We start from the raw sequence: 72,089 nt of genomic DNA, 5'->3' as shown, positions 1-72,089 counted from the left end.
AAGGTCGGGTTCTTTAAGGTAGTATACCATAGACCAGGTATGCTCAAAATTGTAAAAGCTCGGATTACTCGGATGATGCTGCACTGCATAACACACACAGTGTACGGACTGAATTTGAAAAAGGAAAGAATATACACTGTAATATTCAGTTATTACATTGTGTATTATATTTAATATAGTTATGATATTATTATTATTATTATTATTATTATTATTATTATTATATCATAGATAATGTTATTTTCATATTCCACCATATATTGCGGTCTGTTCAACATGTGCATTCTTTTCTGCAAGTAATCGGAAATCTATTTCCAACGAATTTACTCAATGCGCAGCTGGCTCAAAAATGCTCATCTGTTAATCGGGATCTATGTTTGGATTTAGCAACTTTCATTCTCTAAAATAATTCTCCGCACACATGTCGAGGCGAAGGTAGCTAACATAGTGGTAGAGAATAAGCTCATCGTGGGATATTTCGTTTTGTTAATTTTTTAATACTTCTATGCTTGTCAAGTTATATTCTCTGGATTTAGTTCTGAATTCTACGTTACTTTGTAAATCAATTAACTCGTCCTGGAACTGCACTCTCACGGATTGTACTAAATTTACTACGAAAGGATTAGCAAAAAGATTAATATCACTTTCCATACGTCTAAAATCACTAAATCTGTGTTCTGTGAATTCAAATCTGAGTTGTTCCAGTACACAGATATAATAAACTATATTTTGTTCAGGCACCGTACATCTCTTTACAAGTTCAACTATCCGTGAAGGGTTTTAGTGCTTCAGCTAATTCCCAACACACTACATAACTTGCTCCTAAACATAGACTCTAAATTCTTCGACTCTCTTCAATGTTTGACCTTTCATTACGTGCTTTCAATTCTTGAAACTGTAGTGCCTCTGAAAAATTATTTTATCATAACATGTATTTCTGTTCAAATAAAATCACAATAATAATAATAATAATAATAATAATAATAATAATAATAATAATAATAATAATAATAATGATAATTGTAATAATAATAATAATAATGATAATTGTAATAATAATAATTGTAATATACCTAACAATAGTAATAACAATTCTACTACTACTACTACTACTACTACTACTACTACTACTAATAATAATAATAATAATAATAGTAATAATAATAATGGTAACAATAATAATAATAATGGTAACAATAATAATTCCGAGGCTTATTATAGGGATACGTAACAAGCTGTTTTTTACGGTGATGGGTTGTTAGCCCTTCGCCCAACCCCCAAGCTGGAGGACCACCCCTTATCGGCTGTCCACGACTGCTTATTCAATATATTCGCAGCTACCCTCCATATCTGGAGGCCGTCTCCTCTATCCGCAACCTGAGGATGCGCCATGCTGTGGTGATAGGGACCCACAATACATGAAAATCTGAAAGTTAGAATTTATAAAACAGTTATATTACCGGTTCTTCTGTATGGCTGTGAAACTTGGACTCTCACTCTGAGAGAGGAACATAGGTTCAGGGTGTTTGAGAATAAGGTGCTTAGGAAAATATTTGGGGCTAAGCGGGATGAAGTTACAGGAGAATGGAGAAAGTTACACAACACAGAACTGCACGCATTGTATTCTTCACCTAACATAATTAGGAACATTAAATCCAGACGTTTGAGATGGGCAGGGCATGTAGCACGTATGGGCGAATCCAGAAATGCATATAGAGTGTTAGTTGAGAGACCGGAGACCTTTAGGGAGGCCGAGACGTAGATGGGAGGATAATATTAAAATGGATTTCAGGGAGGTGCGGTATGATGATAGAGACTGGATTAATCTTGCACAGGATAGGGACCGCTGACGGGCTTATGTGAGGGCGGCAATGAACCTTCGGGTTCCTTAAAAGCCATTTGTAAGTAAGTAAGTAAGTAACAATAATAATAATAATAATTTGTAATAATAATAATAATAATTGTAATAATAATAATAATAATTGTGATAATAATAATAATAATTGTAATAATAATAATAATAATTGTAATATACCTAACAATAGTAATAACAATTCTACTACTACTACTACTACTACTACTAATAATAATAATAATAATAATAATAATAATAATAATAATAATGGTAACAATAATAATAATAATAATAATAATAATAATAATGGTAACAATAATAATAATAATAATAACGTTGGTATATGAATACATATTACAGAAAAAAACTTCCCTGTCACTTCGGTATGTTCTGGATGGCAGAGCGTATAATGTCATTTTATGTTGCTCAGTAGTATTCCTGACAGTACTTTACAACATAGTAAACGCTTTACCGAACGCAAAACAATATGGTATATGTCGTTTGCTTACAGAAGGTTTTGACTGTCATTGTCCCGCACTGTTCGTACTTGAGCTTCGAACGAGGAACAACACGCTCTACATTCGAAGGTTGTGATTACAGAACTTAATCGCGAATCAGAGAATGAGCATATCTGCCATAGACCATGCATAAATCTAATGTCACTTTTTTCTGATCAGAGGAGCTGAAGGCTTGTATTTACCTGAGAAGCTCCCAGTCATTGTTTGCTATATCACAATACATTCCCCTTATCCTGTGTATGATTATAAATTGAGGGATGATAATGCGTCATGATTGCGTATTTTTTGCTGAACTTTCTACTTAACTGTTCTTAAGATATGAGAAAATACTTGACCTTCTTTTTATGAGTGTTTCGACACGCGACAAGATTATGGGAATGACGTTTCATGTAATTTTCTTATCACGTGTATTAAGGACAGTATTGTCATTTATCGGCATAATAAGTACCTCGCAATAATCCTCACGTATCGTTATCGCTTCGTTTCTTGTAAAATTGTTTTTATGTTGTTGTATTCCTGTATGTATGTATTTGTACGTAATTGCCGGTAGTTTTCCTTGGTATTTTCCCGAAAAGTTTTATTAGCTGTACCGTTAGAGTGACGTTTATGTATGTGGTATCTATCTACTGTGCGATAGACAAAGGAATGTGTTATCCAGTACTAAATCAGCGATTCTCAAAATGTTTTGCATCATTAAATCCTGTTCAGTAAAAACAGTGAACGGTGGTACTCATTACAAAATTGTTTCACTTTTAAGTTCCGTTAGAAAATTGATTTTTGGTGTTGTATTCAGTCTAGCTAAAATGAGCTCCAAATCCCCACTACATTTACAATAAGATCTCATGCTGAATTTTGGGACGTGTGATTACATAAATAAAATTCTTGTAGCAAAGATAGTAGAGCAGGTTTAGCGTGGCTAAGACTGGGGGCATGGAAGAGTAATAAAATTGTTACCGAAGAAAGAGAGTGCATCTGTCCATTATGTGTGGAAAAGGATTCTTGGACACACATTTTAGCCCATTGTGAAAAAACAGAACATATTCTGACAGCGAAGAAGACAGCTTGAAGGCGAGACAGCTTAGAACTTGAGCTGTTGAAGTTTATGACGCGAACTGACGAAGGGATATTGGTAACTTTTAAATTATACACTTTTATGCCTGTTTGTACAGTAGTGGCAAAAAATCCGGACCGATCCTTGTAGCTGATTTCAGAGCCTTGTTCACTCCAGAGCACGATAGACTAATAATTAAGACTTTCGTGGTTCGAATCCTGCCTGGGAATGAAACTTTTTTTGTTCCTTATTCAAATTTATTCCCAATACTTTTCGATAGCAGCGATATTTTACTACTTAATTAACTTATTATTCCCAGAACATGAATTTTACCAGCAATCGAAAAGTATTGGGAATAAAAATTGAATAAGGAACAAAATAAAGTTTCCTTCCCAGGCAGAATTCGAACCACGAAAGTCTTAGTTGTCAATCTATCGTGCTCTGGTGTGAACAAGGCTCTGAAATCAGCTACAAGGGTCGGTCCGGTTTTTTTGCCACTACTGCACATATGTTAGGTTGGGATATAATATGATATAATGTGCTTTGTTTGTATAATTTTCATGTTAGTCTGTGTGTTTTTTGGAGAGTGGTTGGATTTAATCATAGATGAGGGGAGTGAAACCTACAAAGTAGGACTTATATTGTAAAGCGCGTACGTTCAAATTCAATTTAAGAGCAAATTCTCATAGTGTACTGCATCTGTATGCATAATATTGTTATGAATAAATCTATGTATCTATCTATCTGTCTGTCTGCCTGCCTGCCTGCCTGCCTGCCTGCCTGCCTGCCTGCCTGCCTGCCTGCCTGCCTGCCTGCCTGCCTGCCTGCCTGCCTGCCTGCCTGTCTATCTATCTATCTATCTATCTATCTATCTATCTATCTATCTATCTATCTATCTATCTATCTATCTATCTATCTATCTATCTATCTATCTATCTATCTATCTATCTATCTATCTATCTATCTATCTATCTATCTATCTATCTGTCTATCTGTCTATCTGTCTATCTATCTATCTATCTGCCTGTCTGCCTGTCTGTCTGTCTGTCTGTCTGTCTGTCTGTCTGTCTGTCTGTCTGTCTGTCTGTCTGCCTGTCTGCCTGTCTGCCTATCTATCTATCTATCTATCTATCTATCTATCTATCTATCTATCTATCTATCTATCTATCTATCTATCTATCTATCTATCTATCTATCTATCTATCTATCTATCTATCTATCTATCTATCTATCTATCTATCTATCTATCTATCTATCTATCTATCTATCTATCTATCTATCTATCTATCTATCTATCTATCTATCTATCTATCTATCTATCTATCTATCTATCTATCTGTCTACCTGTCTATCTGTCTACCTGTCTACCTGTCTATCTGTCTACCTGTCTATCTGTCTATCTGTCTACCTGTCTATCTATCTACCTGTCTATCTATCTATCTATCTACCTGTCTATCTATATATCTATCTACCTACCTACCTACCTACCTACCTACCTACCTAAAAATAACTGTTACATAATTACTTTGTACATTTTTCTGCCTAAATCTTCTTTCTTTCTTTCTTTCTTTCTTTCTTTCTCTCAGTTTAACCTCTCCCTTCTAGGTGCATTTACACGACCCACGTCACCCGGGCCTTACAGGGCCGCGACCTGTCGGGAGAGGAATTAATCTATGGATCACATACATACTTTTTTGACCACACAAGGATATGGAGGGCCTCCCCGGATGAGGGATCAGCTCAATGCCAGGGCCACCTCCGATACAACACAAACATTACACATCATTCACTCACACATATGAAAGGATTAAGGGAAGGATCGCCGTTCATGACCGGACTTTCAAGAGGTACAATCCCGGCATTTGCATGGAAATAACTGAGGAAACCATGGAAAACCTCAGTTAGGATTGCCGGCCCCTGGGATCGAATCCCGGACCTCCCGAATGCGAGGCCAGCCCTCTACCACGCCGCTAGCCCGCTCGGTTGTTCCTAAATAATAAGTAATAAATGTTTGAAAATTGAAACAACATGCTTCGAAACAACTATAATAAATTCTGGAGCATCGTCATAAACCCATTAATTATGATTGTGTGCCACGAACAGATCGCAATAATAATAATAATAATAATAATAATAATAATAATAATAATAATAATAATAATAATACAGCTTGGCACTTGTGACATGATAAAAACTTTATATCGGGTGGTGACTTGGAACACGCACCATAGGAATTTCAATGTTAAAATTTATATTTTGCTTTGTTATATTAGCTCCCCTAAGTATTGTGGAAGAAAATGTCATTGAAGTTTTTCCTATAGAAAACAATCCTTTATCCATTTGTTTAATTATATTGATATTTTGATTATGAGTATGTTTGGAATTAATTAAAATTAAAAGTAATTATAACCATTTTAATGAAAACTTAATTGCAGTAGGTCATGGATGATCGATATTTGTGTTTAAATCTAACTAGTGGCTTGTGCAGCAAATGCTGCAAACTAAGTTCGTTAGAAGTTCAATTGTTTTAGATTTTTTTTTTTCAACGAAGAATACCAGGCGTTTTGAAAGTTATTTGCTTCCGTAATAATGAAACATACTCCCTCTGAATGTTTTTTTATGCCAAATACTTTTTCTTGAACCTATCCACCTTCAGTTTTTGAGTTTCAACTCGAAAACGCAAGTAACAATGTCAGGACAATCAGTGGGTTTTTCATGTGGAAGTAAAGAAATAGCTATTTCATGTCACATTGGATTGTAGGTGAAAGTTATAAAATGTCAGGTTTGCTATGCTTTGGAACAATAGACATTGCATCTTGGTATAGCTGCTGCATGTAGAGCTTGAAATGTAGATGTAAAATCATTTTATCCTGAAATGATCGGGAGACTACATAATTTTTGTAGGCTTCTTATTTTATCAGTAAGTAATACCTTTTGGTCTTTCCTTAGGAACTGTAATTTTTGCGCTCTCTCGAGCCAATACTGAAGAGAATTACGCATGTAAATATCTACACCACACCGCCATTAAGTATATCAAAAAGACCTAACCCCGCTTATATAAATATCCGCCACTCAGTAAATTATAGAAATGAAGATCTAATTTAAGATATTTTCTACATCTACTTATATAATCCCAAAACGTTTCACTTTCATATCATCAATGTAGCATTAATATGTATAATTGATGAAAAATAGTCACAGCATGGCATTAACTATAATAATATTTCATTTCTAATGGTAATAATGTTATCAAACTACCTCAAGTTTTGTAGTTTTTAATGTCTAATACACAGCTGTACTCAGAAAATTACTCACCACAGAATCAGACTTGTAAATTATTTTTAGTAAGTCTTAAAGGTTTTAATAACCAATTTAATTTGAGCTCTAATATGTCAGCATTCTTGCAGATCATGGCCTTCATGTTTACTGTAGTGTGTTTTGTTTTATTCTGAAATAGTGACGACAGATGGATTTTAGAAAATAGGAAAATTATGTTGAAAAATTGACATTTCACTGAAAACTACTATTTTTCTGAAAATCTTTGGGTTCCAAGCTTCAAAATGAGGGGTCATTTATTAAAATCCCTTCAGCCGTTTTCCCGTAATTTCCATTACCAGTTCAAATTATATACATAGATAGTTTAGGATGAAACCAGTTATGATAAAATTTAAAGGGGAGACAAATGAATGCAACATCAATGTGAATTCATTTTTTGCAGAACAGGAATGAAAATACCAATGTTTACATTATTTCATGGTAAATTAGTAAATCATAATAAATTTCCAAATAGACCATTTTCTGCTAAACAATGACCATATTGTGTGAATTGGTGTCGATCTTAGTGGATATTCCTCATTGAACATTTCACATACTCTGCGTGCACTGTTGAATCGGTTATTTCAAAAAGGTCATGAGTCAGAAAATTGAAATTTTACAGGCGAAAGAAAAACTACCTACAGCATAAACTACCTGTCAGTGATTAAAGTGTTATCAAGGAAAATATTTCATTATATATTTCTCATTTTATATTGTTTGTTTGGTATAAAATACATTTTTAAAATCAATGACTCATGACCTTTTTGCAATGAACGTTCACATTTTACCAATTAATAAAATATATTTTTAGCAAATAATGTTCTAATTACATAAATTGTTAATATATCAGTATACAAGAAAAATGAGAATATTTATGTGTACTGTTTTCGTATTATATAGCTGTATTATTTAGAACAAGTGTGAACTCTGTTGAAACTCTACATACTTTGGATAGAAGATAGATTGAAAAGATTTTGTTTGTTTTTAGTTCTTCTGATCATTTAACATGTTGACTTATAAAATACTTTTTTTTCATGATTAACTGTCTTTTCACAAACCTTACGTAACAAAACTCTGTTTCATCGGTTGAAAACACGTGGGCATCAAATTTACTAACATAAGCATGAAGTTTACTTTTCATTGGTTTACTGAATTTAGGCATTCTGGGTAGCTAACCAATCTTGTACCTTCTGTCACTCGACAATAACTGACTGTTCCTCACTCAAATTTCTATCTCCTACAATAATAAACACTTGTAGCACAAAATTGTAACAGTAAGATTTGAAAATATGAATGCAAACAATTGGAAATGCTGCGTGACAACTTCTATGAGAAAGAACTTGATATTTAAAATTATAAAGCTGATTGTTGGTACAGTGAAGATATGACAATATTACATTTATACAGTCCGCGTCACCGTTTTTGGCGTGTGCAATAAGTAATGGGAACGTTAAGTGCTAGTGTCTTACCTTTAGCGCAGTCAGTCTGACAACTGTGTTTGGCATATGGCTGATGTGACGTGTATAGGAAGTGGTGCCATTCTCAGCAACATGCTCAGAAACTGTGCACTATACTCTAGGACACACGCCAAAAACGCTGACGCCAGCTATAACTGTGGATTGTCCATCATTATTCATATTACACCAACAGTATTAAAGCACGATTATTAGCAGATGAAGCACAGAAATAAATTACTTTTATTTATTATTGTTAGTAAAGTTATTCATTGTTTCAAATATTTAAATTTCATACACATTAAATTACAATTAATTAGAAAATTGTAAATAAACAAGAAATATTAGTTTAAAATTATTTAAGAAAAGGCATTTATTGGTAAGAAAAGCCTTAAAATATGTAAAATAGTCAAAATAAAAATTGACCCTGTAGCTTTGATTTACTCCAAATCACATTTATATCTATGCAAATAATGATTTACTTCCACCCAGTAAAAAGGCATTCTGTTAAACATCCGGAGTCTAGTCATGTTATTTGTATAGTAAGAGGAAAACTTGGTAAATAGATGTGACGTCGGGAGAACGTAAAAAGATATTCCGTTTACATTGAAGTCATTAATTATTTCTGAACACCAGTGAATTATGTTTTAGCTGAAAGGAAGTCATACTTGGAAGCACGGTTTAAGTACATCGTAATTAAATAAATAACACAGCGAAGGTAGTCATTACTCTTTGTGATCGTGAGCGACACAATTAAGGGTAAAGGAACTTGTATAAACCATTCTTTTCAGAAACGTTTGTAGAAGACGGACTGTCATTGGAGAATTTTATCCTTTAGAACAATTTTATATTAAAATGTGGTATCTAATACGATCTTACAAATAAATACATTATAATTTCGTTGCAGCCCATTCGAAACGTAGAAATTCAAGCCAGCGGCACTATTTCTCGGTCTGTGACAAATGTTAGCTTTTGTTCATGTCATTAATAAGAGGAGATATTAACAGGTCCTTAGTCTAACATGGAAAAAGTTCCTGTATCTCAAAACACATTTCTTCAATATGCTTACGTTTCCATGGATTAACTGAAAACAGGGCTAAATCGTAAAATAGCGAACTCCAGTAGGGGAAGTTATCCCCACCCTCGCCGCTCGGCAGCTCCCTCCCCTGTTCTCTCTCTCTCTCTCTCTACCTCTCTCTACTATCTACCCCGCTTCGATGGGTCACTGCCTACCGCTTCGTACGTATTTCATATTTACAACACAACACAATACAACCAAATTTATGTGCATTAGACAACAACCACATGTAATATGCATTAGGCACTACGTTTTTTCCTCCAAGTAACACATACTTTGAATAAAACAATACTCACCTGTAAACTTTGCACTGTCCTCGAAGTAACACAATAGTCACCAGAATCTCGTTTGCTGTAATCAGGACCCGCCACGTGACGGCTCATCACAACACGTCGTTCTGTCTGTACTCGAAGCTGGACACGGACACAATGAAGCTCCACCAGCGCGCGTTAACACTTACGCCACCCCCGCAGTCAACCTCTACCAAGTTAAATTCACAAGCCCGCCACTTTCTACCCACGCTATTCTGTCATTGTCCCCCGCACCACATTGCATTTCTGCAAGATACAGTTCTTTATTGCTCCTCTTAATAGTACTTTGTTTACATATTTTATTATTATTATTATTATTATTATTATTATTATTAATAATATTATTATTGGAAGATTTATTGATTGCCATTCCTTTCTTATTTCATTCCATTAATTAGACATACTTAAATCGTACAGCAAATTGTATTTATTTACCCTAATGCTAGTACCCTAATTACTGTATGGACTTGCATGCAATCATAGGAATTTCCTCAAATCTCTGGTATAGGTGTTGTCGATCTCTGTGTACGACGTTTGATGGAAGGTTTCGACATAATTATACTCGTTAAAAGTCGCGATTTAAGTACGAGACAAATATAAAAATTTGAGCATAAATTTTTAATATTTATTGCTCTTATCTTTCATTTGTTGTATTTGTACTTATTACCCTAAAACACTGTCTATTTCGAAACTAAAAATGCTATAAAAGGACGAAAATACATCAAGAATGAATAAATATTTGCAAGAACAAACATATGGAAATCTCATTTTTATTGTAGGAAATAAATTACAAAGAACAATTCGTGCATTAAATTATATTTGAAGTACAGTATAAAATGTAACTTGATAACATCAAGTCTTGGTATTCCCGAGAAAATAACTTCCAAAAATGAAGATCATAGTAATCAACAAGTAGAACGGGTACAGCATTTAATTTATTGGAATATTGGAATACCGTTAAGAAAACAAGGTGTAGTTTAACAAAATCAACAAATAGAACAGGTACAGCATTTAATTTATTGGAATACTGGAATACCGTTAAGAAAACAAGGTGTAGTTTAACAAAATCAACAAATAGAACAGGTACAGCATTTAATTTATTGGAATACTGGAATACCGTTAAGAAAACAAGGTGTAGTTTAACAAAATCAACAAATAGAACAGGTACAGCATTTAATTTATTGGAATACTGGAATACCGTTAAGAAAACAAGGTGTAGTTTAAAAAAATACGAACCTTATTTAAGTGGCAGAAGTGCTTACGCTCTGCGAAAACCTGCACCAAAATATACAAAACATTAAATCAACAAAATAGAAGACAATTTTTAATTTTCAGTCGATGGCAAAATTCAACAACATAAAGAAACGTGTGAAAAAGAATTCATGCAGCATGAACTCTTCCAGGATGCTCAAGTATGGTATAATATTTTAAGTACAAACAGGAAGAGGCTCCGGGGAAGAGATCCTAAGGTTGAAATACTTCGAAAAGTATATTCTGTGAAAGGAGCAATATTCACTGATGTGTGGTATGGAGCACAGTTTGAAAATCACTGAGTTAGAAATAATAGTCGAAGTTACGATCAAATAGTGAGAGGACTATGAAGAATCAGCCTTAATCATGTCTGCCGCCTTCTCGGCTATCATATAAACTGGCGCCATGGTATGTCCTGAAGTGATAAAAGGCATTATGGAAGCATCAACTACTCTGAGTCTCTTAATGCCTCTCACTCGTAACCTCGCGTCCACAACAGCATCAGGATCCGAATCTGGACCCATCTTGCAGGTCCCGACTGAGTGTTGAATACTAAGAGTCATGTACCGAACCGCACACTCCCAGTACGAATCCGAGTCGAAGTCAAACAGCTTACAAGGCGGCAGTGGTTCACGGTAAAGTTCGGCACCAAATTTCCGGAACGCCGTTGTCTTCAGCAACGCAGTAGTCAGTCTTATACCTCTTATTAACATCTCTATGTCTCTCCTATCAGAGAAGTAATTAGGATAAATGAGAGGGTCACTTGATGGGTTTTTGTCTTTAAGCATCAATCTTCCAACACTGTACGGTCGAAGGAGTATAGGAAGCACAGTAAAACCATTCATCCTCGATAAGGGCTCGAAGAAAGTATTGAAATTATCAGCAAGCACACCAACTCTACTCAGATAAAGAGGCAGCGATGGCAGAAGAATTCCCCCGAAAAATATTTCTATTTCTGGATGCCCATCCTTGTCGCCAATATCATGGAAAGACATCGCTTCAAACCCACTTGGCACTGTGAATTCACCGTCTCGTTTCAGCATGTATTCCAACAAATTGTAGACAACATTCAATGGCTTGTTCAAATGAATGTCAACAGAATCGTTGACAGTGAAGAAAAGGTTGATCAGAGACACGTGGTCCTTCATGTTGTAACCAACTTTTAAATCTTGAATAACCTCAATGTCCTTATCTTGAAGATGTTCTTTCGGACCAATCCCCGACAACATCAATAACTGTGGTGAATTTGTCGAGCCTCCTGATACAATCACTTCCTTTTTGGCATGCGCCTGTTTTTGAATCCAATCATACATCTTGTATTCCACACCGTACGCTGTCTTGTTGTCAGGATGTATAAGAATCTTGGTCACTAGACTTCTCTTCATGATCTGCAAGTTCTTACGCTTTCTAACTGGCTCTAGAAAGGCACTGTAAGAGCTCAACCGAGCTCCGTCTCTTAGGGTTGTCTGGGAGTAAGAGAAACCGATTTGACTTGCACCGTTTGGATCTACTTTCCTGTATTTTTTCTCCATCCCTGCTGAGAGGAAAGCTGTTGACAGGGACGTGTGGTAGGGAGGATAATTTATATCTAATTCTCCTTTTGTTGAGTGGTATCTTCGATTTTTTATCATATCTGGGATGTTCATTTTCTCGAATTTCAAGAAATAGGGAAGCACGTTTCTGTAAGCCCAACCAGCATTACCCATTGCTTCCCAATTATCGTAATCTTTTCTATTGCCTCTCGTGTACACCATTCCGTTGATGGCGCTGCTACCACCAAGCACTTTTCCCCGAGGCCAGATCAAGCGACCGTCCCTCAAGCCGAGACCGAAGGTTTCGTTCCTCTGGGCTCTGTAGCCCCAGTTTTCAGATGATAGAATGGACATCGGTGCTACTAGAGGAATGTCGAAGATGAAGTTTTCCTCATCACCAGCCTCCAATAGAAGGACACTCCACTTAGGATTCTCTGATAGCCGTGCAGCCAACAAGCATCCTGCTGTGCCTCCTCCCACGATGATGAAGTCGTACTCGGCCGGTGCTAAGAATGCGGGTGTAGCGAGTTCTTGCCACAGCATCATCACGAAGAGGAAAGTAGATAAACTCATCGTGCAGCACCCCTTCGTCTCCAGCTTTGTTTCTGAAACATTCATTACAATTTATTACAGTAACACTAGCCCAATCGTTGGTTGGGAGGCCGGAGGGCAAAAGACCTTTGGGGAGGCCGAGACGTAGATGGGACGGTAATATTAAAATGGATTTGAGGGAGGTAGGATATGATGATAGAGACTGGATTAATCTTGCTCAGGATAGGGACCAATGGCGGGCTTATGTGAAGGCGGCAATGAACCTCCGGGTTCCTTAAAAGCCAGTAAGTAAGTAACACTAGCTCAATCGGTTGACGGATACCCATAAAAAAGAACAAAGATTACATTCCATACCAGATATTGTCACAGATAACATGTTGCGTAGGTTTTCTTCTATTGCTTTGAAATCTCTTGTCATTCTTATTTCAACGTTATATCATTATCTCTTTATCATAAACTGATTGAATTAATTGAATAAAAATACAGTAACTACGTTCTTATGGGTGTATAAAAATATTATTTTATTATAACATTTGTCGGAATACATTGTTGTCTTCAATATAATTTCAGACTTTTTTAACAATATTATCTAAAAACAGGACAAAATGTCTTATACAAAATAAAATTTAATACAATTTTGAAATTTAAATTAAACAATTGAGTAAGGGACAAACTATAAATTAGCAACAAAACTAAAAGATGCGAAAAACTGTCTACAGCTCTACACGAAATAGAATATTTCTTCCAATGATTTCGATTCTGTAAAAGTCCCCATAACACTTATAGCGTTCCCTCGTTGAATGGCAATACTAATTCTTTGGCGGAGGAAAGCCGTAGAGCGAGAGTCACCGTTAAGTGCTGATAAATACTTGCCGATATCAGAAGTTAACAACTTCGCCTCGGAACACTATGGACCCATAGATTCAACGGCGAAAACGACAAAATTATATCTATCCAGAAGATCTTATGGGTTATTATTTTGTACTGAAATATTTTACTGCTCAGTAACTGCAATTGAATAGTAGCAGTAGTATTAGTATCGAGTGGCTAGGGGCGAGTTAGGGACGACCCTTAAGCATCGCCGGATCGACAGTAGCCTATTGTGCACCCCAAATTATGGAATAAATGAGAATGAAGTCTACCAGCCCACCGGCCGCATGAGATCCTCACCCGTTCACCCAATGGGTGCCCTACACCTCCCCGCCTTACGTCCATACAGCCATGATGACCAAGCACCCCAGTGTCCATTCCGACAGCCCTTCTAAAGTGTCGAAGCGCCCTCGGAAGTGCCCTTAAGGAGTGAATCCTGACAGAGATAATGCGAAAGTCTGGAACCCAGAGACTGTTTCGGAGAGGACATCTCTCCTGCAAGCGGACGAAGACATTAATCATGACCTGAATATTACTATGGAATGAGATGATGAATGCCATGATATGAAATCTAAATTATTTTTGTACAAGGACGAGGGCCGTGGTAATGAGAATTCCAACCCGACATTTGCCTAAGTAACTGTGGAAAACCAGGAAAAATCCACATATTGGTCTACCCGGAGATTTCAACTGCGAATCTCCTGAATGCGAGCCTCCTGCTCATAAGCATTTAATAAAATTCGTATAATGACAGCACATAAGGTCCACTAGCCGACTGGTTGCCTCTGGAACACGTACCTCGCAATACAATACTGTGTTCTACATTTTATACGCAAGGCCAAGGGAAGTTATGTAAGCAAAAGGAGTGCCTCTTCAAAAAGGCTGAGAAACGCTGGAGTAGAATGTAGGGGAGTGTCGGGTAGTATCGGACATCGGGTAATATCGGACAGTGCGTTTCTTTCATCTACCACCATATGGTAGTACCTGAATGACATGATACGTTTCTCTATGCGACATCACAGAAACGTAACCATGTCAATCAGGTACTATCATCGTGTGGTAAGGTAGGGTGCCCATTTATCGTCCCCCATTTAGTTTTGTCCCACCATTCATATACCATTAAAGTTGAAGACTTGAAACTAATCTAGTTAAGAACTTTCAACATTTAACTACAAGACACAGAATTCTAAATTCATAAATTTGGAATACTTACTTACAAATGGCTTTTAAGGAACCCGAAGGTTCATTGCCGCCCTCACATAAGCCCGCCAGCGGTCCCTATCCTGAGCAAGATTAATCCAGTCTCTATCATCATACCCCACCTCCCTCAAATCCATTTTAATATTATCCTCCCATCTACGTCTCGGCCTCCCTAAAGGTCTTTTTCCCTCCGGTCTCCCAACTAACACTCTATATGCATTTCTGGATTCGCCCATACGTGCTACATGCCCTGCCCATCTCAAACGTCTGGATTTAATGTTCCTAATTATGTCAGGTGAAGAATACAATGCGTGCAGTTCTGTGTTGTGTAACTTTCTCCATTCTCCTGTAACTTCATCCCGCTTAGCCCCAAATATTTTCCTAAGCACCTTATTCTCAAACACCCTGAACCTATGTTCCTCTCTCAGAGTGAGAGTCCAAGTTTCACAACCATACAGAAGAACCGGTAATATAACTGTTTTATAAATTCTAACTTTCAGATTTTTGGACAGCAGACTGGATGATAAGAGCTTCTCAACCGAATAATAACACGCATTTCCCATATTTATTCTGCGTTTAATTTCCTCCCGAGTGTCATTTATATTTGTTACTGTTGCTCCAAGATATTTGAATTTTTCCACCTCTTCGAAGGATAAATCTCCAATTTTTATATTTCCATTTCGTACAATATTCTGGTCACGAGACATAATCATATACTTTGTCTTTTCGGGATTTACTTCCAAACCGATCGCTCTACTTGCTTCAAATAAAATTTCCGTGTTTTCCCTAATCGTTTGTGTATTTTCTCCTAATATATTCACGTCATCCGCATAGACAAGAAGCTGATGTAACCCGTTCAATTCCAAACCCTGCCTGTTATCCTGAACTTTCCTAATGGCATATTCTAGCGCGAAGTTAAAAAGTAAAGGTGATAGTGCATCTCCCTGCTTTAGCCCGCAGTGAATTGGAAAAGCATCAGATAGAAACTGACCTATACGGACTCTGCTGTATGTTTCACTGAGACACATTTTAATTAATCGAACTAGTTATATAAAATGGAATATAAAACATGAAGAATGAAATTATGAAATTTTTTACATTTCAATGAAGCAGTCTAAATTTCGTCCCCTATACTTTTTAACATATTGAACGACAATATTATTTCAATAGTACAATGAAATAAAAACGTAGAACGCCAAGAATGTTTATTAATAACTAATAATTATAGAAAGTATGTAAGACAGCATTCAGAAAATTATTTAAAATACTGTAAAACAAAAACTCCTTCATGTGATATTTTTTTAAGTTTCTTAGCACTTCAAAAACAAAATTACAGTTTAACTTTTTAACCTAACATTAAATAGTTAATTACGTCCAGTAGAACTAAAACCTTTCAATTTTATGTTTCACCCATTCAGACACGTCACAAATAAATTGTGTTCACAAGATGAGCACATTTCGTGGGACCAATGGCAGCATTGCGTGCATTTGATCCCTTTCTGTCCTTGTTTATGTTAGGAAAATTTTTCCCACATAACGGGAATATTATATCTTCATCATCATTGTCTTCATCATCACTCCCACTGTCGCTAAAAGACTCGCAGACAATTTTATTTTTTGTTTGTTTCGGTGCACTTTATTTGATTGAAACTGAGGCTGCAGGTTGTGAAGCGACAGTGGTACAGAAGTCGACATTAAGATTTCTTCTCGTCTGCTTTCGCTTTTGGTTTTCAGACTCATTAACTTTTCTTTTCTTTTCTTTTCTGCTGCTGTGTGAAGATTGTTCTTATGGGTTGTACTGGTTACTATAAGTGCTGAACCACGCCTATTGGAAAACGATGTCTCTATCACTGGAACTTTCCGAATATCTTCTGGACTGATCACGGAATTTGAAGTTTCAGGTTCAGTATCCTGATATTCTGTCACTTGGGTAGGTTGATGTCGATTAGATACCAATTTGAAGCCCATCTTTATCTCCCTAACATGTTTTACGGCTTCCATCACTTCCTCCTTGCTCCATAGTTTCCGTTTTTCCATCTGAAGGCAACTAGAAATATAAATGACAACAGCCTTACTGAAATTACTTGATATGGAAATAGCATTCCGAAATCCGTCCCGGGGACGAAATTTAGACACGTCCTGGGGGACGAAATTTAGGCATGTGCACCACAAAAGTATGGCGGCATCTCGTTCTAAGTACGCTGCAATATCCGGTTCATTTAATATATATTCTTACACTAGACACTTTGCTCTATATATAGGAGCAAAAAATGTTATGAAAATACGTACCTTAGGCTGTGAAATACTGCTGAGAATATATAAGGAGAATAGTTTTTCACCTTCCAGATATTTAAAACTTAAATAACAACGAAACAGACAATAACACTAGCTCCAACTGAAAGCACGCTTGCTACTGCATAAAGAGGGATAGTCTGTACTGACCATCACTAGGGTGCGACACATTATGGGCGAAATACTGTGGGGGACGAATTTAGGCAAGGGGACGAATATTGGGCACTACACCTTAAATGAAAGAAACTCACTGTCCGATATTACCCGCTATCCGATACTACCCGAATCTCCCCTAAAACAGAGTAATATGAATTTCTATATCAGGTTAAAAAGAAAACAATTAAATTGTGTCTTTATTTAATTCGAAATAGTCTAATGTTTAATTTTTCAAAGAACACTACAAAATAATTGCCAACAATGCACTAATTAATTTACCAGTGCCATGAAATGAGCCGTTAAGAGCAGAAGTGGTGTAAGTCAAAAATGAGTAATGAGGGTTAAAGTAAACATTCTGTAAAATACAGCGTAAAGTAGCAATTAATATTGAATTTATTTAAACTATTGGTAGTCGGTGGATAGCACGAAGGACATATTAATTGCTACTTTGCGCTGTATTTTACACAATTTTTACTTTCAACCTCATTATCCAATTTTGACTTACACTACTTCTGCTCTGAACGGTTCAAATATTAGAACCTGATGAAATTTTGATTAACTGCTCTGCGAAGCCTCATGGGGCCGCGTCCCCTGGTAGAGAATCAGTGCTTTACGGTGCGGGATATTAAACATTTTTACTGATTTTCAGTTGAATAACAGTTCACTTTAAATAATAAATATTGTTTCGTATTTATTCTTCATTATTTGGTAAACTCTTTTATGGCTGAGCTTCGGACAGTGACGGACATCACCTCGAAACTAGTCAGCCAGGCATTTTTATCATATGAACACAGTACAGAAGTTATTGTTCATCAATAATAAGGAATATTGTAGAATTTTATTAATGAACAAATATATATCTGCCAGAGTTTCCGCATTATACACAAGAAAAAAATTAATGATGAATAACAACAAATTACATTGCTTGTAGAACTGTTCTTTACTTCACTCTACAGTAATTGCAATTGCATATTTTTTGCTCTGTGCAAATATTGATAATTAATGTTGCGTGCCTAACATAATAGAGAGTGAGTAACAGTATGTAACGCTATTTCAGTTTTGCTATTTTTTATTTTGTGAAAAATATTTTATACGAAGTTACAGTACGATTATTTAGTCCTGACAATCGCCGGCGATGTGCGCCTAGGTCAGGCGAGTCCATTTAGCTACGCCAAGGAGTGTATGGGTTATTCAGTCGCTTGCCTTTGGAGCGATCGGATATCATGCGTGCGATAGAACCGTATGTTTCCAGTACAATTAAGCTGTACTGCATTCCTTTACCGAGCGATCGCCCTTATTTCTACTCCAGAACTCCCTCCACTCCTATTACTTCCCCTCTTTCGCGTTGCTGAGCTGTCGGTCTGTACAGGGATGCAAAAAGGATTATTTTGAACCTGTTTCCAGAAAATGTATTTTTCATTCATAAAAGATGTGCCAAGAAATCTTTCTTAATGACACCATGAATTATTTTTATATTTTTGGATTCTTCGGGTTTCGAAAGGTAGAAAAAATCATATTTCTCATCATTTGTAATTTATTATTTTGTAAGAGTTGTCCCAAATTTATGGGCCCAATCTATGTGTACGCAGCAAAGAGAAATGTTTCAGTATATCAACTTATTAATACCACAGTCTATTATATACGAAGCTCAATACGTAGTAAACATGCATCCATAGATAGTTGCTAACCACTAGGATCGCTACTATCGCCTTATTACAAACAATGCGAAATAGTACCTGCACAGTTTATTGCTCCTAGTACTCTCATAAACTCAAGCTTCGTGACTGTATATACTAAACTGTGTTAATACGTAGAAAAAGGGGGCCATAAATTAAATATATTAAATATTTATAGATACACGCTAGTAAAACATAATTGGATTACAGTGTTACTCTCATATAATTAACCATGACGGGTCTCGAATAACGTAGATTGAATGATGTTTCTTTCTTTATGTATTTCATTAAATAAGCCACTTATTCCTTTTGGATCCACTTCTATTACCATTCTATTTTAATTCGTTAATGATTAATCACAAATGGAAGAACTGTTGTTATTCAATTGTTTTTGAATAGGTATTTGTCTGTCATTGTTTAATTCGTGAATTAAACTGAGCTTTTGTCTCTGATTATTTAATTCATGAATTAAGGTATGAGCTTTTGTCTAATCTATGAATTTTCTCTAACCTCTTCTCATAGCCGATCATCATTATTTTAATTCTTTCTATTTATGTAAAATTGACAATGACTAACCAGTTGAAAGAACCATTATTGTATAGTTGTATTTTAATAGCTATTGTGCATGATTGTTTAAGTCCTCACAATTTTTTTTTTCCGCACTTCATACAGAATACAAATGAAACGAAAGTGAGGATGTATTACCTCAAGCAGCCAAAAAAGAAGTAGGAGAGTCAGGAGACCTAGCTTTCACTATCTAAATTCGAATAGAAAAATTTGTATTTGTTAGCGTATTGCCTACACATCTGGGCGTACTCTACAGTATCTATTGGATTGGTGTATACATTCGTAGCGTTTTACAGTATCTATTGGATTGGTGTATACGTTCGCAGCGTTTTTCTGTACTTTTATTCATAACAAATGTCCTGTTTTGTATGAATGTGAGTTTGAATGTGAGTGTGCCGGATTCATATTAATTAACCAATCATCAAAATATAAAATACATCAGGACTGTCGCTGGGCAGTAACCTAAACACACGTTTCAGCGTCACATTGTTGACAAGTAACTCCATCTGTTAGCACAACCATAAAGCATCTAATAGATGCTATAGAGTTATCAACAACGAAAAAAAAAAAAAAATGTCCTGTTGCCATGGGAAAGAAAAACGATACGAACTTATGCACCAACTCAATATAACAACAAATTTCGCCACAAATTCTGAACCAAATAAAATTATTTTTTTAATTGACTATTACACTCTTACTACGTCATACTACTTTTGACCAATAAAACGGAACGAAAGGGCGTATTTCAACCAATCATGGCTGCTTATCGCACAATTTTATCGCGTCCCTAGCATTTGTTTAATTTTATCGCGTCCCTAGCATTTGTTTAATTTTATCACGTCCCTAGCATTTGTTTCTTTGTTTGCCAACATTTGAAACTGCGCTGGTCTGGACGTTAATATATATATATATATATATATATATATATATAATTACAAACCACTCCAGTCGATGCACAGCAGTTTCAATTATGACTCGCATTGGCATTCAAGAACAAGAATTAATAAAAATCACTGATAATATCTATGCATCTTCTGAAATCCAATTTACAAATAAATGAAGAGCACCATTCGGAAATCCTGAATAAGTTGAATACACCATGTAGGCCTAAATCAACGAGTTCCACTTCTATTACGCACACGTCCAATATAACATCAATTGAACCACCAGCCACATTCAAATTTGAAAATTGTACATTCAATAATTGTTCCTTTTAAAATTATTCATGTTTATTTTTATGTCATCGTCGTTAATTAAAACTTTTCTAACACTTGTATATATTAGTTAGGTTATGTTATAGCTTCTGCTATATGATATTATGGATAGTCACGTATCAGAGATTGTTTAATATCAATATTTATTGAAAATCATCTGTCAAGTGACGTTGATTACGGGGATTCGGATAATTGAAGTGGAATGTTGCATTTTAATAAAAATGAAACTGAATCAACAAAGCCTTCTTGACTAGTAATATTGCCATCGTGAGAAGGTATTGCTCACTACTGCCATCTAGCATGCATCTAGCGTAATATTTGTAATGTTGAGATGGTACAATAATACATTTGAAGACAGTTGTATTTTCGTAAGTCAGTTAATATTTTATTGTATTGGAGTACTTCGTTACTTCTAATCTTTATATACTTTCTTCTAATCGTGTAATAGTCAATTAAATCCCACTCGAGTTTTGATTTTCTCTAGATAAATCAAAAGTCTAGTGAGATTACTGTTGATAAAATTATATTTTTAAAACGTAATTGTAGCAGTTAATAACAAACTAATCATTAACATAATCCGAAAAGCATATAGAGTAACAAGTAAAAATTTGAAAGTAACACCTTTTATACTTTCGGAGAAATAACCACTTAAAATCAGTATTGCGTACTATGAAAACACCTAGACTACCTTGTCTCTTAAAAGAAATGAAAATTACTTGAAATTACAATCGAAGTTTAGTGCATTTTAAAAACTCTGTTCACCAGAACTTTAAAATGGCATTATGGTGGTTGACAAGGTGATAAATAGGCATTACATTTTGTGTAATGCATTTTTCATATATTAGAGAGTATTTTGAAGGAAAAAAAATGTGTCGAAAGAAATTAAAAGTACTGGAAATTACAATCAAAGTTTAGTGTATTTTAAAAACTTTGTTCACCAGAACTTTAAAATTGCATTACTGTGGTTGACAAGGTGATTACATTTTATGTAATGTATTTTTCATATATTAGAGAGTATTTTAAAGGAAAAAAATATTTTAAGAGAAATAAAAATTACTGAAAATTACAATAAAAATTTAGTGTATTTTAAAAACTCTGTTCACCAGAACTTTAAAATGACGCCACTGTGGTTGACAAGGTGATTACATTTTATGTAATGGATTTTTCATATATTAGAGAGTATTTTAAAGGAAAAAATATTTTAAGAGAAATAAAAATTACTGAAAATTACAATAAAAATTTAGTGTATTTTAAAAACTCTGTTCACCAGAACTTTAAAATGGCGTCACTGTGTTTGACAAGGTGATAAATACGGATTACATTTTATGTAATGTATTTTTCGTATATTAGAGAGTATTTTAAAGAAAAAAATATTTTAAGGGAAATTAAAATTATTGGAAATTACAATCGAAATTTAGTGTATTTTAAAAACTCTGTGCTTCAGAACTTTAAAATTACGTCACTTTGTTTGACAAGGTGATAAATACGCATTACATTTTATGTAATGTATTTTTCATATATTAGAGAGTATTTTAAAGAAAAAATATTTTAAGAGAAATTAAAATTAGCTATTGGAAATTACAATCGAAATTTAGTGTATTTTAAAAACTCTGGCACCAGAACTTTAAAATGGCGTCACTGTGTTAGACACGGTGATAAATACGCATTATTTTTATGTAATGTATTTTGCACATACTAGAGAGTATTTTAAAGGAAAATATATGTTAAGGGAAATTAAAATTACTGGAAATTATAATCAAAATTTAGTGTATATTAAAATCTGTGTTCACCAGAACTTTGAAATGGCGTCACTGTAGCTGAAAAGGTGATAAACGCGAGTTCAATTTTTATGTAATGTATTTTTTACATAACAAAAATACACAAAAGAAGAAAACTTTGAAAACTTAATTGGTTTTTTCACCATACTAGACAATTCTCTTTCCAATTCGAGACTTGTTCAGTTATATATTTATTTATTTATATTTTTGTTCCTAAACCCTATAGCCTATATGAGGTATATATAAATTCCATTACTTATGTTTTATCAACAGTAATCTCACTAGAGGTTTTGATTTATCTAGAGAAAATCAAAACTCGAGTGGGATTTAATTGACTATTACGCTATTAGAAGAAAGTATATAAAGATTATAAGTAACAAAGTACTCCAATACAATAAAATATTAATTGACTTACGAAAATAAAGCTGTCTTCAAATGCATTATTGCACCATTACGCTAGATGGCAGTTGTGCCAATTATGGAATCTTCATTGAACTCTGTAGACGGTTACTAGTCAAGAAGGCTTTGTTGATTCAGTTTCGTTTTTATTAAAACATTTGCATTCCACTTCAATCATCCGGATCCCAGTAATCAACGTCACTTGACAGATGATTTTCAATAAATCTCAGTATTAAACAATGTCTGATACGTGACTATCCATAATATCATACAGCAGAAGCTATAACATAACCTAAATAATATACACAAGTGTTAGAAAAGTTTTAATTAACGACGATGACATAAAAATAAACATGAATAATTTTAAAAGGAATAATTATTGAATATATAATTTTCAAATTTGAATGTGGTTGGTGGTTCAATTGATGTTATATTGGACGTGTGCGTAATAGAAGTGGAACTCGTTGATTTACGCCTACATGGTGTATTCAACTTATTCAGGATTTCCGAATGAATAATTTTAAAAGGAATAATTATTGAATGTACACTTTTCAAATTTGAATATGGTTGGTGGTTCAATTGATGTTATATTGGACGTGTGCGTAATAGAAGTGGAACTCGTTGATTTAGGCCTACATGGTGTATTCAACTTATTCAGGATTTCCGAATGAATAATTTTAAAAGGAATAATTATTGAATGTAAAATTTTCAAATTTGAATATGGTTGGTGGTTCAATTGATGTTACATTGGACGTGTGCGTAATAGAAGTGGAACTTGTTGATTTAGGCCTACATGGTGTATTCAACCTATTCAGGATTTCCGAATGGTGCTCTTCATTTATTTGTAAATAGGATCTCAGAAGATGCGTAGGTATGATCAGTGATTTTTATTAATTCTTGTTCTTGAATGCCAATGCGAGTCATATTTGAAACTGCTGTGCATCGATTTTTTTATTTATTTTAGTAGGTTATTTTACGACGCTGTATCAACATCTAAGGTTATTTAGCGTCTGAATGAGATGAAAGTGATAATGCCGGTGAAATGAGTCCGGGGTCCAACACCGAAAGTTATCCAGCATTTGCTCATATTGGGTTGAGGGAAAACCACGGAAAAAACCTCAACCAGATAACATGTCCCGACCGGGAATCGAACCCGGGCCACCTGGTTTCGCGGCCAGACGCGCTAACCGTTACTCCACGGGTGTGGACCTGTGCATCGACTGGAGTGGTTTGTAATTTTATATATATATATTTTTTTTTTTGACGTCCAGACCAGTGCAGTTTCAAATGTTGGCAAACAAAGGAACAAATGCTAGGGACGCGATAAAATTAAACAAATGCTAGGGTCGCGATAAAATTAAACAAATGCTAGGGACGCGATAAAATTGTGCGATAAGCAGCCATGATTGGTTGAAATACGTCCTTTCGTACCGTTTTATTGGTCAAAAGTAGTATGACGTAGTAAGAGTGTAATAGTCAGCAGAAAATTTTAATATTGCAGAATTGATTTGTTGCAGTTTGTAAGTTCTCTTAAAAAATAATAAATATAATAAATTACGAACTTACCTCCTTTCTTCTTATTTTGGTTTCTTCCTACTCTTAGTTTCTTGATCTTAGAGTTGAAGTGAAATAACCTGAGGCGATAATATTACTAATACTGTCACATTTAGACTAAATTTGTCCAGTAACACGTAATGGCATCTCATATCATTTAAATAGAATGAAACTTTTTGACATTATGTTCAACACACTATAATAAAATATGTTATATTATAGCCTCCAGTATATTTTACGTAGCAGTAGAACTCGATGTACTCCTCTTGTAAGTTCAGAACCACTCTTCTTTTTCATTCCATGATACGTCGGAACTCTCGAAAGAATGGCCACTGAAACCCAAGATTAGTGCTGCTTCATCCCTTCCCTCAAACCAAACCTTTTATTAGAAATTATACTAACAGTTATTTGTATTGTCAATTGTGAAAACATTATGTCAGAAACTTCAGCAAATTCAATATTAACCGGTTTTAGAAGGTGTATCTGTATTGGAAGTGAAAACAGTTTAAAGAAAGTTTTTGAAATGTGTCAACATTGTGGCAAAGGATTGTTTTATTTCGTGAAATGTTATTGGACGGACTAATACAAAAATGGTAACGGAAAATACTGGAATTTGAAAGGATGTGCTGTGTCCGGGAAGTCTTGACAGTTTGATTGTGCTAATTGTTGCCTTTGCAGACGTCAAGGTAACTGCTATTCATTAGACTTGGACAGTAATACCGAAGTTAACATGTTGTCCTAGGTCTGTAATCTATGATTTGTGTCTGCCGACAGCTGTAATGAACTTTCACTATCCCTAGTACAGTAAAAGCCTTGTTATCACACACAGCATTTCATTTGAATAAACAGCTGTATAACATACGTTATCTTCAGACTAAGGGGAAACCTTAAGAACAGATTTGTTTAGTGTTCTTCTGTTGATTACTCTTGTATATTCATAAGCAGTTTGTAAACATTACAACTGGTAGGCCTTGGTGATTTGTTAGTTCTTGTTTTCATAAAATGGAAAGCTCGAAATACGGTAGTGACAGGCAGGTGGGAAATATAAATGGAAATATTGCCAGATATATTTGAAGACGACCAGATGATAATAATAAACAGTGAAGAAAATAAATAACGAAATATTACAAAATTAAATAACATTTTAGGAAACTTTCATGTGAATGTGAGATAAAAAAATTAGGCCTACTCAACATATTTACTAAAGATGTTATTAATTGGCCCAACAGAATAATATCTGTTATAGTGACAATTAATATTTGAGGAGAAAAATTCGCTCCGGAACCGGGGATCGAAGCCGGGTCCTTGGTTCTACGTACCAAGCGCTCTGACCACTGAGCTACGCCGAATTCAATCCACAGCACTGGATCGAACTCTCCTCCTACAGTGTTATTTCCCTTTTGTGGCCTGACTCCAAGATGGGCATATACGTTGACGTTTATATTTCAAGTCAACTGGCATTACACAAGGAGCGCACTCATCTGAGTGACTGTAATGGCAGTTAACTTGAAATATAAACGTCAACGTATACAGTATGCCCAACTCGGAGTCAGGCAACAAAAGGGAAATGATATTGTAGGAGGAGAGTACGATCCGGTGCTGTGGATTTAATTCGATGTATTTCAGTGGTTAGAGCGCTTGATACGTAAAACCAAGAAACCGGGTTCGATCCCCGGCGCGGGAGCGAATTTTTCTCCTCAAATATTAATTGTCACTATAACAGTTATTGTTCTGTTAGGTCAATTAAAAACATCTTTAGTAAATTCGTCTAGCTAGCAGTGCATGGTTCTGTACAGATTGCTGTGCACTTTACTGCGGAATCCCGGCCATTAGTCACTCGGCTGAGTGCGCTCCATGTATAATGGCAGTTGACTTGAAATATAAACGTCAACGTATACAGTAATTTTTATTGTAATTGTAATTGTAAATTTAATATTAATTGTAATTTTATTGTTCATGTAATAGTTGTAATCCCCTGGTAGAGAGGCAGAGAAGGCCTGATGGCCTTATCTCCACCAGGTTAAATAAATAAATACTAATACTAATACTACTAATACAGTATGCCCAACTTGGAGTCAGGCCACAAAAGGAAAATAACACTGTAGGAGGCGCTGTGGATTGAATTCGGGGTAGCTCAGTGGTCAGAGCGCTTGGTACGTAGAACCACGGATCCGGGTTCGATCCCCGGTTCCGGAGCGAATTTTTCTCCTCAAATACTGCTCAAAATAGTTTTGAAACGGTATCAATTAAACATTTTAATAGTTTACAAATTTATATAAGGGAATTACCCAGTAATGATTTTAAGCGTAAACTCAATTAAGCAAGAATAAAGTATCCTATCTATATATCTATCTATCTATCTATCTATCTATCTATCTATCTATCTATCTATCTATCTATCTATCTATCTATCTATCTATCTATCTATCTATCTATCTATCTGTCTGTCTGTCTGTCTGTCTGTCTGTCTGTCTGTCTGTCTGTCTGTCTGTCTGTCTGTCTGTATGTCTGCTCATCCATCCATCCATCCACCCACTCATTTTAGAAAAGCATACATATAATTTAATCTCTTTTTCAATATTACACAATCTATTTTTTGACAAGACATACATAGTACAAAAGAATTGGAGTTTTATTTACCATAATAATAAGCAGTCCAATCAGCTTTGATCATATCCGCCGCTTTCTCCGCAATCAAATAAACAGGCGCCATTGTATGCCCTGACGTAATAAACGGCATGATAGACGCATCCACTACTCGAAGGTTCCTTATTCCGCGCACTCGCAACCTCGAATCCACGACGGCGTCCGGATCCGAATCAGGACCCATCTTACAAGTCCCTACGGAATGCTGTATGCTCAGGGTCATGTACCTTATCGCACATTCCCAATACTCATCGGATTCGAACTTGTGCTGTTTGCACGTAGGCAAGGGTTTTCGAAACAGATCTGCTCCCAATTCCTGCATCGCCTTCGTCTTGGTCAGATCCACAGTCATTCTGATTCCCTTTATAAGCGTCTCTACATCTTTATGATCTGACAAGTAATTTGGATAAACTAAAGGGGGATTTAATGGATTATTGTCTCTGAGTTTGACCCTTCCAAGGCTGTGAGGTCGTAGAAGGATTGGGAGCACTGTAAAACCATTCATGGAAGTCAAGGGAGAGAAAAACTTGTTGAATTCATCTGATAAAACACCGAGTCTACTTAAGTAAAAGGGAATTGTGGGGAGTAATAGCCCTCCGAAGAACATTTCTATTTCTGGAAATCCGTCGTTATCGTCCACATCGACAAACGAAAGTGCTTCAAATCCACTTGGCACAGTGAATTCTCCATATCTTTCTCTTGCAAATTGGGCTAAATTGTTAATGACGTTGACAGGTCTGTTCAGATGTATGTCGACAGATTTGTTCACAGTAAAAAATAGATTTATCAACGAAACATGGTCCTGAAGATTATATCCGACTTTGGAGTCTTGTATAACTGGAATTCTGTGTTCCTTTAGGTGATCTTTGGGCCCGATGCCAGACAACATAAGAAGCTGTGGAGTATTCGTGGATCCTGCCGACACAATCACCTCTCCTCCCGCATACGCCCTCATCACTGTGCCGTACGATCTGTACTCCACGCCATAAGCTCTTCGACTGTATGGATCTATTATAATTTTAGTGACCAACGTTTTCTTCATCACTGTCAAATTCTTCCTGTTTCGAGCAGGTTCTAGGAAAGCTCTGTTTGAGCTCCATCGACCTCCGTCTCTAATAGTTGTTTGACAGAAAGAGAATCCTGTTTGGCTTTTAGCGTTATAGTCTACAGTTTTATATCCCTTCTCCATACCGGCTGCTATAAACGCTTCGCTGATTGAAGTACGATGAGGAGGGTACGATATGTCAAGCTCTCCTTTGGTAGAGTGATATTTCGTGTCTTTCATCAGATTCTCAATTGTCATGTTTTCGTGTTTCAAGTAATACGGAAGAATTTGATCGTATCCCCAACCTTTGTTGCCGAGTCTTTCCCAGTTATCGAAGTCCTTGCGATTTCCCCTCGTGTAGATCATGGAATTTATGACACTGCTACCCCCCATCACTTTCCCCCTCGGCCATATCAGTCGACCTTCTCTCAGGCCAAGTCCAAAAGTGTCGTTCTTCTCAGCTTTGTAACCCCAGTTGGACGCAGACAGGATGAACATGGGTGCTATCAGCGGGATGCTGTGCAGGAAGTTCTCTTCGTCCCCAGCCTCTATGAGAAGGACAGACCACTGAGGTATCTCGGAGAGCCGCGCCGCCACGAGACACCCCGCTGTGCCCGCCCCCACGACGATGAAGTCATAGTCAGGCGATGTCATGAACGTATCAGCAGCAGTGTGTTGGTAAAGCAGAAGCAGCAACACCAGCCATCTGGAGGCAATCTTTGAATTTCCTGGCTGCAACGAAAAACAACAATAATAATGTTAATTCTCATAGTAGCCACTGCTACTATCTCATAGCTGGCAATGTTAATTAATATACGAGCTCCAATTGGAAAGTCAGAGCAGTTCCAATGTTACCGACGATCAGGAGTTTTTTTTATTTTTATTTTTATTTTTTTAGTTGGTTATTTAAACGAAGCTGTATCAACTACTAGATTATTTAGCGTCGATGGGATTGATGTGGTATTTGGCGAGATGAGGTCGAGGATTCGCCATAGATTACCTGGCATTCACCTTACGGTTGGGAAACCTCTGAAAAACCCAACCAGGTATTCGGCCCAAGCGGGGATCGAACTCGCGCCCGAGCGCAACTTCAGACCGGCAGGCAAGCGCCTTAACCGACTGAGCCACGCCGGTGCCTGATCAGGAGTTCTAAATGAGTTTGCATATGCGCAGTAAAAGTGAGACCAGATACCCTATATTATCAACAGTAATCTCACTAGAGGTTTTGATTTATCTAGAGAAAATCAAAACTCGAGTGAGATTTAATTGACTATTACACGATTAGAAGAAAGTATGTAAAGATTAGAAGTAACAAAGTACTCCAATGCAATAAAATATTAATTGGCTTATGAAAATACAACTGTCTTCAAATGTATCAACTATCGAACCTGACGATGTCATATCCAGGCCTTGTACACTGGTTTCTGACAAATAAGTATTATTATTATTATTATTATTATTATTATTATTATTATTATTATTATTATTGTACCATCTCAACATTACGCTAGATGGCAGTAGTGTTTTATGATTATGTTTTCTTGTTACCGGTATCAGTTGTGCCAACTATGGAATCATCATTGAACTCTGTGGACTGTTACTAGTCAAGAAGGCATTGTTGATTCAGTTTCATTTTTATTAAAATGCAACATTCCACTTCAATTATCCGAATCCCAGTAATCAACGTCACTTGACAGATGATTTTCAATAAATCTTAATATTAAACAATCTCTGATACGTGACTATCCATATCATATAGCAGAAGCTATAACATAACCTAACTAATATACTGTACACAAGTGTTAGAAAAGTTTTAATTAACGACGATGACATAAAAAATAAACATGAATGATTTTAAAAGGAATAATTATTGAATGTACAATTTTCAAATTTGAATGTGGTTGGTGGTTCAATTGATGTTATATTGGACGTGTGCGTAATAGAAGTGAACTCGTTGATTTAGGCCTACATGGTGTATTCAACTTATTCAGGATTTCCGAGTGAATAATTTTAAAAGGAATAATTATTGAATGTACAATTCTCAAATTTGAATGTGATTGGTGGTTCAATTGATGTTATATTGGACGTGTGCGTAATAGAAGTGAAACTCGTTGATTTAGGCCTATATGGTGTATTCAACTTATTCAGGATTTCCGAATGGTGCTCTTCATTTATTTGTAAATCGGATTTCAGAAGATGCATAGGTATGATCAGTGATTTTTTATTAATTCTTGTTCTTGAATGCCAATGCGAGTCATATTTGAAACTGCTGTGCATCGACTGGAGTGATTTGTAATTTTATATATATATATATTTTTTTTTGACGTCCAGACCAGCTTAGTTTCGAATGTTGGCAAACAAAGAAACAAATGCTAGGGACGCGATAAAATTAAACAAATGCTAGGGACGCGATAAAATTGTGCGATAAGCAGCCATGATTGGTTGAAATACGTCCTTTCGTACCGTTTTATTGGTCAAAAGTAGTATGACGTAGTAAGAGTGTAATAGTCCATGTAATTAATAATAATCTTAAAGAAGGGGGAACTACTGTGTAACAGCACACATCATCGAGCCTATACAGCAATTGCCCCCGTATTAAAAATCAGACGAGCAATTGTTTTGTATTTCTATTCCAAAAACATATCTAGTTATTTCCAAAATAGTCATGACGTACTTGTTTATTTATTTATTTATTTATTTATTTATTTATTTATTTATTTATTTATTTACTTACTTATTTATTTATGTTTCTTGTTTATTGCTATATTATTATGTTACGGTATATTTATTAATATTATTTTATGTTCTAACAGAACATATTCATGAATACCCTTGCAAAATCTTTGAAACGTAACTTTTTCACAGCCATCCAATTTTTAAGAAACAAGTTCAATTTCATATTGTGTCGACTTCATTATATTACAAAGTCGGTACTAGGCGGTAGGTCTCTCCATAATAAAGATAGCATTGTTATAATTCGAACGTGCCGCAGCACCAAGAAAAGGAATTATATTGAAGGAGAGTTATTAGGACTACGCCTTACTTCAATATAGATTTTAATACTCCGACAGTAAGAAATTAGAGAAGGGAAAATGAATATGGATAAAAAAGATACTCAAATCTAAAACTGAATTTTTTTTTAAGTTCAAGGGGGCATTCAAACCTGGTAACCCTCCCTCTTGCATACGCCTCAGCTTGTATGCTTGTTTACTTGTTTGTTTATTTATTTATTTATTCATTTATTTATTTATTTATTTATTTATTTACTTACTTATTTATTTATGTTTCTTGTTTATTGCTATATTATTATGTTACGGTATATTTATTAATATTATTTTATGTTCTAACAGAACATATTCATGAATACCCTTGCAAAATCTTTGAAACGTAACTTTTTCACAGCCATCCAATTTTTAAGAAACAAGTTCAATTTCATATTGTGTCGACTTCATTATATTACAAAGTCGGTACTAGGCGGTAGGTCTCTCCATAATAAAGATAGCATTGTTATAATTTGAACGTGCCGCAGCACCAAGAAAAGGAATTATATTGAAGGAGAGTTATTAGGACTACGCCTTACTTCAATATAGATTTTAATACTCCGACAGTAAGAAATTAGAGAAGGGAAAATGAATATGGATAAAAAAGATACTCAAATCTAAAACTGAATTTTTTTTTAAGTTCAAGGGGGGATTCAAACCTGGTAACCCTCCCTCTTGCATACGCCTCAGCTTGTATGCTTGTTTACTTGTTTGTTTATTTATTTATTTGTTCATTCATTCTTTTATATTTTTTTATTTATTTATTCATTCAGTTATTTATTTACTTATTTATTTACTTACTTATTTAGTTTATTTATTTATTTACTTATTTATTTCTTCATTCATTCAGTTATTTATTAACTTATTTATTTATCTTGTTTATTGGTATGCTTGTATATTTATTTATTTATTTATTTATTTATTTATTTTTTATTTATTTACTTATTTATTTATTTCTTCATTCATTCAGTTATTTATTTACTTATTTATTTTTCTTGTTTATTCGTATGCTTGTATATTTATTTATTCACTTACTTATTTACTTTATTTATTTATTTATTTATTTACTTATTTATTTCTTCATTCCTTCAGTTATTTATTAACTTGTTTATTTTTCTTGTTTATTGGTATGCTTGTATATTTATTTATTTATTTACTTACTTATTTACTTATTTATTTATTTATTTATTTATTTTTCTTGCTTATTTGTATGCTTGTATATTTATTTATTTATTTATTTATTTACTTATTTAGTTTTTTATTTAATTACTTATTTATTTATTTCTTCATTCATTCAGTTATTTATTTACTTATTTATTTTTCTTGTTTATTGGTATGCTTGTATATTTATTTATTTATTTATTTATTTATTTCTGCATTCATTCAGTTATTTATTTATTTACTTATTTTTCTTGTTTATTGGTGTGCTTGTATATTTATTTATTTATTTATTTACTTACTCATTTACTTTATTTATTCATTTATTTACTTATTTATTTATTTCTTCGTTCATTCAGTTATTTATTTACTTATTTATTCTTCTTGTTTATTGGTATGCTTGTATATTTGTTTATTTATTTATTCACTTATTTATTTATTATATATATATGTATTTATTCAATTATTTACATGTATTTGTTCATACATTTATATTTATTTATAATTACTTATTTTTCATTTTCTTATTTATTTAGTTATTCATTCATTCATTCATTCATTCATTCATTGCAAACAGTTTTTACGATAATCGTCATTAAAACATAAATAACATTGAATAAATATGGAACAATGCAATAAAATCAACAATATGAAAATTCCTGTACCATATACGCTGGATTATTCATACAAAACTTCTTCAAGAGGTAAGCCAGTCTCTGAATGTCTGCGGTATATTGTTAAAAATTGTTAAAAACCATATTATTGTCTTCTTCGCTCACAGGGACCCGCAACTTATACGGTAGTCTATATTATTGCTAATATTATATTGGTATATCCATTGTTCGAGTACAATCATATCTCTGTCATTATTATACTATAATATACTGTAGTACTGTTACCTGTTACATTAATATTATTATTTCCATAGTACCATTTTGTTGTTGCTATTGTTATTGTGACTATATTTGCACCACTCACCATACTGTTTCGTGAAATAATCCCCATTTTTACTGTATATTATATCTCACTAATAATAAAATTCTTCAGTCGTAATGTTTGTGACATGCGTCTAATATATCAATTCCATAATTTAATGAACGGTTAGCACTCACTGAGTTGGGTAAAGGGGTATCACTTAAGAACATCACTTAAAGACTAGAATTCAGCGATAAGGTGTGGATGGTAACACATTGATGACACTTGTTCCATGTAATTCTGATCTTGAAGCACTTCAACGAACAGACTGAAAAATGCGGAGTGAAATATAGGAATTTATATACTTCCCCTTCTTGAACACTAGTGAACCTTGTAAGTGTGTGTGGATACACCGTATTCAGAAAACATTTCTGTAACAGTTTCCGGAATATTAAAGAATAATAGAGCATTTCTGGTGAACACACGCAAAGTGTTGCTTAATAGTATAAATAATGGTAGACATACATGTAAACAATCAAAATATATAAATTTAAAAGCCAAATGTCCGTGAACTATTTGGCCAAGATAATATAGATGCACTGGAAGTTCGAGAGGTAGAATAATATAGTTGTCTGTCGCAGTTTCCTGGAAAACACGGATGGCTGAACTGTGTAAGTGGTGCCTGTAGCCAGTTAGGGTCTTAAAGTGCATTCATAGCGTGCAAAACTTCAATTATGCGAGAAAGAGAAGGACAATTGTCGTCTCCTTTGGCATCTTCTTCTTCTCTCACAGCGCTGTTTACTCACTTCTCTTATAGGCGGAAGTAATTGAAATGTTACGAAATTGGACAAGTACAACCCACAAAATATCAAACATGTAAGTTGATTGTTTAGTAATGGTGCAGTTATCTACTGTATTCAATTCAAAATGGCACAACCGCTAGATAATCCTAACATTAAACAATTAGGCTATTTATTATACGTCTTCTTACGTATAGGATGGCCAATTTGGTCAATGTACTGTATCTAAAAGTTCTGACCACTGACAATGTTGGCAATTGGAACACTCAAGTAACACACATTTGCAAAAAAATATTTTTTCAACTTCACTCCTTGTTCCATATGAAAGAATTTCTACCACTTAGTCTAAAAAATAATCTTATTCAGACGCTTGTAATGCCCCATTTTGATTATTGCGATTCCTTGCTAACGTAAGTTCACTCTTAGCTGAGAGACTACAACGTGTTCATGATGTGTGCATACGATTCATCTGCAATGCTCGTAAATTTGACCATATAACACCTTCCCTCCAGTTACTTTCATGGGTGCGTCTGAAGGAACGAAGAACAATACATTCACTGTCTCTTCTGTTTAGAATCATGCGTTCTTCTACTCCGAATTATCTGTTATCGCGCTTTCAATTTCTTAAAACTCTTCGAAACAGACATCAAGCACTTCTTTCTATCCCTCATCATAGAACGTCTTTATACTCATCTTCCTATACTGTAGAAATACCTCGCCTCTGGAATTCGTTACCTAATGACGTCAGAGACTGCCGGACTTTATCACAATTCAAAATTAAATTGGAAAATTTTGTCTTAGTTAATGTTTTTAGGTATTGCTAGAAGTATTGATTTGTGTTTTTTTCTTTTTCTTTTTTAATCTAGATTAAAATTGTAAGTTTCTTGTTTATGTTAGTTAATTAGTTAGGATACAATTAATTATGATACATAATCACTCATTTAAAGTTTGTGTGACTGCAACCTGTGTATATTTTTTGTGTGGCTTTACTTTGTTTATAGTGTTTCTTCTCTCTCTCTCTCTCTCTTTACTTTTTGTGTAGCTTCACTTTGTATATAGTGTATTTTTTTCTCTGTTTATTTATATTATTGTATTTGTATTCCTGGTGTTGTGGAAGAGAAGGCCTGATGGCCTTAACTACATCAGAATAAATAAATAAATAAATACATGCATGCATGCATACATACATACATACATACATACATACATACATACATACATACATACATACATACATACATACATACATACATACATACATAAAATAAATGTTATCACAGACTTTCAGCTGCATTAATTCGGTATGGCAATCGTTTTCCTAAAAATATATTCCATAGGAAAACATATTATTTTCGGGAGACTATTTTCGCATCTACTAAAAAAAGCAGCAATTGCGACAGTATTGTGAACCATAGGGTTGCCAACTGATAAAATTATATCAGTTGTTTTCATCTTTATTCTGGAATCGTGGCCGTTAGTTTGGAATTGTAGCAACTGAAGAAGGAGAGAAAACATTCTCTGGCTGGGTCATACAAGTGCACAGAAACATTGCGAACGCTCTGTAGTACCGGTACATGTAGGATTTTAATGTAATGAATTAATATCAGTCAGTTTTTCATATACAGAGTAGATCGGAAAATAACGGACACTAATTGAATACCACCCGGAATAAGGGTAACCATGCATAATATACCCTTATTCCTGGGATATTCTATTATTTCACGGAATACTACACTCAGGGACAAAAAAAACCGGACACTTTAATATTTGCTGGTATTTTGCAAAACATTATCTTCTCATACAATATTATGGTACCCATCTGTTGTTATGGAGACTTGTATATATAGTTGATTGTTTTTTGTTTTATAAATAAGCCATTACAACCAAATATTCCAATTTTTCTTTCGGAGTCTCAGCTATATCAATTTTGTCTCAACCATTTTGTGCTTCATTATCGTTATCACTCGTTATTTCTTTATTTTTACGTTTTCTGAGTTTAAGTGGGGTTGTAACATTTGTCTTAAAACAAGATGCGACCTGAAGATGTGGCTCGAGCTGTAGCCCTTTACGATGATGGACGCAGTGTACGTTACATTGCAAATGTTATGAATATGGCTAGAAGAACAACCCATGATGCCATAAAACGGTATAGAGAGACCCTAGAATATACCAGAAGACCAGGTTCGGGTCGTCCAAGAGCTACAAATCCAAATGAAGACAGGTATATGATGTTGAGAGTTCTTAGGGAGCGCAACCTGCCAGCTACTAGTGTAGCCCAGCAATTTGTTAACATGCATGGACGCCCAATTTCGGCCAAAACAGTTAGAAGGAGGTTGAAAGCAAGTGGACTGATATCAAGCAGACCTGCAACTGCTCCCAGACTTCTCAGGATGCATCGAGTTGAACGACTGCGTTTTGCAAATGATCACAGGGATTGGAGAAATGGACAGTGGAGCTGTGTTCTGTTCACCGATGAGTCCCGTTTCAATCTGTGCTCACCTGATGGACGTGAAAGAGTTTGGAGAAGGAGGGGAGAACGATTTTCACAGTGTTGCATTTCCGGAAATGTGCCGTATGGAGGTGGTGGAGTGATGGTTTGGGCAGGAGTGTGTACGGATACCCGTACAGAGTTGGTTTTTGTTGAAAATGGAAGACTAACAGCTGATATGTATATAAATGAATGTTTGGCTGATCATGTTGTGCCATTTGGCCAATTTGTAGGCGATAATTTTGTTTTAATGCATGATAATGCACGGCCGCATATTGCCCATGCGGTCGGAGATTATCTCCAAGAAGCGGGAATCCATGTTCTTCCATGGCCAGCAAGGAGTCCAGACATGAACCCAATTGAACACGTGTGGGACATGCTGGGGCGGCGTGTTAAGAATAGACGACCGAGACCAGAATCGTTACAAGAGTTGAGGCGAGCACTTGGCGAAGAATGGGAACTTATTCCTCAAAAAGACATTGCTAACCAAATTGAGAGCATGCCAAGACGTATGGATGCAGTTATTCAAGCCAGAGGGGGTAATACCCGTTACTAAAAAGAGTTTTTAATGTTTAAGGCACCATAAAATGAAAAAAAAAACAGTTAGACCAAACGATCCATAGTTATACGCCCTTTGTAATTTTTTGTAAATTTTGTCATCAGAGATTTTTTTTTCAAATGTTGTCGTATAAGGTGCTAAATGAAACATTATTTTGTTTAAATGGGTTTTGTTTCATTTTGAAATAATTGGCAACAAAATACATGCAAATATAGAAGTGTCCGGTTTTTTTTGTCCCTGAGTGTATTTTGGTTAGGACGTTCAAAGTTGGCAGAGAGTTATGTCGAATCTTGCGCTACAGACAGCAATGGGTCGATCGGATATCACCCTGGCGGAACGAGCTGTAACTACTGAGTAAAAATGGCGCTTTTTTACAATCGTTCACTTATGACGGGCAGCGAGGTGTAGTCCGTTGTTTTGTTTTTTTGTTTTTTTGCAAAAAACTAAAAATTCGAGTGAAACCCACAGGAAAATATTGGACATGTATGGTGCTTGATTATCTGGACCATAGCAATATCTCCAGGTAGGGCAGGTTCTTCGAAGAAGTCTGCCGACGAAGCACGTTCCGGCCGACCAGTGACCGCTGCAACACCACGCAATGTCAGAGGCATCATTAAGGCAGCAATCACTCACCCTACAATCCAGACCTCGCACCGTCTGACTTTCACCTCTTCTGACAAATGAAGAAATTCTTAAGAGGACAGCGCTTCGGTTCAGATGAAAAAAAGTGAAATCAGTCGTGCGCAGATGGCTATACGCCCAAAAACGGAGATTTATGAAGGAGGTGTACTGAATATGGTGTCACGATGGGAGAAATGTGTCGAGAGACTTGGTTCCAATGTCGAAGAATAGGTGAAACCTGTAGCTTTCCTGTGCATTATTTCATTTTGCTTACCTATAAAATACGTTGAAACAAAATATTGTTGTGCGTTACCTTTCGATCCACCCTTGTGTGTGTGTATGTGTGCGTGCGTAAGTGAGTGTGTTTTTATAGGACCTGTTTGATATTGTTTTATGGAATTGTCTGAAGATGCTAAACAAAGGTGGAAACGTTAACAGACAAATCAACAGATTTAAGTTTATATAAAAGCAAATGGTATAATATAAGTTACAGTACATTAATTTGTTTTTAAAGTTAAAGTAAAACTTGGTAAGTCAAGAACACTGAAATACATTACAATTTCTCTCGTTATAGACTTATCTGAATTAATCTCAATATGAATGTTAGATTACGGATAAACTAGCTAATAAGTAGAAGAATATTAGCCTATATTGTTTTTGTTTTCCGGTCACAGTCCGTCTCTGCACTGTCATTCACTGCATTACCTGGGAAGATATCCACTCCACTCTTCTCTCCCTGCTATGGTGGTGTGCGGGTTGCATTTCTATTATGTCACTATTTTGTGATGTTTGGCAACCACAAACCTATGATCTGCTAAGGGTACGATGTTTTTATAATTGTTTTACGACGCTTTATCTAGCGTTTGAATGAGATGAAGGTGATAATGCCGGTGAAATGAGTCCGGGGTCCAGAACCGAAAGTTACCCAGCATTTGCTCGTAATGAGTTGAGGAAAAACCACGGTTAAAACCTCAACCAGGCAACTTGTCCCAACCAGGATTTGAGCTCGACCAGCTCGTTTCACAGTCACGCATGCTAACCGTTACTTCACAGGGTTGGACGGGTATGATCTTATGGAACACCTTCTTGCATAACATTATTCGTATTTTAAAGTTATTTGTTCTTTACTTCTTGTGTTTCTTCGAATAAATGTTCTATTAGCATTATGGCTCATTTCATTATCTTTGATAACAATAAAATTAGTATTTATGTATACTTTTATCCTTGCAGAATGGCAGCCGTTCGACGTTGCTGTGCCTTCACGCATTAGCTGACTAGGGTGAGTCACGCTTCTGCACAAAATCTATTTATAATAATTTTATTTCTTTCAGCATCATAATTTCTTGTCCTCATCTCCCTTGTTTTTTATTTGTTATTTTAAATGTATAGGAAAAGTGAAATAGACAAAACACTTGAAATCGTGTTCCCACTTGAACTGTGAATAGTTCGAAGTTTTACGAGGGGAAGAGATATTAATAAGAGTCAGAGGTCTGCATCGGACGTTTCCGCTCGAGCGCCAAGTAGTTCATAGCATAATCCGATAGGTAGCACACATGCATGATGGGTAAAATTGTCACGAGCGGTAAATCCTCGAACGGTATAAGCCGAGCGTTAGACATTCGTTCTTGTTACAGTGATGAACTGTGTAGTAACATCATAGATGTTTATGATTTCAAAACTTTGCAGTGTTTGACTAGCCTCTCCATAGTACAACTACAAAACTTGCTTTAAAATGTAATATAAATGTTGTAGGTAAATGTCCCCCCCCCCACACACAACACAGGAGTGATTTTGTTTTTGTCACATCTGATAGATGTTATTGGATGTAAATGTAATTATTATAAACGGAGAACACAATCACGATAACGCAAGAACTGTATCAAGTTTTCTAGTAATAATAATAATAATAATAATAATAATAATAATAATAATTAGTGTATCAATCTTTGCATCTGTAACAGTTGTGCAGCATGATTATTCGTTTTATTATATTTTCTGTGACGTTATCTCTGTATTAATATTGTTATTAATCTAATGTTATATCAATAATATTTTGTAAAACGTTTCTACATTGTCAAAGTATATAGGCGGAACACTATGTATGGACCTATCATATTATGTATGTGGTAAATCAAATATTGAATAATTATTAATTAGCAATAATAACTGTGTATCGAAGTTTTTCATACTATTTTATTTATAACTTCATGTTCCTGTTTTCGTACGTTCCGTTGACTGTTCCATTAAACGTTTGTCATAAACACATAAAATAAAGCCTTATTTTTACCGTGTGAGCAAAAATATGTGTATCTTATCTGTCGCCTTCCATACAAGATAAGACATGTCGGTGAGATGACCTTGTATTATACTTCTATTTATTACGAGCGTATCACGACCGATCGTATCTCACTCGAGGGTGCTACACTCGATCGAGTTCAAGCGAGCGATTTAACTCCAATGCAGCACTCTGATAAGAGTATTGCAGTCACAGAATAAATTATAGAATTTGTTTGACATCTAGTATTTATTTTGAACACAATCCCATTCTAATTCATTGTACTTAATACACGAACTTTTAATCGTCCTCAAGCAAAATTTAAAATTTTTTTGACTTGAGACCTATTACCGGTTCCGGACAATTGGCCACAGAAAATTGGTAACTGGGACAATTGGCCACAGAAAATTGGTAATAGGAACAATTCGCCACAGGTAGACAATTCGCCACAAATAGACAATTCGCCACAGATAGACAATTTGCAACACTGCGGTACAAAGATAAATCCATGACTTCAGAAGCTCTATATTGTGCGAATGGATACAAAGATTAATAATTATAAATTCCACTAAGTATGTAAATTGCTATGTACATGAAATTTGGCTTCAACTCCATTCTTATTTTCTCTAAGTCTCGTGTACATGTAGCCAAGATGAATTAATTTGTCAGAGCCTCTTTCTGATTTTGTGAAGCGAATTTCTTCCGCCATAGTTCCGAATTAGTTTACAGCGTCTGGATTTGTCTTGTGTTACCATAGGAATATATTATAAATTGTTGCGAATTTGAGTATTACCTTCATATATTACAAGTTGTAGCGAATTTTAGCCTTTCATACGAATTTTAATGTGTGGCTAATTGTCTTTGATACAAATTTCATTTAGGTGGCGAGTTGTCTATGATACGAATTTCAATTATGTGGCGAGTTGTCTATGATACGAATTTCAATTAGGTGGCGAATTGTGTTTGATACGAATTTCAATTATGTGGCGAGTTGTCTATGATACGAATTTCAATTATGTGGCGAGTTGTCTTTGATACGAATTTCAATTATGTGTCGAGATGCCTCTGTGGCTAATTTTCTGTGGCGAGTTGTCCCCAACCCAACTTTTACTGCTTCCAACATACTATTGTAAGTCAGAGAATATATAGTAATGTACTCGGAATGAAGATATAATTTAATTCATATTCTCTGAAGAAATCAGGGATATCAGTTTCGATTTTATAGTATTTATAAACGTATTCATTAAAATTATTTTTTCTGATAGTCATGGTAGTATAACTGAGAATATAGTTCTGCACTCGGTACGCAGGCAGGATTTAAGTGTAAATATATGTTTATTTCGTCAAATGTGAATGACTTTAGTCTAATTGTTATTTGTAAAATAGGCCAAATTTGATAATATCGCATTTATACATATTGTATCAAATTTAATAGCGAAAACTGAAACGGTTGAAAGTATACGATAATAGAAACAAACCAGTTGAGTAAACATAATTGCGAATATTTGGTTAAAGCCGCCACTGTCTTCATTCGCTGTAAACATCATATCATTTACTCGTTGCGCACAAGAAGCGATCCGCTATGTGCTCTTGTTTACAAAACTGAACATTGCCGAGAGGTGGAACACCTCCTTTAACAGGTAAAAGTGTTCAGAAAATTGTAACATGTAACGTGCTGAAATAGTATTCTACTTCTTGTTAAGCTAAGCCATGAGTGAAATTTGTGCCAGATGAGATGGGGAATTAAACGGAAAGTCTACATTTCAAATACATTTGTACTAACTAGGACGATATTTATTTTAAATATAAACTTTTCGTTTAATTTAATTTAATACATGAGTTGGAAAAGGAGGTCAAGAGAATGAAAATTTCTACGTTTATTAAGCCGGAGCCAGTTTATAGAGTTTGAAAGGATGGATGTCACGTGGTAAGGGACGAAACGAACACAAGAATTATGAACACGCTGTAATCTTTGAAAGTAGTTGACATTATTTTAGGTCTGTCAGTAGAAAATCACAATAATCAAAATGGGAAATTTCTAGTGTTTCCACTAGTAGTTTTTGACAGGGAGAAATTTTTTAATGTCGTTTAAGGAATGGAGTATACATAAAACACTTTCTTGATAATTTGAGTACTTTGGGTGTTCCAATTTAAATGTGAATCGAAGTAAACTGCCAAGATTTTCAACACAGGAAGCAATTTGTGTTGAAGACAAACAGTATGTTACATAATAGACTTTGATGTCCCATTAGGATTGCTTCTGATTTTCTTGCATTCAGAGTCCATCTGAACTTGACGATCAATGCAGATATAGATTCAATAAAATATCTTAAATATTTACATATTTATGCAATTGCTAATTTATTCGACAAATACAATATTATTCGATACTGTGCTGTAATGACAAACTTCCTTCGACAAAAATCATGCTATTTTTATTAACAATTCCATATTACATGAGGCACTGTCGTGCGTTATTTTGAGAAAGAATAACGGCAAGCTTCCTATTTGCTGTAAAATGTAAAATAATTCGTTTATCAAGGAAAAAATGAAGCGTGAGTACTGTGAGTACTGTTATCAGTGTGTTTATCAAGGGTGGTTCTTATTTTATATAGATTACAGAAGAGTATCTCCCATGACTGTATGTTGTATTATCTACAAAAATTATCGAGCGCTATAAAGATGATCGAAGACAATATACAAGGGACAATCAGTTTCCGGACTGCCCTGAATGTAGGTAACACACAGGTCGCACGAAACGGAAAAATTATCTAGAATTAGAGAAGTGCCTGGAATCGATAATAAATGTATCACTCGAAAGGCAGAGAGGAAGACTAGCCATAAGGCACATGTATTAATAATAATAATAATAATAATAATAATAATAATAATAATAATAATAATAATAATAATGATTTATTTTAGCTGGCAGAGTTAATGCCGTAAGGCCTTCTCTTCCACTCAACCAGCAGAAAGTGTATATACATATGCATGAACTTACAAAGAATTCAACAATTTGATTTAGATGAGAGTTACATGTATACAAGAGTTATTTACGAATTAAACAACAAAATACTATGAACTATTAATTAAACACTGAAATAAACTGTGTAGCAGAATTAAACTAAAATAGATAGAATGTTAATATATTTCAAATGATATTAGATAATAGAAAGAGATTATTATGAGACAATTTTGAAAATACAGCACAATCAGGATGATGTCTAAAGAAAAAAGCAACAGTGTAGTCAGTAATATTTTAAATCAGTATGATTGGAGTGAAATGCTAATAAGGTTATCTTTTAAGCTGTTCTTAAAGGTGTTTGTTGTCTTGCAGCCCCTAATACTTTGTGACAAGGAATTCCAATGACGCGAGGTGGATATTGTAAAAGATGAGGAATAACAAGATGTTCTATGAAGAGGAGGATGTATGGAGGGATTCCAGGAAAAATCACAATAGGTCCTTGATATGTTTGCACAAAATCACCTGTAGAAACTCAGTTCTTAAAGACAATCTGAAGCTGTTTGATGAACTGACTCAACCGGCACGGAAGCAAAGATCTTCAGTGACACGAGCATGTATGTTTAACGGTACAACAAAAAAAAGTGCAGTTCGAAAATATATTGATCTCATCTTGTATTTACATTATGATTTATAAGCCTACCCGATGAGGCTAAGATTTAGGAAGACTCTTGTCAAGTACGTGTGTTGCAACGACCTGAAAATAGATGACTCTAATACAGCTCTTAAGATAGCTTCGGAAGCTATTTACTATGCCTTACTGATACCATTGATAGGTATCTTTATACTTAACCTTACCTTTATTGTACTTGATAGATTTCTTTTTACTTAACCTTGCCTTACCGCAGAACTATATGCTTTTTATAGAGCTTTATTGTTTTTAATTAGACAACCCGGGGCAGATTCCTTATCTGCTCCTTCTCTTTAAGCGACATTCAGTCCCTGCAGCGTTTGAATTCTGATGATCCGCTTGTGTTGAGAACCCAGGAACTTTTCCACTCTCTCCTAACCTCTGATTATGAGATTGGAGTAGTGTGGAGTCCGGGTCGTGTTGACATTCTTGGTAACGAGGCAGAGGATGCTGCAGCAAAGGACAGTGCTATGAATGGTTCTGAGGTGTATTGGCGTGAGAGGTGACAAGATACTCAAAATTACCTGAAACATAGAATATGGTGGCAATGGGAAAGAGAATGGTCTGCACAAGAGGGAAATAAATTACGAAGAATAAAGAATACTGTTCGAGTTTGTGATTCGTCCACAAGAGCGTCACGACAAGAAGACGTTTTACTCTCCCGGTTGAGGATTGGCCACTGTCATCTGACACATAGCCATCTCCTACGTGGCGAACCTCAGCCAGAGTGTGATATATACCATGTTCCACGGTGGAACATTTTTTATTGCATTGTAGAAAATATGACCGTGTCCGTCGGCAATATGGGATTCGGCCGACTCTCCGTGACGCTCTTGGAAATGATTTTAATTGTGCAAATGCTGTTCTGAAATGTTTATCGAATATAGGACTTGACAGGATGATTTAGTTTTTTATTAATCCGTTTTACTTATCCTCCTAACCCTCTACATCCGGAGGTTACATTCGTTGTTTTAAATATGTTTTTAACACACTTGACATTTGGACCTTTTACATCCGAGCATTTTAGAAATGCGCCAGATAATTTATTTCTGGAGGCATATTTTTTATTATTTTATTATTTCTTTTTTAAATACCAGCTAAGTTCTGTGATCTGCTGTTATGTTTTTTTATGCATTAACCTGTTGAAACTGCATTTGTTTGCCTCGTTTTAACCGCGACAACGCTTTTTAGTATTTTAAGCATTCCGATTATTGTATTGTGTTTCTGTTTTGTGAAGAATTTTAGATAAGGGCGCAAATAGCCGTAGTAGCTGACGCGCTCTTTTTAAACCCCACTAACTAACTAACCTTGCCTATATTGTACCTGCTTGTATACATCTTTTGAAGGAGAGTTTCTAGCTGGTGTTTTTGAGAGTTTCACATGTGAAATAAGAATACTGATTTAATATGACAAAAAATACATCTATTTTATTCCCAAAGAAAAATAAGTAGTTGAATTATATACAATTATCATATAAATCACCTTTCCTTAAACATTTTGTATTGTCTCAGAGTTGTAGTGAGAAACAGGAGAGGGAATTTTTGGTTCATAAAATATTTTCTACTTCCAATCTTCTTTGATCATATCTGCAGCTTTCTCGGCAATCATATAAACAGGGCCCATCGTGTGACCAGAAGGCACAGTAGGCATGACGGAAGCATCAACAACTCTTAGATTGTGAATTCCTTTTACTCGCAATCTAGGATCCACAACGGCATCTGGATCCGAAGCAGGGCCCATCTTACAAGTCCCTACAGCGTGCACAATACTCAGTGTCAACTGTCGAAGAGAACATTCCCAGTAATCATCAGAGCCGAATTTGTAGCCTCGGCAAGGAGGCAAAGGTTTTCTGTAAAGTTCAGCCCCATATTTCTTGAGCGCCTCAGCACCTATTATATCGAGTGTGTAATTAAGACCCTTGATTATAATTTCCAAATCTCTGCGATCAGAGAAGTATTCAGGGTAAATAAGAGGGTGAGTATAAGGGTTCGTATCCCTGAGTTCTATTTTTCCTGAACTGTACGGATGCAAGAGAACAGGAAAGATGGTGAATCCATGCTTATCTTTCAGATCTGAGTAGAACTCGTTGAAGTTTTCATTCAAGAAACCGAATGAACTCAAGTAAAGTGGAATTGTGGGCAGTAGTTGCCCAGCGAAGAACATCTCCATCTCAGGACAATCGTCTTTGTCGTCTATATCTACATAGGTTAGTGCTTCGAAACCGCTTGGCACGGTGAATTCTCCAGAACCATCTTTAAAATAATGTATTGCATTTTTAATGTCATTGATTATATGGTCTAGTCGTATATCTCCGGTTTTATTTGTGGTGAAGTAGAAGCTAATTAAGCCTACATGGTCCTGGAGATTATGACCTACTGCCAAATCTTTAATAACAGTAATATTGTGCTTTTCAAGATGTTTCTTGGGACCGATTCCAGCCAGCATGAGCAACTGTGGAGAATTTATGGTTCCTGCGGAGAGAATCACTTCCTTTTTGGCAAAAGCTTTCCTTGTTACCAGATTGAACCTTTTATACTCTACGCCTTTAGCTTTACCTGTTTTTGGATCAACAATGATCTTGGTCACCATACTCATAGTCTTTATGACCAAGTTATCCCTTTTGATTCCTCTAAGAAATGCTCCATATGAACTTACTCTCTCTCCATTCTTCATAGTTGCTTGTATGTAAGAGAAACCAGTCTGATTAGCCCCGTTATAATCTACGTATTTGTATCCTTTCTCAATGCCGGAATCAATGAAAGCGGTCGCAAATTCTGTATGGTAAGGAGGATATGAAATGTCTAATTCTCCAGTCGTTGAGTGGTATTTCGTGTCTGTCTGCAGTTGTGGGATGTTCATCCTCTCGTGCTTCAAGAAGTATTTCGTCACATTGGCGTAATTCCAACCTTCGTTACCCATTTCTGCCCATTTGTCGTAGTCCTTGCGGTTGCCTCTCGTGTATATCTGAGCGTTGATGAGACTAGTGCCCCCCAGCCCCTTTCCCCTGGGCCAAATCACGCGACCGTCTTTCAAACCGAGACCAAATTTGTCACTCTTCTCCGCCCTGTAGCCCCAGTTGTAAGGTGTCAAGATGAACATGGGTCCAATGAGAGGGATGTCATTGAAGAAGTACTCTGAGGTTCCGGCTTCGAGGAGAAGTACTTTCCAATCAGATACCTCAGACAACCGAGCCGCTAACAGACATCCCGCCGTGCCTCCCCCAACTATGATGAAGTCATAGTCATCTTGTGCGTATGTCACCTGTTGCGTCAGCACCAGAATCGCCCACAGTGCAAACACTGCTTGCATGTTCTTGGTCCATAGTCCTGCAAACTATGAGACAAAGTAATATTTTAATCACAGAGTTATTGGCAGACAAACAGTTGTACACATTGCGTTTAATAATAGTACATTATGCAACGAGCGTATAATGATAGTAATGAAGACGCGAGTATGTTTATGAAACGAGCGCAAGCGCTCGTTTCATAATTTTCATACGAGCGTCTTAATTACCATTATAGTCAAGTTTCTTACGACTTTTTATGCTCGACCATATTTCTAACTTGAAATTTTTCATAAGTATTCATGTTATTCTTATCTGACAGGAGCGGAACTGACCTTGTGCAATAAGTCGTAAATTGTGAGATGTGCGCAGACGCTAAAGTATTAATTTTTTCCGAGAAGCAAATGTCGATATTGACCTTGACATAATCTAGAGAGTAAAATAAACATGTCCACATCTGTGGAGTAACGGTCAGCGCGTTTGGCCGCGAAACCAGGTGGCCCGGGTTCGATTCCCGGTCGGGGCAAGTTACCTGGTTGAGGTTTTTTCCCGGGGTTTTCCCTCAACCCAATATGAGCAAATGCTGGGTAACTTTCGGTGCTGGACCCCGGATTCATTTCACCGTCATTATCACCTTCATCTCATTCAGACGCTAAATAACCAAAGATGTTGATAAAGCGTCGTAAAATAACCTACTAAAAAAATAAACATTAATCTTGATATAACCTTGAAATTGAATTAGACATTGAAAAACGAGATGACAAATTGAATTTATTTGAATATTATTTACAATTAACGCGAATTATTTTAGTAACAGAACTGACTTTATTTCAAATATAGGTGATTGATTGTGCAGTTGGTGAAATGAATTTGCGGGAATGTGCTTTGTGAAAGGCTGGAAGATGACGGTGAGTTGATGTTAATTTATGTGTTGTTTTTTTCGACTGAGTTTAATATTGTATTTGAGATTTCAATTTTATTTTCAATCGATTCTTCAACATAACCTTCTGCGACAGTATTGGATTTCCAGCCTCCGTGACGTTTCAATGTTGTGATGTCGCCGCCAGCGTCTACAAAAATTGTCGCAGAACTCCTGCGAAAACAGTTGTCTTTCGATTGCATATCCGAGAATAATCGATACTTGCGCTTTCATATTGCTACAGCGGTATTTTCTGATTGGTGGAACACTTGAACTTTAATGAATAGGTGTACTTTAATGAGGTCCATTAAAGGGCTGCTACCAGGTGTATAATTACTACATTTAGGCATGGTCGAGCATAAAGACTATTAAGAACTATAAAGCAAAACTTTTCCAATACTAATATTAAACTTGGTTTAAATTAAACCAGTTTAATTTGAATCCGTGCTTTAAACTGAATATTACATTTCCAACAGTCTTTAAGACTAGATTTGATTTAGGTCAGACCAGCTGAAAATACGTCCATTTTTGCAATCCTTTTTTATTATTGTTGTGGATACAAATGAAGAACAATTTAACAGTGTTTATATAAAACGGCTGATATTCTTTTCATTATTTGAACAAAAGTAGGATTATATGTTATTTACAGTTACTGTCAAGACACAACTCACACTGTAGTAGTACTCTTCGTAAAACTTGTGCAAGAAGGAAACTAAATCTGACCTGTGACGCAATACTGTAAACTTCTCTTCCTCTCCCTCTGTGACTGCATAATTATTCACTTACTTGCTTACTTACTGGGGTTTAAGGAACCCGGCGGTTCATTGCCGCCCTCACATAAGCCCGCCATTGGTCTCTATCCTGAGCTAGATTAATCCATTCTCTATCAACATATCCCACCTCCCTCAAATCCATTTTAATATTATCTTCCCATTTACGTCTCGGCCTCCCTAAAGGTCTTTTTCCCTCCGGTCTCCCAACTAACACTCTATATGCATTTCTGGATTCGCCCATATCTGCTACATGCCCTGCCCATCTCAAACGTCTGGATTTAATGTTCCTAATTATGTCAGGAGAAGAATACAATGCGTGCAGTTCTGTGTTGTGTAACTTTCTCCATTCTCCTGTAACTTCATCCCTCTTAGCCCCAAATATTTTCCTAAGCACCTTATTCTCAAACATCCTTAACCTATGTTACTCTCTCAAAGTGAGAGTGCAAGTTTCACAACCATAAAGAACAACCGGTAATATAACTATTTTATAAATTCTAACTTTCAGATTTTTGGACAGCAGACTGGATGATAAAAGCTTCTCAACCGAATAATAACAGGCATTTCCCATATCTATTCTGTGTTTAATTTCCTCCCGAGTATCATTTATACTTGTTACTGTTGCTCCAAGATATTTGAACTTCTCCACCTCTTCAAAAGATAAATTTCCAATTTTTATATTTCCATTTCGTACAATATTCCCGTCACGAGTCATAATCATATACTTTGTCTTTTCGGAATTTACTTCCAAACCTATATCTTTACTTGCTTCCAGTAAAATTCCCGTGTTTTCCCTAATCGTTTATGGATTTCCTCCTAACATATTCACGTCATCCGCATAGAGAAGCAGCTGATGTAACCCGTTCAATTCCAAGCCCTCTCTGTTATTCTGGACTTCCCTAATGGCATACTCTAGAGCAAAATTAAAAAGTAAAGGTGATAGTGCATCTCCTTGCTTTAGCCCAGAGTGAACTGGAAACGCATCAGACATAAACTGACTTATACAAACTCTGCTGTACGTTTCACTGGGACACATTTTAATTAATCGAACTTGTTTCTTGGGAATACCAAATTCAGTAAGAATATCATATAAAACTTCTCTCTTAACCGAGTCATATGCCTTATTGAAATCTATGAATAATTGATGCACTGTACCCTTAATGACTGCAAGGTTTAGAAAACCACGAAACTACCACCAATATGGTATTAGACTTTCCTAAAATAATTTCAAGGAAAAATTGTTCCGCGGCCGGGTATCTATCCCGGAACCCTTCGCTTAGCGCACGAATGCTCTACCAACTGAGCTACCTCAGGAACTATACACGACACCGTCACAGTTTTTTCCTTTATATCCACACAACTCAAACGGGCCAGAACCCAACTTTGAGTACATACAAATGCTGTGTGATTTAATTGTGGTTTCCTGAGGTAGCTCAGTCGGTGGAGCATTTGTGCGCTAAGCGAAGAGTCCCGGGATCGATACCCGGCGCCGGAACAATTTTTCCTTGAAATTATTCAAACCTCCTTTACAGGGAGCTACTACCTGAAAGCCAGATTTGCATGATTAGACTTTTTTGTTGTAGCAATAGGCCTATAACATGAGAAATTCGCTCTGAATATTTGCATATATATAGCCTATATTTTTATTAGTTCACCAGTTCCAAAATAATTATATTAAATGACTTATGATGAGTACAGAGCACCTACAAAAGATCTTTCCGGTTTTGAACACATGTAATTTATGTTCTATGAATCTGAGGTGCATGAAAATAGCTCCAATGAAAAGAGAAACTCATAACGTCTAGTTGTGTGAACATTGTTTTCCTAGTTGGTAACACTGTCTCATAATAACCCATATATACACATTTATTTCTTGATGAGGCTGCTATAGAGGACAGAAAAGCTTCTGTGTGCTTGATTTTCATGTGAACCAGTCGGTTATTAATATGCAACGGCGTTACCGAACCACGTTTGGTGCACATCCACCAGTGGGCCTACAATCCGTAAACGGTACACTGATTTTAAGGCGAGATTCTTCGCAAGCGGTTGCGATTTCATCCATACCGACTACAGTTGCTGCAAGCCCTAAAACCAGAGGATAAAGTGCTACGAAGAAATTTCTGCATAAGTATGAAGACTTTAATCGAAAACGATGATGAATTTTTTAGTTCCGTGGTGTTTTCTGACGAAGCCACTTTTCATCTTTCTGGTAAGGTGAACAGCCATAGCCTCAGAATCTGGAGGTCGGGAAATCCGTGTACCTACGTGGAACTTGATTAAAGGCTTGATGTGTGTCGTGTTACTAAGGGGGGACACATTGAACATCTTTGAGGCAAGGAACCAAATGTTTGAGCTTCTCTTTCCATTGGTCTGTTTTCATGCACCTCAGATTCATAGAATGTAAATTATAGGTATTTTGTAGGAGCCTACAGAACTTACAATAGTTTTATGTATTACGAACTTGAGAATCTTTTCTTCGTACTGAGATTTATTTATACAGGAAGCTAATCTTTTTATAAGGATTACAAGCCAAACACGCCACTCCTTAAAATGACATTTATTTCCCTCTGATATAATTAGGCCCGGTTTTATAAATATGGTTAATCTAAAGATTATGTTAAACCTAACCATGAGTTTAACTCAACGTGCCATATTACAGAGTCTCGGTTAAGTTAAACCGTAGTGGAATACGATTGGTATTACTGCTAGGAAAGAAAAGAAGAACATCTCAACTGTTTAATTATATTATTGATTTAAAATAGCCGACGCTTGTGGAGAACCTTCATTAAGAAACATATTTTTCTTCGATATCAGAGAGAGTATCATAAAAAGACCTAAAGGGGACCAATACCGCGTACTTCAGTATGCTTGTCAGATTTAACCTCAAATAGTTTCTTAACGCTGGCTACCAACATTATACCACAGTCTACTATATACAGTCGCGAAGCTCAATATGTACTAAAAATGCAAACATGGGTAGTTGCCTACCACTAGGATCGCTACTATCGCCTCATCTTCGCAGATCTCTCTCCTAGTAGATGGCAAAATATGTTACACTTTCGTTGTGTTCTTTTGGAAAAATTAACACCTTCCTTCCATTATTGAAATATTAAATGCATAAAGTTAATGTATTATTTTAATGAAGTATATTAAATTCCACCATAAACTCGAAGATACCTGCAAGAAACAGGTTAATATTATTTTTGTTTGTGCGAAACGAACTGAAATTTACTATAATCGCTTCACTCATTCAAGATTATAGCGATAATTAACTATGAAACCAATAAATATTAATTTCATTTTCCTTTACAATAATAATAATGGAAATATGAATTAATGGAGTAACTTACGTGTGCCGGTACTTGTAGTGTAGGCTTACGTAGTTAAGGTTAAGATGAGGTTAAGCAATAATAATCACACCAGAATTGGAAATAAAACGTGATCAATAAATTTTATTGTAACAGACTTTTTCTACGTCTCTAGTAAAGTAACAAATAAAAATAACAACAAAATTAACAGCTATAATTAAAAGCATATCCTTTGAAAAGAAAAAGTAGGCCTACGCAATAATAATCCCACCAGAATTGAAAATAAAACGTGATCAATAAATTTCGTTAAAACAAACTTAATTTTTCTACGTCTGTAGTAAAATATTAGTATTCCAATTATTGTATTTTAGCCATTAACATTTTCATTACAACCAATAACGAACATTTCACAAGCATCAATGTGAAATACGCAACGAGCTAGCACTCGATGGAAATACGACGCAGTCCAAAGTCGACCGTGGACAGTCTATTGTTTCTAGTTGCTAACCGCTTGGAGCGCTTTATCACGAGATTTGCAAAAAATCACCTCAAGCTTCGCGACTGTATATACTAGACTGTGGTTATACTCCCAAACACAATGCAACGAAACTAAACCTTGCATGACCTTCCGCGACGTAACCCCGTACAGAATCAACTGAGTAATGAAGTAATAATATTAGAGTGTGTATTTTATGTGTTTTCTACAATATTTATGAAATATGATTCAGTCAAACAATAAAATTCTTTGTACGAGTCTAGTAAAATTAGATAATATTATTATGCCCACGTGCATCAACGTCGGTTAGTGTAACCACCGGTTAAAATTGTCACCTAACCTCTGGTTAAGCATTTTTACAGTGGATCGACCTCGGTTACTACTTAAATAGGAGGTTAACCACAGTAATCTCTAACCGGCCATATTCGAGCGGTTAAAAGAGATAACCAGTGATTAGTAGACCAAGTAAAGCAAAATGGCGGCCAGAGCCACAGATGTTTATTTCGAAAACGATTATTATTGTACAGTACTTGAATTACTTGGATAGAGCGTGAGCGTGAAGTTTCTTTAGTGGAAAGAGAGAATTCTTACGAGGAATTAGGTGACAGAAAATTTCAGGAGGGATTTCGTTTATCAAAATCTACAAATGGATCACTTGAAATAACACAAAAAGTCATATTTCTCCTATGGTTCGGCTGCTTATATTACGATTCTAATATAACTGTTATTTTCTGTATTTTAAGAGGGAATACTCGAATGTTTCTTTCTCTATGCCACTGGCTGAACAAAGAGAGGTTATTTATGGATCTTAGGATAATGAACAGTTCCCTCGTGTAAATGAGGTCCTTGATCGTATACACATTCCTATTAATCTTCTGCATCCTTTTTCTTTATAGATATTCTATCTTTTTATATAATATATTTAAATTCTAGTAATTAAGTCTAGCGACACTTCAACCACACATTGGGATATAATCATTTTTGCATTCAATTTTCTATTTTGTACGATTTTAACCTAACAGCAAAGAAATGCAACTCACAAATATAACAGCGCCCAAAGGCAAACAAATGCAAAGCGAAAATGTAGGACACGTTCATTTCGAACGGAGTGAGCGCAGTCATTTTTAGACGTTGACTATTATCTTTGCAGCGGTATGGATGCTTTCCTTTAGTCATTTTGTAGAAACAGTACACCAGCATAGACTTTACTCTGGTTAAATGAGGTGTCAGCTAGCCATGTTTAAGTAATCTGTGATTATGAATGGTGCACACAAATTACATTTTAACCACTGTTACTGTTTAACCGTCGTTTCATAATCTACGATTACTGCGTTTTTAACCGATGTTGATACACTTCGCCATTAGTGTGTTTATAAATCAGTCATATAGTAAATTTTACCAGGAGACTGTCTGCCACACACAGTACAATGCGCAATAGGTTTATAGTAGATTTACGGACACCTCCGAAATCTTCCATCGTTTTCAGAATGCCTACTACCAGAGGAAAAATAGCGCGGCGCAACTAGTAACTGATGCAGAGATTCAACAGAACGTCTTCAAAAATAAAAAAAAAATCATTTATCTTTTCAAATAATCTTTAAATTCAAACCCTTAAAACACATATTTTTACACTTCTTCATTTTTCTGTTTGTATGTTGTATCCGAGTTTCAATTTTTCGAAACAAGGTTAGGGCTAGAAGCCTAATTCTGAAGGTTAGGACTCTCTGCTTCGAAAACCTCAATCTATTTTAAAACTTACGTTCATTTATGTATATTTCAAAGTGGTAAACTCTATTTCGAAAAATTCTTGGCCGCCGTGGTCGTTTAGTAATATTGGTCACTCACATATCGTCACTCATAAGTTGTTGGAAAACATCTGCAATATCCATGTGTATTGCGGGAACCGTCATCTTGCACCGTTGAGCCTTGAACTGCAGTTTAAACGGCAGAGAACTGCCGATCAAGTTAAACTCAAGTTAACTCCAGATTAACTAGTAGTTAAGGTTTATAATACGAAGCAGAACGAAAAACTGAACGTAAGGTTTAAACGGCGTTTATAATACCGGCCCTTAAGAATCCCCTTAACCGTCACTTACATATCAGTGCGCGGTTTACAAGATGCATTTTCTAGTCCGGTGATCCGTAAGATTTGCCCTTGAGAGCTTGCTCGTGCTCTTTCAGTAGCGTGAGGCGTACACAAGCGTTCAAAAATATCCGACCTCCAATTTATGATCGTGTAAGCGAACTTTCAAACCACGGGTTAAGTCAGAACCAAAAACATAATAAATTAACAAACTTTGAAATATTTCCGCAAGTTCTCAATAGGTGACACTAATATTGGGACGTGTAAAAAGTGTTTGAGAAGATGTTGATGCAGATTAAGTATAAATTATTCTCATAATTGATAGTATCAGCGGTTTCCCGCTAAATCTAGTGTTTTTCACAATCATTATTGGGTGATGAAATTTTGAATTTAATAATGCGGGTATATTCATATAGGCCTGCTACTGGTGACACTGTTACCTTCGCCATCTATTCTTAGAAATAATAACTAAAGAAGCCACACTTACACGACCAAATTATCGATCGTTATCGATTGGTAATTGTTAGGTATCTTTGAAAATAATTAGTAGCATTACATCCAGACGTTTGAGATGGACAGGGCATATAAGACTTATGGATGAATCAAGAAATGCGTATAAAGATCTATAGTCCCGTCGCTCTAATTTCCGGTAGCCAATCGCGTTGCAGGTCGGCTACATTTAAACGTGTGCGTCTTGTGATTTGCTGATTCATTTCTTAAAGCTCGATAAATAATATAATCGCCCCCCATTTTAGCTCTTTAGTTGGCGTTCGCAGAAAGCACACGAAGACGTTATTTGACGCTCAGTTATTTGCTGAATTACATTGCGTTTGATTTATTATCATAGGAGTTACGACATGATAATGTTTAACGATGTTGCAAATAGATTCCTCGTATGCTAGCTCGGCAACGTAAGAACAAAAATGGCGAATGATACTACCTACCTAGAATTTATAGAGCCTTCACTTTCTAAGACGTAAGCAAAGAGGCGGAGTCACGCCGGAAATAACAGCGTCGGGACTATAGTTAGAATACCTGAGGAAAAAAGACCTTTGGGGTGGCCGAGACGTAGATGGGAGGATAATATTGAAATGGATTTGAGAAAGGTCAGATATAACCACGGTCTAGTATATACAGTCACGAAGCTTGAGTTGTTGAGGTTGCTAGGAACAATAGACTGTGCAGATACTATTTCGCATTGTCTGTAATGAGGCGATAGTAGCGATCCTAGTGGTTAGCAACTATCTGTGGATGCTTATTTATTACATATTGAGCTTCGTGACTGTATATACTAGACTGTGATATAACGCTAGGGCCTGGATTAATCTTGCTCAGGATAGGACTCGATGGCGGGCTTATGTGAGGGCGGCAATGAACCTGCGGGTTCTCTAAAAGCCATTTGTAAGTAAGTAAGTAACATATACACATATATACATTAACTTTTTCGCTTGGTTCTGGGTCTTTTACACATTCTTCCTATGGTTCCCACATTTCAGTTAACATTCTGCATATTCCCAATACAAAATTAAACAGTGATGCTAGAATAAGAAATGTGTAATAAATATCTCGAGTAATTCGCAATACCTGCTTCATTCCATGTGCTGCAACTGTCACTCTTGGATTCGATAACGATACGTCGAAGTGAGAGCTGTTTCGAACAAAACGCCGCAAGGTTTAATGTAGACGTTTGTAAACAAGCGAGGTACTTGTCACGAAATATTTGAAAACTACTTATGTAATTGCTTTTATCGTTAAAGAAATAACAACAGAATGTGTGCAACAATTCCGAGAACTTTATTTCTATACTAACAATGGAAGGAGCCGCTGTGATAATTTCACACAGAATAAAAAATTTACCATTACGAATTCTGGAACGACAAATTATTGGTTATGTTTTGATAATATTATCGTAAAAACAGGATAACATTTCTGACTGATACTGTCTCACACGTGATGTCGGTTTTGGAATAAAATTCAAGTCGAAGTTAGTTGTAACAAGAAATTGATGTAATCTTCAAAGTAAAGCCCATTATATTCTATGAGCGTATTCCGAATTTCAGCGCTGAGCAATCTGATGGCATCACGGTGTTCCGAATTTCAACGATGACGTCATTGATGCTCCACCGGTGTCGCACCGGTTCCATCAGCTTGCAGAGGTGGTGGCAGTCTCCATCAGCCGCCATCAGTGAATCTGATTGGTTCTTGTATAGGGCGAGAATTAGCAGACGAATGACGTCGTGCACTGTTGTGTCATGGCGGTGTGTTCTGCTGTATTGTTTGTAATGAGCACAACGTAAAAAAAATATGTTAATGGCTTATGAGTGAACATGTCAACGGTTATTACTACCGGTTCAAGAAATAAATTGTTTATGCTCTCTTTTCTTTGAACGAGATGACAGTACGGAAATTTCGCAAAATTGCTAGCGTAACACAGACAACAATTTATACAGCCGCCATGATAGCCATCGAACCTTCCAGTAGTTTTGTTCCTATTTCGCTGCAGCGTGACGTCATTGTTGTCCACCAGTGCGGTGAGATTCGGAATATGCTGTATGATCTTGAGCCACCTCTCGGTAAGGTTTGTTATCCCGCGAACATACCAGTTTCCGGTTTTTGATGCGAAGATTTCTGTGACATCCCTTTAAACGGCTTCCCAGTTTTGGAAATTTCTTCCACGCAGGAAGTGGGCCATGGATCGAAACAGATGGTAATCTGAAGCCCCAAGATCAGGTCTATATTCCGGATATGATAAAATATCGAACCCTCGTAATTCTTAGATTTTTTCCATAATTGAAGACCTCGGGGGTAAATAATTATAACACTCACATTTTATATTTTCAATGTTTTTGGTGAAAAGAGTTATATCCTAAAAGAACTTTCATTTTCTTCAAGTAGTACATACATCTATTGGGAAATGGCAGAACAATGTAGGCTATATTTTATAACAATCCACATGCCTATGCAGTACATAACTCTCATTTTCAACATGGAGGACAGTGTAGTGAAACATAAGCCTTCAGGTAAAGATAGTCGTGTTTATTAAGAGAAAAACAGTGAAAATGGTGATGATTTTGATAGTGATGACAGCCTAAAAGATCATGAGAACAGGGAAACTTCAGTTGGTACAGGGACATCATTTTATTTTTACTAACATTTTTAATATTAACTTGCCCATACCTCTGGATCAACGCCGTTTGCTACCCCCTTCCACGACTGGAGTTCGATGGTATTGGCGTAATATACAAACAAATCACTTTACTAGGTATAAGAGGGAAGAAAAGTAGTTCATCCATTTACGTAAACTAGGAAATGTCGCGCTTTTGAGTTTGATCATTTTCATTAGCTTTTTGTTTAATCAAAATACAGTACAGTATTAACAATGAGTGTTTGTACTCACGAACTGAGCTGTCCATTTGGACGTATTCATTATGCAGTGTATATTATACTGTCTACAGCACATTAGCGTACAATGAAAAATAATCATAATATGGATATTTAAACACATTTTTTTAAATGGTGGCCGTTCATTTCGATACAGGCTTCAGTTCTTTTGTGCATATTATCGCACTATAGACTATTGCTTCTGATTCCAATTACTAGTTTCGTTCTTCGTACTAGTAACTCATGTTGAAATAATTCTGTACCTACTCTATAAAAGAGTACCTTACGTACTGTAAATTCAATCTTCACTTCTGCCCGAGCAGAAAAATAAAATTACTCAGACATACTATCTACTGTCCGTCCGAGTGGTTATGTCGTAGGGTCGTAGAAAGGAAGGAAATCACGTGACCGTTAATTACTTAACGAGGCCCTTTTATTTAAGTTATTTTAAACAGTTGTATAATATTACGTAGACGTCCAATTCCTAATAGAAATTAATGTTCTCGGAAAAGAGCTAAGTCAGCCCAACCACTAGCTGGCGAATAAAAGCTGGTGGGGGAAACCGGGATACGACGTAGGCAAATGGACGACAGTACTTGTGCGAAAAGGATTCAATATTGAAAGCTCTTTCGTCACTGGAAAACGCGAACATATTTTTGGAACGTACTGTTTACTATGTCCGTAAGGCTACTAAGCTTATAATTGTATATGCGGTCTTGTATCTGTGTGGAGGACTGTTGAACTTCGTTAGTAGAAGGGGTGAGAGTGAAGTACATTCAAAAACTCAGGTACAACAAAAATTGAAGTAAAAATAAAATGATGTCCCTGTATAAATAATTCATCAGAAGAAAGTATACAGGTTATTTACCTGGATGGTGTATAGCTATGTGTACGGTGTGGTTTCTGATATGGGTTGTAATTATTTACATGCCAAAATATTCAATGATTATGAAAATACTATTTTGTTATAATTAGTATGACTATTGTTGAAATTATTAATAACATGTATCTCTTTATAACTTCAACAGTACAAAACATTCATCGCTCATTTTATAAATGTGATATGTGGCTTATAATTTTTCCATTTTGGCATAGAGTTCAAGTATAGGTTATGAGACTTTGTCTCAGTTATTTTAATGAAAAATAATGAGGTAAATAACTACTTAATTATGGTATGTAAAACATGTGATCTATTTTTTAATTTGGCCTACTTTTACAGAGAATATGGTCTACAACAAAAAGCCTTTGTCTTTGTTTTCGAGAATTTCACTTTTGTCAGTATTTCAGCGGTCTCTAGGCAAAGGAAAATGACAAAGAGAAAGAGAGGAGAACGCTACGCGATGATAAATAGCAAGCAAAAAATTCTGGAGAATATTATAAGCAGTATCGCGGGAAAGGAGCCGAAACGAAGTCTACGATTAAAAGCACTGAATTTCATCAGCATATACTTTAGTCATTTAATATTAGTAATTGATTAACAAGCGGACTTACTCGTGTTAATTATGTAAGTCTGTGCGGCTGACAGCTGTTTCGGTGCTTCATCACACCATCCTCAGAGCCTACTAGATCTCGGCGTCATCTCGAACTTTTCTGCCTGTTGTGTGGGTGCGTTTGATTGTTGAAAAGTTGAGTCAAATAGTGTGTGTGTACTGAAATTGATCTGTATGTTGAGAATTTGATCAGGGTGTGTTTTAGTGTGTTTGTATATTTCGTATTGTTCTAGTGTGTTGAGTTTTTGGTTCTTGGGTTGTATGTGTAGGATTTGCATGTCCGCATTTATGTTATTGTATGTATGGTTAGCATTAGTTATGTGATCGGAGTATGTAAATGTATTGTGTCCTCTGGTTATTGCTTTAATGTGTTATTTTTAGCGTGTTTGGAATGATCTGCCTGTCTGTCCAATGTAGAACTTGTCGCAACTATTACATGTGAGTTTGTATACACCTGTTGTGTTTTTTGTGTGTTGAGATGTCTTTGTAGTGTGTTTTCTGTTCTGTATGCTATGTTGTATTTCTGATTTCTGAATGAAGATGCTATCTTATGTGTGTTTTTGTTTTCGTATGTTAGTGTGATGTATTTCTTGTGTTCTTGTGTTTGTGTTGTGTTTTGCGTGTTTTTGTGTTTGTTAAGTTTTTGTTTTGTCTTTCTTATGATGCTGTCTATTATGTTTGGATTGTAACCGTTTTCTTGTGCTACATAGCACCGATCACATAACCAATGCTAACCATACATACAACAATATAAATGCGGACATGGAAATCCTACACATACAACCAAAGAACCGAAACCTCAACACACTAGAACAATACGAAATATATAAACACACTAAAACACACCCAGATCAAATTCTCAACACACAGATCAATTTCTGTACACACACACTATTTGACTCTAATTTTCAACACCTTTCAACAATCAAACACACTCATACAACAGGCAGAGAAGTTTGAGATGACGCGGAGATCTAGTAGGCTCTGAGAATGGTGTGATGAAGCACCGAAACAGCTGTAAGCCGCACAGACTTACATAATTAACACGAGTAAGTCCGCTAGTTAATCAATTACTTATATTCTTGTGTTAAAAGTAGTGTACGCAAGATTCAAAATGGATTTAATATTAGATCGTAAACCGATGCAAGATATTTTGTTTGTATTAATAGTTGTTCTTGTATAATTATTTCAGGTAAACAGGTACAACCCTCTTAAATATAGGCAAATCTAATGTTGAATATGTTAAAATGGCAATAAATTTATGATTGTGTGTCAGTTTTTTATTAATAATATTGTAAAAGAAAGGCATATGTACAATTCTATTCAGCAATAACATTCCAATATTAAGACTTGTAATAGTAGATATTTTTTGAAAATATAATTCCTTATATCTCTCAACTTTATGAATGTGGGTTAACATTATTTACCCCCGAGGTCTTCAATTCTTCGAGCGGTATGGGGTCCCGAATTGTCTTGTTGCAAGAAGTCTGTTTCGCTTAACTAATTTCGCACAGCTCTCTCTCAAATCTTCATCAAATCCTTTTAGCTGTTGAGAATAAAGATTCGTACTGACTGCACATCCGTTTGGAACAAACTACCAGAGGATCACACCTTTCAAAATTCCACCAGACGCATGACATTACTTTGGAGCAGAACCAATTTTGTTTAACGACGATTATGGCAAGCCGACGGACATCAAGCGATTGTTTTGAGGTATCAGGGTTGCACACCCATATTTCATCACATGTGACAATTCTCTTAACATATCGATGGCCCAGAACCAGATTGTTCCAAGTCCATTTTACTATTTTTTTTTCTTCAGAAGAGCTATTTTAAGCTCCTGACATTCAAAGCTTCATGAAACAATTTGGAATAGCTTCATAGCAACCTTATCTAGAGGAATATTTCCAATTTTGTTCAATTCATGTATGCAGACAAGAACTGGAACACAATGAAACGCAGATTTCCTTCTTATAAAATGTTGCACTTAGAACAGTCTCGTTCTCAGCCATCGATATGTCGTCATTCATGGGATTAGCGATAAACTGACGTCAGACATCCACTCTGCGTTGAGCCTATGTAGGTGTTAATCCATGACGTCAAGATTTAAAATTCTGTATGATTTTCTAGCATCTTAGGGCCGATTGTATAAACCATTTAATCTTAGATCAGAGTTTAAATTTGTCCTCGATTGAGCTGAACTTGGAATTTTGTGTTGTATAAAGTCTAATCTGAGATTAATTTGTCGTAAACTAAAGTCAACTTCGACTGAAGAAATTTCTCCGATTAAGTTAGATGATCCAAGTTCAGTTATTTCTTGTCTGTTTGAAATATACGAGTGGCGGACTGTGCAAAAAGAATAACCATCATTATTAATATTAATACATATGGTAGGTATATATATGTTTTCAATTTCTTGCCTTAATACACAAACATTCTTATATTTTATAAGGCTTTATCGTGTTCAGCAGTATCAAATAACATAACCTATAATTCTGTGGTGTTTGGGTAAAGGGAGATAAGTCATAAAAATGAGTTTGGAGATAAATGAAAATTAAACTTGGAACTCTTATTGAAAATAATTTTCTACAAAAATAAAACACATCAACTGCTTGTATTCTTTGATTTTTGCACACCCACTTGTATAATTTAACTTGTGTGTTCATCTGGGGAACAAAATTCCACCTGGACAAAAAAATGACTTATCCTCCTTTACCCGAACACCACAGAATTATATTATGTTTATAACAACCATTATTATTAATGGATATGATACGTAGATTTCCAAATTTTCAATTAACTGTATTACTAAACGAAAAGTGTCGTTTTATAAAGTTTTATTATGTTTAGCAGTATCAAACACCATAACACGATAACAATTTGGAGAACAGTCAACCTTCTTCTTATTGTTCGCCATTATTTACAATGCACAAAACAAACCAGTGTCTTCAACGAGTGTACGGAAAGTCGCCAAAAAGTAGTTAGAAAGTCACTAGAATTCTCATTATCAACAAAGAAAGATTAAATTTTATCACTATGGGGTGTTAAAAAGGTCGCTAAATCTCTATTTAAGCAATATAAAAGTTAAAAGAAATTGTCGTTGAAAATGAGTTAAAGTCGTTAAATTGGCGACACTGAACAAACCTGTACAACATGGTCCGCGCATCACATACTTCACCTGTTTATGCGATGTTGCCAAATCCTTTTCACGTAAACTTATATTGGATTTGAACCAAGGTAATTTCTGTAGTGCTCGGGAAAAGTGACACAAGTCAGTTTCCACAAACCTTTTTTGATAATTTATTGACAACTTACGGAACATCTATTCGCTTGGAAAAAAATACATAGGTATTCCTCCCATTACAATAATTCATACATAAAAAATCAAATCGACATAAACCAGTGTAAGTTGTCAATAAATTATCAAAAATGGTTTGTGAAAACTGACTTATGCCACTTTTCCCAAGCACTGCAGATTTGATCGCGGAAAAGTTTTATACAATAGAAGAAGTGTCTGAACTCGGTTCACTTTCCGATCTTCGATCAAAGTTGATCTTTAGTCAGAGAGCTTTGTACAATTGGGCCTTAATGTGGTGATGTATTATATCTACTGAAGCACCAAGTACTTCTGACAACATACGAGAACTTCTTGAGGACTTACCTCCAAAACTCTGCGTGTATTCTTAATATGTCATATCTCAGTTTTGTAGTACGTTGCAAATATTTTATGTCTCCTTCATTATTGAAACGCTGGAACCGTGGTTGTGTTACATGTTCATTAACGACATCTCCAACGTCGACTTCACATATTTCTCGAACCGCGGCAGTAGCCTTTTAATTTCGGTTCCCGTAGTGTTTTAGAAGGACTCTAATCTCAAACTTTACCTCTTCCATTTCAACAGTTTATGCTCGCAGTACGCAAAAATAACCATAACGTCCTGTAAATTTCATTTTCCAACTAAATAAAATCATTAAAATCTTAGAAATGACTAAACTTAAAAAAAACCGACGTTATCTACTTATGAGAAGACTTAATAATAAAAATTAAAGGAATCCGCCTATAATAGTACATTATGCAACGAGCCTATAATGATAGTAATTGAGAAGCGAGTATGGATGTTTATGAAACGAGCGCAAGCGAGTTTCATAATTTTCATACGAGCTTCTTAATTACCATTATAGGCGAGTTTCATACGACTTTTTATGCTCGACCATATTTCTAGCTTGAAATTATTCATTTTATTTGTATCTAACTGACCTTGAGCAATACCTCGTAAATTGTGAGATGTGCGCAGACGCGAAAGTATTGATTTTTTCCGAGGAACAGATGTCCACATTGACCTTGTATAAGAACCTACAGAGTAAACTAAATGTTAACTTTGATATAACATTGAAATTAAATTAGACATTGAAAAACGAGATGACAAATTGAATTTATTTGAATATTATTTACAGTTAACGCTAATTATTATAGTAACAGAACATAACCTTCTGCGACAGTATTGGATTTCCAGCCTCCGTGACTATTCGCTAATTCTCTTTCGATTGCATATCCGAGAGTAATCGATACTTGCGGTTTTATAACGGTACAAAGCTGCCTTGTCATTGGCTGAGGTTTTATAACGGTACAAAGCTGACTTGTCATTGGCTGAACACATGTACTTTAATGAGTAGGTGTACTTTAATGACTGCATTAAAGGACTGCTACCAGGTGTATAATTACTACATTTCGGAATGGTCGAGCATAAAATAATTATTCAGACATTACAAAATCTACATTTATATATATATATATATATATATATATATATATATATATATATATATATATAACTTGAAATGGTAAGGAAATTACGGGAAAACGGCTGAACGGATTTTAATAAATGACCCCTAATTTTAAAGCTTGAAACCCAATATTTATCAGAAAAATAGTAATTTTCAGTAAAATGTGAGTTTTCCTACATAATTTTCCTACTTTCCAAAATCCATCTTTCGTCAGTTTTGAGAACTAATTGCATTTCAAAATAAAACAAAACACACACTACAATAAACAATAGGCTATTACACGAAGGCCGTGACCTGCAGGATTGCTGAAATATTTAGAGTTCAAATTCAATTGGTTATTAAAAACTTGAAGTCTTACTAAAAATAATTTACAGGTCTGAATCTGCGGTATTAATTTTCTAAGTAGAGCTGTGTAATGGATATTAAAAACTACAGAACTCGAGGTGATTTAATGACATTACTATCATTAGAAATGTATTATTATTATTATTATTATTATTATTATTATTATTATTATTATTATTATTATTATTATTATCATCCAGTCTGCTGTCCAAAAATCTGAAAGTTAGAATTTATAAAACAGTTATATTACCGGTTCTTCTGTATGGTTGTGAAACTTGGACTCTCACTCTGAGAGAGGAACATAGGTTAAGGGTGTTTGAGAATAAGATGCTTAGGAATATATTTGGGGCTAAACGGGATGAAGTTACAGGAGAATGGAGAAAGTTACACAACACACAACTGCATGCATTGTATTCTTCACCTAACATAATTAGGAACTAAAAATCCAGACGTTTGGGATGGGCTGGGCATGTAGCACGTTTGGGCGAATCCAGAAATGCATATAGAGTGTTAGTTGGGAGACCGGAGGGAAGAAGACCTTTAGGGAGGCCGAGACGTAGATGGGAGGATAATATTAAAATGGATTTGAGGGAGGTGGGGTGTGATGATAGAGACTGGATTAATCTTGCACAGGATAGGGACCGATGGCGGGCTTATGTGAAGGCGGCAATGAACCTTCGGGTTCCTTAAAAGCCATTTGTAAGTAAGTATTATCATTATTATTATTATTATTATTGTTGTTATTATTATTATTATTATTAATATTAATATTGTAGTTAATTCCGTGATGTTAATGTATAAACTACAAAACGTGCGTAAGATAATAATGTTATTATTATTGAAAATCAAATATTTTATAGTTACTAATCAAGTGGGTTGGGTCTTTTTCATATATTTAATGGCGGTGTGGTGTAGATTCAGTATTGGCTCGAGAGAGCGCAAAAATTACAGTTGCTAAGGAAAGACGGTATTACTTACTGATAAAGTAAGAGGCCTAGAAAATTTTGTAGTATCCCGATCATTTCAGCAAGATCTCTTAGCTGGATAAAATGATTTTACCCTCTACATTTCAAGCTCTCCATGCAGCAGCTACACCAAAATGCTGTGTCTATTGTTCCAAAGCATAGCAAACCTGACTTTCTTTAACTTTCACCTACAATCCGCAGTGACCTGAAATAGCTATTGCTTTACTCCCACATGCAAAACCCACTGATCGTCCTGACATTTTTACTTGCGTTTTCGCGTTGAAACTTAAAACCTGAATTTGGATAGGTTCAGGAAAAAGTATTTGGCATAAAAATAACATTGAAAGGTAGTATGTTTCATTATTATGGAAGCAAATAACTTTGAAAATGGCTGGTATTTTTCATTGCAAATAAATCTGAAAAATTTGTATTTAAACGTCTAACGAACTTAGTTTGCAGCGTTTGCTGCACAAGCCACTAGTAAAATATATTAACCTTACAACATTACTTAATAAATCAGATAATTGGAAGAAGAAAATCATTTTTGTTACTAATTCTATTGAATTTGTTACTGTAGTTCACTCATTTCCAACTGGCCTTGAGTACGCTTCCCCTCTCGGAGAAGAGACACGGAGAAACAGTCAGAGCCAAGCTCAGATGTGTGGCAGATCGTACTTTGTCAGAGCTACTAGATTTAGTTGAATGTATAGTAGAGAATAAGTAATACACAGAAAGGAAAACAGATCATTATGCAGCCAAGACACAGCACTGGTCGCCATGTTGAAACCGAATAAACGAATCGAAATCCGTTTTACTGTCAAGGAAATTTTATGCAAAAATTTTTCTTGAAATAATATCAAATAATTATAATCTTCAAATTCAACTTACCGTACCGTTAAATTTCATTAGGTTGCTGTCTGCTGTGCCTGTAATAAACCAGAATACTAGCAAAAATAAGTTCGGAATTTGTATGATAATAACTTTCTTGTGTTAAATATTATCAACGTACCTTGTTAACATGTTTCGACCTATTTTTCGGTTATCTTCGGAACTGGTCGTTGTTGGTCTTGGCGCCTCTTGTTTCCTGTGTGGGTGCGTTCGTAGTATAGAGTCAAAGAGTGTATATGTTTTGAAATTGAGTTGTGTGTTGAGAATATCGTTGGGTTGTGTTTTCGTGTGTCTGTATATTTCGTATTGTTCTAGTGTGTTGAGTTTCTGGCTTTTTGGTTGGATGTGCAGTACTTCCATGTCTGTGTTGATGTCTCTGTAGGTGTGGTTGGCATTTGTGATGTGTTCTGCATATGTGGAGGTGTTTTGCAATTTTGTTATGGCTGTGATGTGTTCTTTGTAGCGTGTTTGAAATGATCTGCCTGTCTGTCCTATGTAGAAGTTGTTGCAGGTGTTACATTTGAGTTTGTATACGCCTGTGTGGTTGTATTTGTTTGTTTGTGTTGTTTGTGTGTTGTGATGTTATTGTAGAGTGTTATTTGTTCTCTATGCGATGTTGTAGTAACACCTGTATATGTGGAAGTGCCAAGAACACAAAAAATACATCACACTAACATATGAAAACAAAAACACACATAAAATGGCAACCTCATTCAAGAAATTAAACTACAACATCGCATACAGAACAAATAACTCTCTACAAAAACATCTCAACACACAAACAACACAAACAAACAAATACAACCACACAGGCGTATACAAACTAAATGTAACACCTGCAACAACTTCTACATAGGACAGACAGGCAGATCATTTCAAACACAGCCATACCAAATTACAAAACACCTCCACATATGCAGAACACATCACAAATGCCAACCACACCTACAGAGACATCAACACAGACATGGAAATACTGCACATCCAACCAAAAAGCCAGAAACTCAACACACTAGAACAATATGAAATATACAGACACACGAAAACACACCCCAACGATATTCTCAACACACAACTCAACTTCAAAATACATACACTCTTTGATTACACTCTTTACACTACAAAACGCACCCACACAGGAAACAAGAGGCGCCAAGACCAACAACGACCAGTTCCGAAGATGACCGAAAAATAGGTCGAAACATGTTAACAAGGTACGTTAATAATATTTAACACAAGAAAGTTATTATCATACAAATTCCGAAGTGATACAGTGTTAAAAGTTGTGTAATCAAGATGTAAAAATAATTTGCGTTTGGAAAAATATGTAAATAGACGAGAAATTATAAAATGATAAAATAGACAATGAAATGAGGGAAGGTTTGTGCTGATAGTTGCAACGTCGTGCTTTGGTTTTGTACGTTATATGTGCTTTACTAGAAACTTCAGAAATTGCGACCGCATTCTAATTTACTGATTCCGTGATGTTTTCCTAATAATGAAGAAAATGAATTACTCACTGAATTAGTGAATAAATCAATAATCAACTATACAAACGAACGAATTAATAAATATGAGAATGAGTAAATAGCTGGAAGAATCAGTAGCAAATAAATTAAATAATTGATTGAATTGCGATCTTACTCAGTTAATTACTAAGTTTGGATAAAAAGTAATGGCAGCAGTTCGATATTTCTGACATGGTTTTATTCACAGGGGTACAACATTTACGTACCTTCTATATAGTCGTCCCCCCCTTATTTATTACCTTTTGCCAAATGTTTGGAAGGCGTCGTACACCATCAGCGCGTCCATCTTTGTTGATGTTCCGTATTGACCGCTCTAAAGCACGGATAAGTTCATCTCTGGTATTGTACCGGGTCCCTCGTAGTGGTTCTTTCACTTTGGTGGAAAGGTCGTAATCGCATGGATCATATCAGGTGAGTACGGTGGATGTTCCAGTAGTCCGCGTTTTCCGCCTGCCTTGGAGGTACAGCGTGGTGCAGTATTACCCCATCCATGTCATATGCCACAATGAACATCACTTTCACATCCTTGCCTTCCCGGAACGCTTTAACCCATCATGCCACTGTGCGATATGGCAACGCTGCATCGGCATGTGCTTCATGCAGTACCTGAAAACATTTTTGTGCACTACGACCTCGTGTCACTTCAATTTTGATCCAGGAACGTTGCTCTAGTTTTTTAAACGTGGTCTTAGGGCGCTCGCACTATCTCTATGAAAGTCAACGTTCTACACACTGCAGTAGATTGACAGAGTACTGTCGCCGCTGGCTGCACTAACTCATCTAACAGTCCTTGTTCATGCAAATCTAGTCTTTCAGGTGAAGCTCCCTGTAAAGCAGATTTGAATAATTTCAAGGGAAAAATTGTTCCGGGGCCGGGTATCGATCCCGGGACCTCTGGTTGAACGCACCAGCGCTCTACCACTGAGCTACCCGGGAACTCCACCCGACACCGTCTCAACTTTTCCCTTTATATCCACACAACTCGCGTGGGCTGACGAAACACCAGAGACCCACAACGAGTGCACACAATCTCTGTGTGACTTGGAATTGTGGTTTTCTGTTAACGAACACAGTAACGTATATATTATGCAAATCTAGTCTTTCAGGTGAAGCTCCCTGTAAAGCAGATTTGAATAATTTCAAGGGAAAAATTGTTCCGGGGCCGGGTATCGATCCCGGGACCTCTGGTTGAACGTACCAGCGCTCTACCACTGAGCTACCCGGGAACTCCACCCGACACCGTCTCAACTTTTCGTTTCGTCAGCCCACGTGAGTTGTGTGGATATAAAGGGAAAAGTTGAGACGGTGTCGGGTGGAGTTCCCGGGTAGCTCAGTGGTAGAGCGCTGGTACGTTCAACCAGAGGTCCCGAGATCGATACCCGGCCCCGGAACAATTTTTCCCTTGAAATTATTCAGTCCTTGTTCATGTTCACACAGCTGGCAACTCTCGAACGCACCATCGTCACGTGACAGCAGTGTTGCCATTACTTTTTATCCAACCTATGTATGTAAGCATGTGTGGCTTACAGCTGTTTTGGTGTTACTTGACACCATCCTCAGAGCCTACTAGATCTCGGCGATATCTCAACTTCGCAGACTGTTGTGTGGGTGCGTTCGTGTGATGAAGAGTTGTTTCAAATATTTTGTGTGTTCTGAAATTGATCTGTGTGTTGAGAATTTGATTAGGTGTGTTTTAGTGTGTCTGTATATTTGATATTGTTCTAGTGTGTTGAGTGGTTTTTGGATTGTATGTGTAGGATTTCCATCACATGAACGCAACCACACAACAGGTAGCGAAGTTGAGATAGCGCCGACATCTAGTAGGCTCTGAGGATGGTGTCAAGTAACACCGAAACAACTGTAAGCCACACATGCTTACATAATTAACACGAATAAGATCGCCATTCAATCAGTTATTTATATTCAAGTGTTAAAAGTAATTTACGAAAGATTCAACATAGATAAATAAATTAATTTAAGAGAAAATTATGAGCTTACAAACCATGAACATAACCTACGTTACTTGCTGATGCATAACTGTCACTGAACTTGATAAGAGTTGCGGTAATGCGTTCCTTATTCTAATCTAAGAACTTTCACATTCACGACTTGTTACTTGGGACTTATCTTTGTGGCCTAATTGTGCTTTTGTTTGAAATATGTTTCAAGTTCTATTAACTCTAATATATTTAAACGTTTAATATATACCAATTTGAAACTATATCATTTTTTTCGCACTCTTCCTTCTTAAATGAGTTAGACTTCTCAGGCTCGATGTACGACAAGTAAGTTACCTATAGAATAGCGATCCCATTAGACAACCTTGGGCCATATGAGTCCTCAAAGATTTAATTTATCTTGTTATTTAGTGATGTGTAAAATAATTTAATAAGCATACTTTTTACAAAATGTACAAAACGTCTGCGAAAAAGATAAGTGATAAACAAGTGACTATCTACAGGTCGTTCTACATTCAAATAGTCATTGCGTAAAGTACATACTCAACAATCCACACACAACAAACATAGTGAAGACAGAAAAACATGTATATAGTAAAATCTTCCATCTCATAGACAACTGCAGTATGTTAATATTAAATATGCATATTTTCAATACATTTTATATATGTAATCCTTGTTAATTATTTTTAATCTTTATTGTTTTTAATCTGAAGGTCGTCTTTTTTTAATTTTTTTTAAATGTTAAAATTTTGCAATATGTAATATGGATTTGTTACCATATATATATATATATATATATATATATATATATATATTAGTCTGATGATGGTCACTTTAAGGGACGAAAACGTTAAGTAAGATGTATTAGCAAAAAATAACTTAGTTGATATATTTTGCTATAAGTAAGTCAAGAACTGAAAAATCAAAACTTCACATGTTTGTATTATCAAAGTTTTTTAAGATTGACTGAGTTACAGTGAGTGAGCAAGTGAGTGAGTGAGTGAGTGACTGACTGACTGATTAATTGGGAGTCATCAACATCCAAAATGAAAAAAATTGACATTTTCTTTTTTCTACACTTCATGAAAATCTAGCCCTTTCTGCTTAATGTGGTGTTTCGTTTATTAAAATATTCAAATATCAACTGTTTTAAATATATTTTTAAAATATTAGTGTATTTATTTATGTTTTAGAGAAAACATTTACCACTTTTCACAAAAAAGTATTATATCAGGAACTAATCGAAGTATTCAGAGCCATAGTGGGCCAAGCGCCATTTATTAAAAACGGAGAAAGCAAGGGTTAAAGTTAAGTGAATACCATAGTTTAATGAAGATTGACAAAACTTTTAGTTTTAATGTATATATTTTATATTACTTGCTATAAGTTCCCTTTGAATTATGGTAATAACTTCATTTTAACCCTTGTTTTCTACGGTTTTAGTAAATGGCGCTTGGCCCACTGTGGTTCTGAATCCTTCAATTGTCTTAGAAGGCTAAGTTTTGGCTTGTTTTGTAGTAAAATTAATGCTTCATGAAGCCTGTGTTTCAAGATCTTGACCATCCTGATTTACTAAAAAATGTTTGAGAGGAAGAACTCAGAATACAAATTAATCGTTCAATAACGTTGTTTGGTACGGAGTCCCAAAAAATGTGTTTGTTCTTATATCATCGTTGGAATTTGGTGTACTGGATGCTGTACTCACATTATTTAATTATGGATACCGTGCAAGAATACACGTGTTGAAGGATCTAGGTCAGCCATCGTCAACTGGCCTGTATACTAGTTCGGAGCGCCGACACGCTGGCTGAGGAGGTAGTATGTGCAGTGTGTCGAGCCAAGCCAACGCATCCCATCACAGAAGCCAACTTTCTGACCATAATTTACAATGCCTTCTTCGATTGTGTTCTACACGAGCATTGACGTCTAACATACAGTAAACCAGTTAGTGAGGAAAAAACGAATTAAAAAATCCAGGAAAACCAATGCTAATGATGGGTGAAAATAATTTTTATCATTTGTTATTTACATTGTAATAAAATAATTTAGGCCTACTTCAGTC

The 72,089-nt window shown here is 35.6% G+C and overlaps 2 protein-coding genes across 2 annotated transcripts; both read right to left on the bottom strand.

Annotated features, from left to right (window-relative positions):
- Positions 1–26,736: 26,736 nt before the first annotated feature.
- Positions 26,737–33,990, bottom strand: LOC138698510 (glucose dehydrogenase [FAD, quinone]-like). The gene is made up of 2 exons (XM_069824492.1): positions 33,626–33,990; positions 26,737–29,046 (listed from the first exon to the last, which is right to left on the bottom strand). The coding sequence occupies exons 1-2, from the start codon at positions 33,656–33,658 to the stop codon at positions 27,256–27,258; spliced, it is 1,824 nt and encodes a 607-aa protein (XP_069680593.1). The 5' UTR covers positions 33,659–33,990; the 3' UTR covers positions 26,737–27,255.
- An 11,234-nt stretch (positions 33,991–45,224) lies between these two features.
- On the bottom strand, positions 45,225–47,153 carry LOC138698509 (glucose dehydrogenase [FAD, quinone]-like). The gene has a single exon (XM_069824491.1). The coding sequence runs from the start codon at positions 47,131–47,133 to the stop codon at positions 45,385–45,387; it is 1,749 nt and encodes a 582-aa protein (XP_069680592.1). The 5' UTR covers positions 47,134–47,153; the 3' UTR covers positions 45,225–45,384.
- Between the last annotated feature and the right edge of the window lie 24,936 nt (positions 47,154–72,089).

The sequence above is a fragment of the Periplaneta americana genome, chromosome 4 (assembly GCF_040183065.1).
Source record: "Periplaneta americana isolate PAMFEO1 chromosome 4, P.americana_PAMFEO1_priV1, whole genome shotgun sequence".
NCBI lineage: Eukaryota > Metazoa > Arthropoda > Insecta > Blattodea > Blattidae > Periplaneta > Periplaneta americana.
Note: the sequence above shows the minus strand (reverse complement) of the source record. Positions and strands in the feature narration are given on the sequence as shown.

Coding starts and splice junctions, on each gene's coding strand:
- LOC138698510 (XM_069824492.1), bottom strand. CDS start 33,658: ATGTTCTTAAGTGATACCCCTTTACCCAACTCA. Junction 29,047..33,625: donor ATACCCCTTTACCCAACTCA/GTGAGTGCTAAC, acceptor TTTTCGTTGCAG/CCAGGAAATTCAAAGATTGC.
- LOC138698509 (XM_069824491.1), bottom strand. CDS start 47,133: ATGCAAGCAGTGTTTGCACTGTGGGCGATTCTGGTGCTGACGCAACAG.